The sequence below is a fragment of the Quercus robur genome, chromosome 12 (genome assembly GCF_932294415.1).
Source record: "Quercus robur chromosome 12, dhQueRobu3.1, whole genome shotgun sequence".
Taxonomy (NCBI): domain Eukaryota; kingdom Viridiplantae; phylum Streptophyta; class Magnoliopsida; order Fagales; family Fagaceae; genus Quercus; species Quercus robur.
Window position 1 is genome coordinate 19,682,301 of NC_065545.1, and position 72,089 is coordinate 19,754,389.

Genomic DNA, 72,089 nt, shown 5'->3' on the forward strand with positions numbered 1-72,089 from the left:
TTTGGTTTAAATTGTCTAACATGGCTTTTTATAAAAAATTAAAATGCTAACGTGGCATATAAAAATGTCAAATAATTTTTTAAATCGTCACATCAGTGCCACATCAGCGTCACGTTAGCTAATAAGGTGTTCCATCTATCACCTCAGCTTTTTTCGTTAGTTGGCTGGTGGTAAAGACTTAAATGTCATGCGTTAATTGGTTTAGAGACTAAAAGTGGTAAAAATAAAATATAGGGACCAAAATGAAAAAAAAAGTGCAAAATGTAGGGATCAAAAGTGCATTTACGCCAAAAATCAAAGAGTCTTTAGCCTTTTTTTTTAGGTAATTCTCTTACCAATATGGCTGACTAGAATCTCAACACATATAGGAAATGGGCCGTTTTTGTTTTCAAGAAATTAGTGATAGGGCCGATTGTCATTAACTCTTCTTATGATTTTTATTAGATGTATGGGTGAAAGAACATTGATTGTTTGAGAAAGGATTGGGCCTGTTTGTTGACACTTGAAACTTACAATTAGGAGTGTGCAAACCATCACCGGAGTTGACAAGACCGACTGGTGCCGACCATCCCACACTGCCACTGGCATCGACTGATGGAGCCGACACCGGCGATCAGAACACGATTGGAGCTCCGATGCCAGTGCGGTGAGGACATCGGAGACGCAAAGCATGCATCGAGTATGGGGATCCACTCTTGAAGAGTATGGCGGTAGAGATGAAAAAAAAAATATGATAAGTATTGGGGAAGTATAGATAATATCAATTTGATACTTTTTGTTGCTGTTATTCTTGACCTAAGGTATAGATTGAAGTGTGTAAAGTTTTGGTTTAGGGAGTGGTATGGAAAGGACAAGGGGGATGCGATGAGCTCTAAGGTTTAGGATGCATTGAAGAGGTTGTATGTGGAGAGAGTGGGTCAAAATGGAGCTTCGAGTTCTACTGGTAGTGGTGCTTCATTGTTTAGGGACTCCAGGCCAAGTGTTGGCAATGCTTCATTGTCTGATCGTATTAAAAGTTATAATAATAGGTTTAAGCAACACTTGGCGGACGAGGACAGTGTGGAAACCAAATCTAAGTTGGATAGGTATTTGTTGGAATCTTCTGAGGACCTTGATGTGGAAGATTTTGACATCTTGATGTGGTGGAAAATGAATTCTTCTAGATATCGAGTCATTTCCCAAATCGCCCGTGATGTGTTGGTTATTCCTGTCTCTACAGTTGCATCCGAGTTTGCTTTTAGTACGGGGGGGCATGTTTTGGATTCGTTCTGTAGTTCACTATCTCCTAACATAGTTGAAGCCTTTATTTGTACCCAAAATTGGTTGAAGGATGCAAAGGAAAAAGGACCAATAAAGCTTCGGGAGTGCATGGATAATGTGGAGGATATGGATGGTTTTGAGATTGATACTGGTAAATATATGTTCATTTTGTTTGTTGTATATATCAATTGCTTATTTATTTGCTCAATGCTTACGAATCATTTTATTTTGAATGGGATTGTAGAAATTGCATCGGTTTTCCCAATGCCTATAGAGGAGGATCCAAGCACCGTTGTGTTGGATGATGATGAGTGATGTGCTACTCTTTGCTTGGAGTTAGTTAGTAGTTAGTATTATATAAGTATACTTGCTATTATCATTCGTTTGTGTTAATTATAAATATTCTATTGTTCATAAACAATTCTTATTAATACGTGTTTATTTTGTTTTGTTTAGTATTTTGTAGGAGTTCTAGAATGATGCATAGTGCACAGACTTACTGGACAACGGACTTACAAGAATTAGCATTCTTTTGCCTATATGTTAATTATATTTGTACATGTTATTGGTAGTGGACTTTTCACTAATGGTAGTTATTTAGGTATTCATGGGTGGGATTATTTTTGGGGATACAAGCAATTAGCATTCTTTTGCCTAAATGCTAATTTAATTTGTATATCTTTCTTTTGGCATTTGTGGACAGTGACAAATGGTTCTATAATACGTTATTAAGTGGATATATTAACACTTATTGTTATTGACACTGACACACACAGTGACACTAATGATATTATATGCTACATGATAGTATTTTGGGAGTTGAATTCTTATTCAGACAATTTCAAAATATTTTTGCATGGTGAATGAAATGAAAAAATTTGGATAGTTTGGATCATTACTATTTGGGTGAACAGATTTTTTTATTGTTGAATAGATTTTTTTTTTTTTTATGTGAACAAATTTGTTGAACAATTTTTTTTTTTGGATATATTGATATATTGAAATCTTGAACAGGTTGATATATGTGAACAAGTATTAAAAGACAGATTACTTGAAATCTTGAACAAGTATATGTGAACAGATTATGTGTGCCCAATTTTGAACAGGTTGATATATGTGCCCAATTCTTTTATTATTAAAAAAACAGTTTTTTTTAATATTTCAAACCGATCAAACAGACCCTAGTGGTGTGTATCGATTCCAATTATGAAAAAACCAATCTCTATTGGTTCGGTAATAAATTTAGAAAAAAACCGCCTCTACCGAACCGCGCACACCCCTACTTACAATTGGCCTTCTCAATGTTATTGGTAGAGTTTGTAGGTAGGGCTGTAAACGAGCCAAACTTTGTCGAGTAGTACACGTTTGAGCTTGGCTTGTCAATAAAAATCAAATGCACGAGCTTGATTCGAGCTTGAGACAAACCTAAAAATAATGTTTGAACTCGAGCTCATGAGAATGCCAAAAAGTTTAAGCTCGGCTTGATTAATTAGTCAAGCCAAGCTTGAGCTCAAACTCGAGCTCAAGTCAAGCTTTTTAGCTTGGGATCCAAAAAAAATTTCATCATCAAATGCTTATATCACCAAAAATCAAGTAAACAAGAAATAATAATATACTCATTTTATCATGCTTCTAATTCCACCCGTGATTAGAAATTGTTCAAATTACAACTTTACATAATTAAATCCATCCATTCATCATTCATTGTTTATAGCTTGAGTAATTGTTCAAAATACAATTTTTACATCCACATTTGTCATCTATGCAATTATAATCTTCACAAATCTAAATAAATTAACATTCCAAAACATATATGAATAAACAAGCTATAAATTAACATTCTAAAACATATGTGTAATGTCATAATAATGAGCATATTTAGTAAACATATATCAAGCTATAAATGAGCCTAAGCTTGGCATGTTTTTATCGAGCCCTATTGTTCAAAAGCTTGTTCACAAATATATATATATATATATATATATTTTTGTTTGGGCTCGGCTTGTTTATCAAACAAGCCTTAAACTGAATCTCAATGTTGGCTTATTTATAAACAAACGAACATGAACGAGCTTTTTATAAAGTCAAGCCCAAGTTTTTCATGATCGGCTTGATTCATTTACAGCCCTAATTTGTAGGGTTTTCTTTTGGGGTGTGGAAACATTGTTCTTTTTTGTTAAGCCTTTATTCTTCATCTCTTTTCTTCTATTTTCTCTGTCTACTTTATGGAGTCTATTCTAAGCAAATGGAATGGAGTTTCCATGAATGACAAAGAGGAGGTAATTCAGGTCAATCTCGATGGAAGTGGCAGTAGTAGTAAGGAGTTTGTTTTAGCGGCTAAGTTTCATTCTAACGAGGCGTATTCTGAAATATAGTCTATTGGCAGAACCTTCAAACCTAAAGAATATCAACTCACCCCGAGTGCTTACTACTTTTTATCTTTATTGCTTTAGATTTGGTATTTGATATTCAGAACCTAAACTACGCATTAACCCATCACTTTTTATCTTTGACTAAAAGTTGATCACCTGATCAATTGTGGCAAAAATTATGTCTAAGCTTTTTAGACCCAAATAATATTTTAGTCCAAATGTCTTGTTTCGTAGACTGAGTTTTATTTGGCGTCTGCCTTGCATTTTTATGTATGCTTTTTAACTACTGTAGTAGTAGTGGACTACATATAATTTTTATAGTTTATCCTAAGAAATCAAATTATTCTTTGAAATTTATCAATAGCCTAGCTATTATCCATTTTTTCCAAGAAAAATTCTCTCTGCATGAAATTGTTTTCACCAGAAAACACAAACTGTGCTGGCTGCTGCTAATATGATGTATATTCCTGATGTTTGCTAGCTAGGTGGTTGGTGCTGAGGATCATAAGAGAATGAGTGACCATATCAGTGAATTACCAGATGACATTCTCATCAACATTCTCTCCTCTCTAACTCTAAGAGATGCTGTTAAGGCAAGGTCACTGTCACCTAGATGGAGACATCTTTCAGCACCCATCTCCACTCTTCAGTTTGATCTATTTACCATGTTTGGAATTGAATATGATGAAAACAAAGGCTACTTCGATACATTGCCTGCAAATTTTGTAAATGAACTTAAGCCTAGATTTCTCACATTAGTTGATCAGTTTTTGCAGCAATATATGGCTCCAAAGATAGGAAAACTCATGGTTCACTTCTTGTCTTGGCAATGAGTCTGCTTCTCATATAGATAATTGGGTTACCTTCGCTGCTAGAATGGAGGCCAAGAAAATTGCTGATCTTTACTTTTCTTCTTTCTACCAACGAAGTGAAAACTATAGTTTCCCTTGTCATTTGCTTCACTCTCACTTGAAGCATTTGCACCTAGGAGCATGCACATTTAGACCCTTTCTTGAGCACACAAACTTATTAAGCTCTTTGGCTACCCTTGACTTGAGTAATGTAATTTTAGATACAAATAATGACGTGGAGAGTATCCTTTCAGGTTGTATGAACTTTGAGTGCTTGGTGGCTAGTGTTGAGAAATTGTAGGCTGCCTATGAGACTCTGCATACATGGCCATCAACTCTTTCGGCTGAAGACATTGATTGTTCACTAGAATTGCACCCATTTTCCATGGCATATTGAGCTCAATTCTATTGATCTTAAAACCTTTGAGTTCAGGGGTTTTCTGGGAACATTCACTTTTGTAGAAGGATCCAAAGCTAGACTGCAATCGCCAAGCTTTATTAAGATACCCTTGCATCCTCTGGTCTCTGGCTTCCAACTCACCATTAATTTGTCCAACGACCAACCTTAAGTTCAAGAAAATTTCCACAACTTTACCTCCCAATTTTTTCACCATAGTTATCCCAGTTAACAGGGCTTCATACTCAGCCTCATTATTTGTGGCTAAATAACCCAACCTCAAAGATTTCTCAATGGTAATCTTTTCTGGGGATACCAGGACTATTCCAATACCTGACCCCTTCTGGTTGGCCACCCTATCTACATAAAGCTTCCATATTGGTTGTCCAGGGACAGTAATTGCTGTGACCTGCATACCCCAATGATTCGTTCACCTCGGCGGTAACCCTTTCAGGGCATTCAGTGAACTTCGCTACTAAGTCTACTAGCACCTGCCCTTTAATGGTCGTATAAGGCAAATACTTGATGTCAAATGCTCCTAGGATCGTTCCCCATTTAGCTATTCTTCCTATGTAATCAGACCTCTGAAGTAACGATTGCAAAAGGAGTTAGGTGAAGACCACTACCGTATGCGCCTGAAAATAATGAGGGAGCTTCCTCGTAGAGTGCACAATGGCCAAAATGGCCTTCTCCAATGGCAAGTAACGGATCTCTACCTCTTGTAAAGACTTACTCTCGTAATAGACCGATTTCTGTACCTCGGCTTCCATCCTTACCAAAACTAGACTGACTGCATAACATGTAACTACGATGTAAGCAAAAAGAACTTCCTCTTTCTTTGGTCTAGAAAGGATAGGAGGATGAGATAGATATTCCTTTATCTCCTCAAAGGCAAGACTACATTCTTGAGTTCACTCAAATAATTTCCACTTGTGAAGGAGCTGAAAAAATGGTCTACACCTGTCTGCCGATCAAGAAATAAACCTATTTAAGGCAGTAGTCATTTCAGTCAACTTTTGAACTTCCTTAGGATTCTAAGGAGGTCGTAAGTTACTTATAGCCTTAATTTGATCAAGGTTAACCTCTATTCCTCAATGAATAATCATATACCCTAAAAACTTGCCAGAACTAACACCAAAAGAGCCTTTCGAGGCATTGAGGAGTAACTTATGTTTTCTTAGCACTTCAAACACACTTTCCAGATCACTTAAATGCTTGATTACCAATTTAATCTTCATGACCATGTCGTCAATATATGCTTCTACATTCTTCTTGAGTTGAGACTCAAACATTCTAGTTACCATCCTCTGATAGGTAGACCCAGCATTTTTCAAGTCAAAAGGCATTACCCGATAATGAAATTTCTAGTAGGGGTTAAAAACGCTGTTTTTTCCTGGTCGGTCAGGGCCAATGGTATTTGATGATATCCTTGAAAGGCATACAGAAAGCTCATCCTAGGATGTCCGATCGTAGCATCAACCAATTGGTCAATCTGAGGAATCGGAAAGGGGTCTTTAGGGCAAGCTTTATTCAAATCAGTGAAATCCACACATACTCTCCACTTCCCTGACTTCTTCTTTACCACAACTATATTAGCCAACCATTCTGGATAAAACACCTCCTTGATTGCTCTCGCATGCTTAAGCTTATTTATTTCTTCTTTAACGGCCTCAGCGTACTCTTTTGAGGAGTGCCGAGGTGGTTGCTTTTTAAGTACAACCATTGGGTTTACATTCAAATGATGACAAATAAACTCTGGATCCATCCCTAGGGCTTTATACGCACTTCAAGAAAAAACATCAACGTTCTTCCTAAGGAAAGCCAACAATTTGTCTCTTTCTTGGGGGGAAACTGAACCCCAATTTGAAAATACTTTTCTGTGTTAGTATCAATGACTACCTTCTCGAGATCTTCACACATCATTCCCCCTTCTCCAGTATTTGGGGGTTTACTTACTTCTGTTAATTGCTATGAAGCTTCCTTTTGGGAAGCCAAGGCTCTATCCTCTGACTGATATCTAACAGTGGCGACCAGACACTACCTAGTCATGGCCTGACTTCCTACCAATTCCTCGACCTGCATCCTTGAGGGGTACTTCACCTTCATATGCAAAGTCAAAGACACAACTCCCATGGCATGGAGCCACGGTCTTGCCAGGATAGTAGTGTAAGGTGAATAGGCATCCACCACTATAAAGTTTACTTCGACCACCTCGGACCCAGTCTATACAGGCAACTTGATCGTGCCCTTTGGTATAAACGTCTTCCCATCAAATCCCACCAAAGGGGAGTCATACTTAAATATCAGCTCTGCTTCCTTGGTCTACTGGGACTCTTTTCACATTATACCGTCCAATATGAAGGGTTACCACTAGGGCATCGTTATGTGGTTTATAAGTCTCAATCTTGTCTTCATTAAAAAAGAAAAACCCAAGGTTGGTTTGACTTCCAACCTTCCCTACTTAAACTCAGGGACTTGGTCCTCGGTATGTGGTCTTGCTATGGACATGACCCCAAAAGGGTATCCCCCAGTCTGACATAAGTCTGCAAAAATAATATTAATAGTTCCTAATGGTGGCCTCGATAAAGATTCCCTTTGATACACCGATCCAGTCTGACTGCCCTACCTAGAGGGTTGATGCATGAATTGCTTCAACTTTCCAGCTTTGACTAGTTGCTCCAAGTGGTCATGGAGATTTCTACAATCTTTGATGGTATGCCCATGATCCTGATGATATTGACAATAAAGACTTTGGTTGCGTTTGGTGGGGTCGCCTCCCATTTTGTTTAGCCATTTGAAATAAGGCTTACTCTTTATCTTGTCAAGGATTTGGTGAACTGGCTCCTTAAACATGAAGCTGACCACTGAGCATTTGGACGCCTAGTGTGGCTAGTAAAATCTCTCCTAAGTCGGTTATGGTTAAACCTCTCTGCCTGAGAATCTCTTCGATCAGGGGGAGCAACTTTTGCCTTCCCCTTCCCTTGCTGCTGATCCTTTTCAACCTATTTATGCTCATCAATTCGATCAATGAGTTGACGCATACTTCATGCGGGCTTCATTGTAAGAGACTTTCTTAAGTCGTGGTCAGTGGGAAGGCCCACTTTAAATGTTCTTATTGCTACATCTTCAAAATCTCCATCTATCTCATTAAACATCTCACAGTACCTCTCTGAATAGGTTTTCAAGGTCTCACCCTCTCTCATCACCATAGATAGCAAAGAATCCAAAGGCTGAGGAACTCTGCTGCATGTAACAAATCGGGGTCCAAAAGCCCTAGTTAACTCTTCAAAAGAGCTTACTGGCCCTTCATCCAGTTTGTCGAACCACTTCATCGCAACAGGTCCCAAACTAGAGGGAAAAACCTTGCATATCAAGGCTTCATTCTTGGAATGCATAGCCATCCTCTAGTTGAAATGACTGACATGCTCTACTGGGTTGGTTTTCTCATTATAAATGGTAAAAGCTGGTTACGTAAAACGATGAGGGAGTTTAGCCTTATCTATTCTATGTGTGAACGGTGACTTAGAAATTTGGCGTAATGCCTTACTCATTGCGTCATTCCCCATGCTCCTGGGGTGGACTTTTATCCTTCTTTCTGTGAAACTGATCCTCCCTTTCCAAGTGTGAAGATAGGGAGAAGGATTCGCTAAAGGGTGTTCTAGACCTTTGCCTGTAACTACAATATTCATTTAAGTCAGTTTCAGAGCTAGGAGGGGATGCATCTCGTTGCTTACGACGCAACTTCTTACGCAAATGATCATTTTCCAACCTGAGATTCCTAGTTTCCACATCATTGGTTAGTCACGTACTGAGATCTGTGCAAAAAAGGTGGCGTACATATATTGAAGAGTTCAGAGGTTCTAAATAGGTAGAAGGTTTCTACTGTAAGTTCATCTACGGGGATTGTAGAGTCTAGGGACAAAGGTTTTGTACTGTGAAACTAGTTTGTTTCATTGGTTTTCCTGAGTTATCATATCTTGTCTTGTTTACTTTTCCGCTGCATGAATTTGACATAATATTGATGTTTGTTTGTTTTAACAATTTTTATTCATAATAAATCTAATTAACAACTTGAGTTTAAAACTTGTTAATTCAATCAATCGGGGCCTAAATTTCCCAACAAGTGGTATCAGAGTGGGTACACTTTGATTGGATTAATTTCCTGAGTGTGATCCTTGACCCCTATTGTCATGGATTGTGGACAATTTTTTTTGATTTCTCCTTTATTTGATGACACTAATTATACGTACTAAAAAGTTTGTATGAAAGTGTTTTTGTAGGCTCTAGGTGAACAGGTATGATAAGCTGTTGAAGTTGACTGGATTAAGCCAAAGGAAGTGTTGATGGATTGGGATGAAGCAACAATCATAGCAGCAAATTTCAACAGTAGGGCCTTGAATGCTTTGTTTTGTGAGGTGACCAATGAGGAATTCAAGAAAATATCATCCACAGAAATTACCAAGAAAGCATGGACCATTCTTGAGATCACCTATGAAGGTAACAAGGCAGTAAAGATTGTGAAGTTTCAAAGACTCACTAGTAGTTTTGAAGAAATAAGAATGAAGGATGATGAGACCTTTGATGAGTTCTACGCTAAACTCAAGGATATTGTGAATTCTACCTTCAACCTTGGAGAATCTATAGCAGAATCCAAAATTGTTAGAAAAATCCTTAGGTCCTTACCTGAAAGATTCCATGCCAAGATCACTGCCATTGAAGAAGTGAAGGACATTTATCAAATTCCTTTGACTGAGCTTGTAGGGAATCTTCAAACCTATGAGATAGGATTAGGTTTAATGGGAAAAAGTGGAAAGAGTAGAAACTTGGCTCTTAAGGGTATAGAGGAAGAGATTGGAGACTCTGAAGATGAAGATGATGATGATGATGAGAATGAGGATCTAACCTTCATAACTGATGAGATTATCAAGCTTCTTCAATTTAGGAAAAATGATAAGGGCAAACCTCCTAGGAAATCTAAATCCTCAAGGAAAGGCAAGAATGAGAAACCTCTCATCTAGTGCCATGAGTGTAAAGGTTTTGATCATATGAGGATAGAGTGCCCAAACTATCTTATGAAGGAAAAGACCAAGAATTCAAAAGATAAAGGGTTGGTTGCTACCTGGAGTGATGCTGAGAATGACTCTTCTGATGAGTATGTGGATAAGTGTGGTCATGTTATGGCTTTTGCTGCCTCAACCGATAAGGTGATTATAGAGAGTGCTCGTAACAGTGAGGATTCTTTTGATGATGAAGTACCCAAGAAATTGACCCTTCAGGAAGCCTATGATAAGCTATGCACTGAATTCATAAAATCTGAAAAGACTTCTCATCTTTGTAGAAAAGAGCTTAATAAGGTAAAAACTGAAAAAACTGATCTGTTAGTCAAACTAGATGAGACTATAAGGTTAGTTGAGACTCTTATTGTGGAGAGCACCTCATTAGAAGAGAAGATCAAGAATCTCGAGGTTGAGCTTAGTCAAGCAAGAACTCAAATAGAGAGGATGTCTAGTGCAAAGCTTGATGAGGTATTGAGTGCTCAAAAGACTGGCTATGCTGTCTCCTTCGGCCCCTCCTCTTCCACTGCTTTTGGATCAAAGACTGTCTTTGTGCCCCAATTTGAGAAAGGTGATAAAGGTATGAAATCCATAACTGATTTGTCTAATTCTAAATCCTTTGTTAGACCTCATGTTTGTCACTATTGTGGTGTCCAAACGGTCACAGGTTTCCTCTCAAGGACCTACACCTTTATTTGGAGAGTTATTAAAAGCTTTGAGCTTTTTAACACAAATTCAGGAGAATTTTAATTCTTTTATGTCCTTTAGTAGACATACTAGGACATGTGCCTTTTCATATTCACAGCCAAAGACTCGTGCTATGTGAGTGAGAAAGGAGCCTAAGACTTAATTGTCTTTTCTGTTTGTCCTCTACTTTAATTCTTTCTATCTAAAGTAGAATTCTCTTTGCTTGATTTCTAATATGTTTTTGGAATTATGCTTTCATGCATCTGCATCTTTCTTTCATGCGTTTGAATCTTTCTTTCATACTTTCATGTTGTTTGTCTGTTTTTGTTTGGTTGTTTAGTTTTTATTTTGTTTTGTTTTCAAAAAAAAAAAAAGGGGGGGGGGGGGGAAATCAGAAAAATACAAAAACAGTGTGTGTTTGTATACATTGGTACTTGTGTACCTTGGATGACGATTAATAAAGTTCTCTAAACTTTGTATCTTTTGTAGCTTAGATGAGCATCTCTATGCACAACTAAGCAAGTGAGCTTTGTGGCTTGTGTTTGTGATGAGTAAGATTAAGTAATCTCTTGTACTTAACACTCGCATCACTCTTTTTGACGGGAAAGACTAGAAAATCATAAGAAAAAGACATAAATAACTATCTCATCACTGTTGCCTACCAATCATGAAATGACATTTGTATACTTCGGCATAGCAAAAGTGGAATGTCAAATGCTTAACATCATTGGGTATTTCTTTTCTATCTCTTATATGCCCATGCATGGTTTGCTTAAAAGAAAATGAATGCAAAGAACAACAAAAAGCAAAAAAGAATTTAAATGCTTTACATATGATTGCAAGTGTGTATACTAGGAGATGTGGGAGTTATAGGATGTACCTCGAAGGTGATAGTCCCCATCAAACTGTTATGATTGTGTGTGAGTTAAAGTGATTTTCTCATATCTCAAATTGTCATAACATGTAGACACTTATTCAATCTTGCAATGTTTTTCACACATAACACGCAAAATCCTTTGCTACTTTTGATACATGTGCAAGTACAATGTGATTTGGCCATCACAAGGAATACATATGTCAATGTATACTCACTAAACTATCTTAACTTGTTTTTGAAATATAAAATTAGTTAGACTTGTTTAGTGTGTGTGTTTTGGATCTATGTGCTTGACATTTTTCTTGTTGAGAGATGATTTTGAGAGCTTATAATGTTGATTGGATCTTTGGTTGAGTAGCATTCATGTCTGTGTTTTTCTCTTCTTTGAAAAACTGATTTTAAGCAATCTCGACAGCTTCTCGATACCTCTCGATAGCTAGGCTATCTATCGAGCCCTTCTTTCTTCTTGTCTCGATAGAAGTTATCGCAATCTCGATCCATCGAGATTTCTGGGCTTTGTCTCGATAGCTTCTCGACAGATTCTCGATCCATCGAGAAACTTTCTGTTTGCTCGATAGATGCTATATAGCTGTTCGATCCATCAAGGTTGGCTTCTGCTCGATAGCTACTTGACAGCTTCTCGATCTGTCGAGATCCTCTTGCATGCATTGTTTTTCACATGTTTTGCATCTTTCTTTTATCTTGTCATCTATAGCATCTTGTTTCATCACATTCATGCATTTATATGGATTCTTTGTACCCCCCGGTCATTTTTGATCATCTTTATATTTCTTGGGTGAAGCTTTCTAGCTTCTTGTACCCTTTGTCAATCATGACAGAAAATGGGAGAAATTGTGGAGAATATGTGATTTCTTTTTAAGATTTTACCTGTTAGAGGGAAAAATACATGCCTTTTTAAGGGGGAGTTATGTTTCATCTTGTTAGGGGGAGTGTTTACCTCCTTCTTGTACATCGGTCTTGTGACCATTTTTACATACATTGTGCTTATCTTTGATATATATATATATATGATGATGTATGTCTTCTTCACCTAACTCTACATGTGTTGTTTCTTTTCTCTCTTTATACACGTGTTTCTTATTTATTGTATGCAATCTTTTATTTCTATTTCACACTAAGATGTCGTGATGAGTTTTGTTTAAAGTGTTTCAGAAATACAGATTGTTAAAGTCTTCTTGCCATGAACTCTCCTCTTGCAAAATTTTTCAAGAGTTTGTGTTAGGATAGATTTTATTGTATTCAACAAGTGAGTATAAGTTGAGTGATTTATGACTTCTCTCATATGTTAATTTGTTTGTTGTGGTTTTGTCACGAATTGCCAAAAGGAGAGATTGTTAGGACATATGTAAATTATGTTAGGAACATATGTCAAATATAGAATTGGCTAATCCTTTGACAAAACATACTTTACTTGTAATTGGGTAGATCTAGGATGTGTTTAATACTTAAAAGAACAAGAGTTCAAGTCTAGTATTGAAGCCATGTAAATCTGTCCAAGAAACAAATGAAGAAGGGTTGTTCATTAAAGTTGGACAGATTCCTGACAGATAGCTATCTATTGAGGTCTCAACAGTTGCTCGACAGATACTATCTATCGAGGTCTCGACAGTTGCTTGACAGATACTATCTATCGAGAATTACGAAAATCAATTTTTCAGATTTGATTTTCGACCCATGCTTATATATTTGTGTAGGGTTTCTTTTCTCACAACTTTAGACACATACAAAGATTATTTTAAAGGTCATCACATAAGAGAATATAAGGAGAACACATGCAAAAAGTGACCGGGTGCCTTATTCTCTCTGAAAGAAGCTACTGCATATTTGCGCCTTAGGGTTTTGTAACCAAGTGCTTCTTGATCTTCATTGTTAATGAAGTGAAAAACTTTGCAGCCAACGTCTTTCTTAAGTTGGTGGTTAGTCACGTACTGAGAGTCATGCATCATTGGTTAGTCACGTATTGGGATCCGTGCAAAAAGGGTGGCGTTCATATATTGAAGAGTTTAGAGATTCTGAAGAGATAGAAGGTTTCTACTGTAAGTTCATCTACGAGAATTGTAAAGTCTAGGGACAAAAGTTTTGTACTAGATCTGAAACTTCTCTTTATTATAGTGGATTGCTTTTTGGGAAGGTTTCCCCCAGGTTTTTTTTACTGTGAAACTAGTTTGTTTCATTGGTTTTCTTGGGTTATTATATCTTGACTTGTTTACTTTTCCGCTGCATGATTTTGACATGATATTAATATTTGTTTGTTTTAACAAGTTTTATTCATAATAAATCTGATTAACAACTTGAGTTTAAAACTTGTAAATTCAATCAACCGAGGTCTAAATTTCCCAACATTCATGAACATACATCTTTACTTAAATCATGATTATATGTAACATCTCTACTTAAAAGGTTTTAATGCATAATAAATTTTCTAAACAATCCTTATACTTATTAAACGCATATGTTACATATCCCTTACTTGAAAGCAAAAGACACAGGAGATTTCAATAAGAGGAGTTCAAGTGTTCACGTTCTTGTTCTCATCACCTAAATGAAAGACCAAAACTTATTATTAACAAATCTTCCTAAGTATTTAAACTTATACATGAATCACAACCTAACTCTCAAACTTAAAAAAATCTAAATTTCTATCTCAAAAGGTTCCCACAACAACACATATAAACATATATATATAAATCAAATGATCAAGAGAATTATTTTGCTAAAGCAGTAAAATCCATAGACTAAGTTTTGAATTATGAAGCTTCTACCACACCAAGCAACAAAACAGAAAAATCTCATAGCAACATGTTGTTCAAGTTATAATTATAAGCCAACAATAAAACTTAGGGTCTGTTTGGGATCTATTTATTTTGCTGAAACTGAAAACTTTTTGCTAAAAGTACTGTAGATAAAGGTAAAAGTTAACTGAAATAGTACAGTGGGACCCATGAATAGTACCAACAAGTGTAGTGGAACAGATGAATAGTAGCAAAAATAAGCTGAATAGTAAAATAAACTAGCTTTTTAAGCTGGAGCTAAACACACACTTAATCAACTAATAAATAAATTTCATAGTGAAATAGCATCATTACATAATAAACCGACATACAGAACAACCTTTACAATCCTTAATCCATTATCTCAACTCACAGTTTTCCAAGTATAATAAATTAACCATAATATCTTCAATCTTTCAAATTGCTAACACAAAACCACAAATTCCAGCTTCTAAAAATCAAATTAGAGAATATAGAAAGGAAAAAATAAAGCAAACAATTACACCATTAAAATTACCCAATACAAGGAAATAATTTTTATTTACTTACCCGCAAACTAAAGCTGAAACTTTAGCGTGTAAGTGTTTGATTTCCTCTTTAGAGAGATATATCTATATAGTTTCGGTGAGAGAGAAGGCGAAAGAAAGAAGGGGCTGTTGGTGAGGTGAAGGATGGCCGATGCGTGAACAAGGAAAGAGGAACAAAGAAGAAGAACAACAGATTAACATTCTAGTGCAGTAAAGAAAAGATTAAGAAGAAATGGTAGGGCACGTGTCTTGCTAAGGGAAAAATGGGTTGATGACTCACTCATTAGACTTTTCAAAATTTATACATACCACCCCTCCATAAACTTATATTCTAGAAAGGCCCAATTGATAAAATAATTCTACATATATACCCTATGGGAGCAAATGATCTGAGGACATTCTAAGGCCATGGGCCCTGAAAACCAGTAGCCCAGAATATTAATTTACCTAAGGCATGTGGTCCGAGGAGCTAGGCATAACCAAGGTTCTGTTTAATATTCAAACCAGTAACTAACGCAACACATAGTGTCATAAATGTAAACATGGCAGAGCTTCCTTTCATTAATAATAGTACCTTCGTAGGTTATTTACATTGCAGGGTCGTGGTACAACATTTTCGTCTAAATCTTCTAGGAAGTATGCACTTATGCATGTTATCGAGGTGATACGGTATGACCCTTCCCAATTGGGCTCTAGCTTCCACCATGTTGGGTTTTTTGCAGTACCTACAACCTTTCTTAATACAAAGTCCTTTGGGGCCAATGGTTTTAACTTCACACTTCAATCATACCCTTGTTTGAGCTTTTGCTGATAGTACGCTAATTAAATCATGACATTTTCTCTCTGTTCTTCAACTAGGTCCAGGCTCTTTTCTAATAGGTTGTCATTGTTGCCTGGAGCAAATAAGCTAGTCTTCAACGCCGGGAATCCAATCTCTAGAGGAATCACGGCCTCAGCCCCATAAGTCATTGAAAAGGGTGTCTCCCTCGTCGACCTACGAGGGGTAGTCTGATATGTCCAGAGAACATGTGGAAGCTCGTCCACTCATTTGCCCTTTCATCATATAACCTCTTCTTGAGTCCATTCAATATAACCTTATTAACAGCCTCAGCTTGCTAATTCCCCTGGGGGTAAGCAGGAGTAGAATACCTGTTCGTGATACCCAATTCACAACAGTACCTTCTGAAAGATTTGCTATCAAACTAAAGTCCATTGTTTGAGATGAGGGTATAAGGAATCCCAAATCGAGTGACAATGTTCTTCCACACAAACCTTTTGGCATCCACGTCCCTAATGTTTGCTAGTAGCTTAGCTTCAACCTACTTAGTAAAGTAATCAGTGCCAACCAAAAGCCATCTCTTGTTTCCTGTTGTTTTGGGGAAGGGCCCTACAATGTCCAAACCCCACTAAGCAAAGGGTCAGGGACTAGACAGAGGATTAAAAGCGCCCCCTGACTGATGAATGTTGGGAGCAAATCTCTGACATTGGTCACACTTCTTCACGTATTATTGTGCTTCCCTTTGCATATTGGGCCACCAATATCCTTGAGTAAGGGCCCTGTGAGACAAGGATTTACCTCCTGTATGGCTTCCACAAATCCCTTCATGCAACTCTTCTAGGAGTGGCTCCACTGCTTTAGGGTGGATACATAGCAAATATGGCCCAGAAGAAGAGCACTTGTATAACTTTTGGTCATCAAACAACTAAAATCGTGGAACCTTTCTTTGCACTTTATCAGCCACACCCTTTTCCACGGGCAGGATGTCATCTTTGAGGAATAATACAATGGAATCCATCCAACTAGATCCAACCGTAATTTGATGAATCTAGACGTTTTCCCTCTTCATCTCCGTAGGCTTACATAGATCCTCGACTAGGATAACCTTAGGTAGACTTTGCACCAAGGAGGTTGTGAGAGTGGCAAGGGAATCAACATGCATATTTCTGCTTCTAGGGATTTACTGTAAGGAAAAATAGTCAAATCTTGACTGCAAGTGCCTAGCCTGGTTCAAGTACTCTTGCATTCTCACATCCCTAGCCTCTAGTTTTCCCTTTACTTGGCCTACAACTAAACTCGAATCTGAAAGTATCTCCACTATTCTTCCTCCCAATTTCTGGACCATAACCATTCCCACCAACAAAGCCTCATACTCAGCCTCATTGTTCATGGCCAAGAAGTCTAGTCTTAAGGATTTCTCAATGATGATCCTTTTAGGAGATAATATAACTAGCCTCACTCTTGATCTCCTTTGGTTTGCTACGCCGTCGACGTACACCTTACAAGATAGAGGTTCTTGCAAGGAGATTGTCCCAACTGATTTTCCATCCATGTTCGGCTTCTCACCATTTTCTTCTAACAAAGGCTCAACAAACTCAACCACCAAATCTGTAAGGACCTGGCCCTTTACAGAGGTGCGAGGCATGTATTTAATATTGAAAGCTCCTAGGATCGTTTCCCATTTTGCAACCCTTCCTGTGTAATCAACTTTCCAAAGCAGTGATCGAAGATGGGGTTGGGTTAGAACCATAACAGTGTGAGCCTAGAAGTAATGTGGGAGCTTCCGTGTAGCATGTACTACTGCCAAGATGGTCTTCTCCAATGGTAAGTAGTGAACCTCTGCCTTATGTAATGATTTTCTTACATAATAAACTGATCTCTGCACCTCATCATCAACCCGTATCAGTAAGACTCACAGCATGTGAGGCCCCAGCAGTGTAAGCAAATAAACCCTCTCCTCCTTCTCGGACTTGGACATAATAGGTGGCCAAGAAAGGTATCCCTTCAATTGCTGGAAGGCCAAGGAACATTCCTCTATCCATTCAAATCCTTTCCATTTATGCAACGACTGGAAGAAGGTCCTACACCTGTTGGCCAATCGAGAGATGAATCGATTCAAAGCAGTATTTATTCTTGTCAACTTTTGGACCTCTTTGGGATTCCAAAGAGGCTGTAGGTCGTTAATTGCTCTAATCTGGTTAGGGTCAACTTTGATTCCATGATAGGTAACCATATAACCCAAAAACTTGCCAGAGCCTATGCCAAAATAACACTTAATGACATTAAAGCGCAATTTGTGTTTCCTTAGTATCTCGAAAATATTCCCGAGGTCATTTATATGCTGAGACTATACTTTACTCTTTACCACCATATCATCTATATACACCTCAATACTTTTCCCTAACTGAGGCTCAAACATCCTGGTCATCATCTTCTGGTAAATAGACTCTGCATTTTTAACCCAAAGGGCATTACCTTGTAATGGTAGTTCCCTGTGGGTGTAAGAAAAGTAGTCTTTTCCTGATCGTCCAGAGCTAACGGTATCTGGTGATAGCCCTGAAAGGCGTCCAAAAAGCTCATACGAGGATGGCCTGTAGTTGCATCCACTAATTGATCTATCCGAGGAAGGGGAAAAGGGTCTTTTGGGCAAGCTCTATTTAAGTCCGTAAAGTCTACACATACTCGCCACTTCCCAATTTTCTTTTTCACCACCATTATGTTAGCCAGCCACTCGGGGTAAAAAACCTCCTTTATGGCCCTAGCATGCTTGAGCTTGAGCACCTCCCCCTTAATAGCATCAGAATGTTCCCTAGATGAGCGCCGAGGTGGTTGCTTCTTGGGGATGGCCGATGGATTGATGTTTAAATGATGGCAAATGAAATTTGGGTCCACCCAAAGGGCCTCGTAGGCGCTCCGCGCAAATACATCAATATTTTTTCTTAGAAAACCTATTAGCTCTTCTTTCTCCCGATGAGGCAACTGAGCTTTGACTTGAAAGAACTTTTACTCATCGTTGCCAATAACAACTTTTTCTAATTGCCCGCACTCTACCCCTTCTACCGCCACATTTGAGGGCAACAGGGTTCCTTTGATTGCCATGAATCCTGCTCGATAGGGGCTGAGGGCTCACCTCCAGTCTGATGTCTAATCGCGGCCACCATGCACTGTCTGGCCATAGATTAGCTCCCTACTAGCTCCTCAACTTGATTCCCGGATGAATACTTCACTTTCAAGTGTAGAGTGAAAGAAATGGCTCCCATGGCATGGAGTTAGGGTCTTGCCACAATGGCAGTGTAAGAAGAGTAAGCATCCACCACGATGAAATCTACCTCCACCACTTCTGATCCTGTCTGCACAGGTAATTTGACTTGGCCCTTTGGAATAATAGTTTTCCCATCAAAACCCACCAAAGGGGAGTTGTAGCAGGTTAGGTCCTCTGGCCTCAACCTTAGCCCCTTGTATAAATTAGGGTACATGATCTCTACATTGCTGCCCTAATCTACTAGCACCCTCTTTACACCGTATCCCACAATCCTCAGAATAACCACTAAGGCATTATCATGTGGTTGTGAGATTCCAATTTTATCTTCATCAGAAAAGCTCAAAACTGGTCGAACCTCTACTTTGCTCCTCTTCGAACTAGGGGCCAAATCCTCGACAAATGGTTGATCTATGGACATCACCCTAGATGGAAAAGAGTCGGTTCTCCCCGGAGCAACGAAGATCACGCTAATGGTACCCAATGGGGGGGGGTCTTGAGGAAGCATCTCTTTGTGCTCTTAACCCAGTCTGACTACCTTATCCATTGGGCAGATACATGAATTGCTTTAACTTCCCAACCTTAACCAATTGCTCTAAATGATTCCACAACATCCTGCAATCTTCAGTAGTGTGCCCCTACTCCTTGTGGTATTAGCAGTGAAGGTTTTGGTTGCGCTTCGTAGGGTCTCCTCCCATCTTATTTGGTCATTGAAAATATAACTCATTCTTAATTTTCTCCAGGATTTGGTGTATGGGCTCTTGGAACACAGTACTGACTACCTGAGTAGTAGTAGATCCTGAATGCCTCGTAAAATCTCTCTGAGGTCGGTTGTTATTGTACCTATTCGACCTGAAATCCCTTCTATCTTGATGGACCACCTTAGCTTTCCCCTTTTCTTGTTGTTGATCCTTCTCGACCTGCTTATACTCATCAATACAATCCACTAGCTGACGCACACTCTTGACTGGTTTCCTGGTCAAAGACTTTCTTAGATCATGCTCGGCAGGCAGGCCGACCTTGAAAGTCCTTATAGCCATGTCATCAAAATCCCCATCTATCTTGTTGAACATCTCTTAGTACCTGTCAGAGTACGTCTTCAGGGTCTCCCCCTCCCACATTTCCATGGACAACAAAGAGTCCAAAGGCCGAGGAACCCTACTACAAGTAACAAAACGAGCCCCAAATGCCCGAGTAAGCTCCTTAAAGGAGTTGATAAAGCCTTCCTTCAAGCCGTCAAACCACCTCATCACCACAGGCCCCAAACTGGATGGGAACACCTTGCACATCAAGGCCTCGTTCTTAGAATGCACAGTCATTCTCTGGTTAAAGTGGCTCACATGCTCCACCGGATCCGTTCTTCCATTGTACATGGTGAAGTTGGCTGAGTGAATCGTCGAAGAAGCTTTCCTTTTTCAATTCTACGTGCAAAAGGTGACTTGGAAATTTGGTTCAACGCCTTGCTCATAGCATCGTTTCCTTGACCTTTGCAAGATGGGCTCTTATTTTTGTGTTTATGATGGTGATCTTCATCATACAAGAAAGACTCGCTGGAGGGAGTCCTTGATCTGGGCCTGTAACTGCCATCCCTATCATCGTCAGAAGAAGGGTCAGAATCTGAAGGAGTCCTTCTCCGTCGCTTGCAGCGTAGCCTCATGCGAAGATGGTCAATCTCCAAATGCATGCTTCTGGTATTCTCCTCATGAGAGATGTAACTCCCGCCTTAAGACTGACTTCTACTAGTATGCGTAGTGTACACACTAACCACATGGTCCCTCCTTCGCTCAAGGTTAAGGAATTGGTCTTGATGTTAGGAACCAATAGACTCCTCCCGGTCTTGCCCTAATCCTACCATGGTTGGACGTTGAACTCACGAAAGCTCAATCTTCCCCACAGACAGTGCCAATTGTAGGGGCAGGTTTTGGTTCTTAAGCCTAAAAGATAAAGGGATTAAGGCCCAAAGAGCCTGATACAATGAATTTGTAGAGAGTGGGCTTAAAAACTAGGCTTCAATGGATCAACAACACGCACAATGAATCAAAGATAGTAAGAAAGTAAAGAAAATAAAGCTCTGTTCAAAGAAAACCCTTCTCAGCAAAATCCGAGGAGAGTGGTTCTTATGTATATTTCTTTTAAATTAGGATGTAATCTTAATTCTTACTGCTCTAGTGTTTTCTTTACAAATTTTTCGATCCCTTCTCCTTGGAGGGTCTCTCACATTATATAGCTCCCTCTAGATGATCTTGGCTCTCCATTTGTTGATTTCTCAAGCCACTACTTGAGTACTTGTCCTATCAAACACCTTTTCAAACCCCTTGTAAGTTGCGGCAGCCAAGAAAGCACAATTACCTTATTGAAATTCCTGTACCCACACTTATAATGAAAAATCCTCTAAATGAAAGAATTTTAGAATGAATATAAGTATAAACAATTGAAAACTAAAGGGTAATTCTTAAAAGTACTAACAACTTGGCAAATGGCCTAATGCTTATCAACGAGTAAACTGGACATCACATATGGTAGTCCAACTGTCCAAGCTTCAATCTTAACTCCTTGATCTCCACGCAATCAATATGAGTGGCAAAGTACTCCCCTAGCACCTATGATTGGGTTCACAAATGAAGGATATATAACAGTTATTAAAAGCAGTTTACACGAAGGGAACTCTCTAACGTAAGTTTTTTTTTTTTTTTTTTTTGGAATTTTAAAATCAAATTTGCCACTTTGTTTAAAAAAATCATGAACATGTAATTTTGGTCAAAAGAGTTTTTTGATAAGTCCAGTGACTTACTTAAATAATAGTATATATTAATCTTATAAATAACCACATAATAAGCTGGAGGAGACTTTTTCAACTAGATTGAAAAAGACATCATTGTCTTCTTATAAGTGTCTTACGCAACAATGAAAAATCAAATAGCTCTATCAAGGTGAAGTGTAATAGAAAATTTGTAATGAGGAAAAACTTAAATCCACATCTTTAGTTGTTCTATTTTAGGTTTTACAATTGAAATCAAACATATAATTGTATCGATTAGTATGGAAAAAGTAGTGGTATCTTTTATAAGGATAATTAAATTTGACTACGAGGCATTTGGTCAAGAGAAATGATATGTCAACAATATTTTCACAACATTTTTACAACAAATCGTAAGTGGCATGTTGTTACTGGTTGTTATTGTTAGGACAAAAAAAAATCTTAGTGTTAGGTTCAAATTTGAACCAATAAATAACTAATCACTTATGATTCGTTGTAAAAATGTTGTGGACGTAGCACATCTCTTTGGTCAATACAATGACATTGTTGAATTTAAGGACACCTTTTTTTTTTTTTTTTTTTTTGAGAAACAAAATCTAAGGACACCTTGTAACTAAGTTTTTTTTTTTTTTTTTGGACAGAAGTGATAGAACCTTGTAACTAAGTTTTACCCTGTAATTAATTCTTTATTATTATTATTATGATTATTATTATTATTATTATTATTATTATTATTATTATTATCTATATATATATATATATATATATATAATCGAAGCTTTTGAAGCTTCTACAATTTTCCACGTCAGCACAATATTAAAAAAATAATAATAATAAAACTTTTCTAAACTCTAAAACCGATGCTCTACTTCTCTATATTAAAACCAATGCTTTGCTTCTCTATATTAAAATAATAATAATAATAAAACTTTTCTAAACCCTAAAACCGATGCTCTGCTTCTCTATATTAAAACCAATGCCCTACTTCTCTATATTAAAATAATAATAATAATAAAACTTTTCTAAACCCTAAAACCGATGCTCTGCTTCTCTATAAACCTGAGGGAGGCCTCTTCACTACTATTAGACCGATCTCCCTCCATCTTCCGGTTCCACACAGTTGTCGGTAAGTTTCAGTTTCATGTTTTTTTCTATTCTATTTTGTTTTTTATTTTTAGGGAAAAGATATTTCAAATCCACAATGTTTCTACTCTCTCTCTCTCTCTGAATCTTTCTATTATTTGCCTTTTGTTTTTTCGGTTTTTTATCTTAGTTTCATATTCTAGGGTTTTTAGGTTTATTGTGTTTATGCGATCAAAATTTGGGCAGTCCTAATTGATTTATAATCTGGGTTTGCTTTCATTTGATTAAAAAATGAGAAATTTCGTTGTTTTTGTTGGGCAATTTGGGTTTTAATCTATGACTTATTATCTGATTTTTGTTTTCCTCCTTCCTGTTTTGATTTTTTTAGTCAAAGATATATTTACTAATTTCAATTTTTGCTTAATTTCCGATTGTTACTAAGGGGTTTTGTGTTTTTATTTTTAGGCTAACTTTATAATCTACTTGATAATTTAATGTACTTTTGATTTTAATCCTATCAGGGGGTTTCTCTACTTGAAAAAAGGGTCAAAATTAATGAAGATTTGATTGGTTGGTTTATAATTTGGGCGATTTGGGTTTTATATCTATGAATCATTATCTGATTTTTATTTTACTCCTCCCTGATTTGATTGTTTTAGTCAAAGTTATATTACTTAATTTGATTATAGCTTAATTTTTTATTGTTATTCAGGAGTTTTCAGGTCTCATTCCCCAACAGGTATTTCTCTTGAAAAAAACAATTCTGGTATTTTCACGCTATGGGAAGTCCTTGCTTTTTATGAATACAGGTATATGATGTTTAGTGCTTCCTTTAACTTTATAGAGCCTACATATAAACCATTCACCAACTGCATACTTCTCCTAACTTGTGTGAAATCCACCTGTTAGGGGCTTGAGTGAGTTTGGATGATACCATGGTGTTATATTAATTAACAACAAATTTGAAACAATAACCTTTGTTTTGATGCTGAGAAGAAATGCAAGCTTTTTGTTGTAAAATAATTAGTCTCTGTCACATTCTAGAGTTGGTCATGATAAATACCTATAAGCCATTACTTTTAGTTGTAGAGAAATTATGAATCTATTAACTATCGAACTATTTGACTAAGGCAAATAACATTAGACCTGATAATGGATTCTTCTTTGCAAGTTTCCCTCATTAGGCACATCTCTTAGGCCTGTTTAGTTGCCCATGAATCAAAACCATTCATATTTTGTATAATACTGCATTCACAAATTGTCACTGTAGTGGATAGAATGACTTATTTGTGTTTTATGATGTGGATTTTAGCAAAATATTTTTAATTTTGTTAGAGAAAATTGGAACATGTTTGAATTCAAAAATGGCTTGAGAGTGAGGCTATGATTAGCTATTGTCCTGCCCTATATGTATATAAGCATGCAAGGTTGTGTGTGTATTTTTCTCATTGGGAATAATTAATTTCATTAAATGTCTTTCTTATATATGGAGGTTATTTTTTTTAACTTGTAGGTTTGGAGATGTGTCATAGTATGCATTCTTTGGCAAAGATGTTGTTGAGTTGGGGGGTTGCCATTTTTCGTCGCTTGGAGTTTTAAAAATGCTTAGTGATGTTTTTAATATAATTTTAGGATTTTCCCTCTTACCTGTTTTCTTTATTTGACCATTAGGTTTACAAATCTATTTAAATTGTGTTCTTTTAATTTAAGGTTTTCTGAGCTAGGTTTGATCTTATCGAAATAAAAAAGTTTTTGAGCAAGGTATGCTTCTTTAGTTTTAGATATTAATTAATTTCTACGTGTCAATGTCTTTTAATTACTATTTTATTTGTATATTTAGCTACTATAGTTTCTTTTTATTTCTTTTTTTCTTTTTTGGGTTTCTTTGTTGCATGTTATATAATTTATTTGGAGTTTGATATTAGAATTCATGTTTGTTTTATAAAATTTTAACTTTATATTAAAATTTATATATTTATTTCTAGAGCTTGATTGATTTAGTTTTGCATATAATTCTAAACATAAAAGGCAATTAGGATTAGATGTAGTTTAAATTGAACATAAGGGTAGGATTCAGAGGTCAGGCTTGGTGCAATAATAAGTACCTTCCACAAAACAAGTCACTATGGTAGTTGGAAATACTATAGTATGGCTCATATTGTTTTGGTTTCAAGCAGTCACAAATCATATAAACCCCAAAATATTTTGGATTCCATTTTTTTTTTGGCAAAATATTTTTTGTTGAGAACAATATACTCCTATGAAACTGAAGCTCCAGTTGTTTCCAATTTTTTCTTCATTGGGATAAGTATTCGTTTCTCTTTTGAAAATTGAGACTGCTAAGTTTTTTTAGATGGAGGCAAATAAACCTGAGTTTGAAAGAATTCAAACCGGAAGTCTTTTCCGGATTTGTTATTGGCTTCTCACAAGAGTTTGATAGAATTCCTAAATAGTGTTCATATGGCATGATTTGTTTTCACACATAAATTAGTTCCTAAATCATCAATAGCTGAATATTGAGAAGAAACAAAAGAAAGTAAGAATGAAGTGGGGAAATGTTATTGATTCATCTCTGCTTCTTTCTCTTTTCTTTTCTTTGCCCTGCTTTTTGTTCATATCTCCTTTTTTACTTTTGCTCCCATGCCTTGCTGCTTGCTTTGTTGTATATGTTCTTGCTGTTTTGTTCTGTTGGTTTTTGAGAGTGAATGGGAAATCTGCCTTTGCTGGGTTTTTTGGTTCAATAAGAAAAAGGAGGAAGCTTTATATGTTTTTGGTCATGCTTTCTTCGAGTTTCTTTGAGAGGTTTGTCTGACTGCTGTGGGGAGTTGTTGGTGGTCTCAGCCCTCTTGGATTTCTAGGAAATGAGGGAACTTTTTGTATTTTTGGGCTAGGAAAGGGTTTTGTTTATGGAGTTTTGGAGGGCTGGAACAGTGGTACTTTTTGTATTTGTTTTGTTACTTTTTTTTTCTTTTCTATCTCATTTGTTTGTATTGAATTGTGCTTAAGAACAGCCAATGCTATTGCCCATTGTACCTAGATAGATAAATCACTTTGTTGTATACTGCAGAATATGAGCAGCAAGATAGAGTTACAAAGAATTGCCTCCTTTTGTAAAATATGTTACTATCTAATTTTATAAAGAACATTTTTCTACCATTGAGTTGGCTTATCAGACTTGGAATATATGTAGTTTGTTTTAATTCTAACCCACATATGTAAAGGGTTTGTGATGTTTCCTTCCTTAGAGTTATAGAGCATGTGTATGTACACTTTACATAAAACTGTAATTTGTGTATACACAAATTTTACTATTAATAGAAAATTTTCTGTTGTGATTGTTTAAATATGAGACATGAAAACAAGTTTGAGTAAAAAGTGAAGAAGATGGTTAATTTTTAATTTTTTAATTTCAATATAATGTTAATTTATGGAGTACGCTACACAATGATTGCTCTCTATCAATAGACCTAAACACACTTATATATACATGACATATAATAGAATAAAAGAAAGATTAAATATATTTTTCAATACATTTCCCGTGCATCGCACAGGTTAGCGACTAGTTATAATATAAAGAGGAATGAAAATCCTCCAAACCATTCTCTATGCTCCTTTTCATGCTTCACAAAAGATAATTAGCCATGTGTGCTTCTCTCTCTATTTTTTCTTTTTACTAACGGAAGCAACGCTATTGATATTAACGAATAACGACTCAAGACTTCCCGTTAACCTTAAAAACAGTAAACAATGTTTTATTTTTCTAAAAAAATATATAATAATAATAACAAAATGGTTGCTATAATTCTATAAACAAATTTTTTTCTTCATAGTACTGCGTAAAACATAGAAAGGAAATAGACCCAGAAATAGAAACACCCATAGAAGTCAACTTTTACTGCGAGATCGATCTCAAATATATTTATTTAAATTTTTTGCCTAAACGAAAATCAGCTACTTGCTAATAAACACACATCTACTTGATTCAGCTATCACAAAACTCTCAAAGTCCAAGGACAGCATGGTAATCAGCTACGGAGCTCAACAAATTGGATGCTTGATTTCACTCTTTATATTATAGGTAAAGAAATAGGATGTATTTGTGATGAAATTCGGAAATTTTAACAGGTTTTGGTACGTGAAATATTTAAAGGATTTGTTTGTTTGTTTGTTTTTTATTTTTTATTTTATTTTATTTATTTTTTAATTAGAAAAATCCCAAACCTGACCCGTTGCTTATCTTCTCTAAACAAATTTTATTTAAATTATGCATATTTTTTTCTTTCTAAAAATTGTCTAATTTAACTTTTTATTTCTTAATACATACTTAAATATATATCATATACAATTTTTTAAAATGTAAATTTTCAATTTATTCTACAAATTCATTTCATGGAAATGATGAAAGATGATAATCTTGAGTCATATATCAAACATCCAATAATAAAATTAAAAGAAATGTTATATCTACAACACTTTCACAATAAATTTCAAGTGAGATTGTTATTTACTGGTACTAGTGGGTAAGAAAGTAATTTTAGTGATATGTTCATATTAAAACCAATAACAATTTGCTACTTAAAATTTATTATGAAAACTTGTAACAATATTGTGAATATAACACTTCTTTAAAATTAAAACATACCTCTATTCTTTTTACCTACTACTAATACAATATAAGTTTAAGGATACAACACTTTTTTTAATTTTTACAGCTATTGTCATGTTTTGTTGCAATTAGAAAGTGACATATTACTTTTTTGATTAAAATGTGAATATTGTGACTCTATTTTAGCCTTGGGCCAAGTACATGCCGAAGTGCTTGGGCCTATTCTGTGTGATGAAAGTCTTGGGCCAAGTACATGCCTAAACTACATTCTCCATTATTAACATCCCTGACCCACTGAGCTCTCTCTAGATATCTCAACAGAAAATGGAGGCAAATGTGTTAGCACTAACGTGCTTCGCTCCCCCGCCATTACCAACTTTCTCTGTTGCCCTCGCAAGGCTTCCAATAATTCCTCACCCTTCTCCCTTCAAGCCCAAGCACTCACACTTCTCAGGTTAGTCCCCACCACCACAAACACCATTTGCACTTTCAAAAGTTTTTGTCTTTGCTAATTTTAAAGTTTTTGTTTTCGTTTTTTTGGGTTCTTTGGTTGGGATTTGATAACCAGTTCTGAGGCGGTGTATGAACAAGGATGAGCAGCTTATAGATGGGCTTCCAAAGGAGTATTATGATGATGTATGTATGTATGTAGTTGTTGATATGTATCAGCTATGGCATTCTTTGCACCTTTTCTTAAATGGGTGTCTCTTATTTTTCTGTTTTGCTATATAGACTGGATGATTGTTCGTTTTTGATTATTGGGTATTCAAATTTATTGATTTCCTGAGATGGGTCAATGGTAGATTTGCCATATATGCCACTAAATCATTAATTTGTATGTATGTGTGTGTATCTATATATATATATATATATATATATAGGTATAGAGTGGGTCTTGTTGATTTGTTTTCAAGCTGATAACTAAAGGCCCACTGATTCTGCTACACTTGGTCCTGACTAGAGTGTTTTGGAATTTTTAATACAAATTAAATACAGTAAAAGAGTGTGTTGGAATCATTTGGCACCACACCAATAAATGGTTTGGTATGTTTTGACAGTGATCACATATTTGAGATTTATGTGTGCAAAATTACATCATGCAGGTTCATATTACACTTGAGCCTCTATTACTATGAAAAATATTAGAATAGCTTAAGAAGTTAGGCTTGACTCAATCTCAGTCAATTTGAAGTGCTTTTCTATAACAGCGTTAATGGAATGCCTTCATAGCTTACAAATTAAGCAATCTGAGTTTATTGTTTGTGAAATTACAATTGACATGCAAGTTAAATGACGAACCTCTTTTCACGGTTGCCTCTTACCAGTTAAGAAAAATTGATTTTGAATTATATTGCCTTGTCCATGTCCTCCAGAATTAAATTTGATTTATAGCATTACTGTTTCCCGTTTTATTACTTTCATATATAGCTTAATCCAATGTTATAATTTTCTTATTCTTGAAAAATTTTGTTCAGATTATGATCACTCCCTCAATTGAATGGATAACTGGTCCTGATTGATGGGTTTTGGGGCATTGTGGGCATTCTGTATATAACAATATGTTGCCTAAATGTAAAACCCACGTTCTTATTATGTTGAACTCATGTAACCTCTAAGATATGCACTATTTGGAAAGTTGCATTAACCTACTCTAGGTTAGGAATGGCAAGCACGGCAACGGGAAAAGACAAAGGAGCTTCATCGAAGACGTCAACAGGAAGAAGAAGAAGAGGAAAGAAAGATTGAAGAGTATCGTGAAATTGGCACACGCTTGAAAGGGTATCCGGAAGAAGATGTCAGAAAAGCACGGAGATTGGTTTCGAGCTTGATCAGAGCTGCTGAAGAAGTTGAAGAGGTAATCATAAATTACAGTATTCAAGCCTCACAAATGGCTTAATCTGTCGAGAGATTAAGACTTTAAAATTATGAGAATGTGTTCATTTCTAAAGAGTGCTTTCTGCATACACACGAGTCGATAGAAGTCCTTCTGAAAAGTAAAAGCCCTTCCCTTTTTCCTTTTTTGGCTGCTTTTGTTTTCTTTATGAAGGAAATATTTAGGTCTTATAGCTAAGGACATCTCATTTCGTTGCTGTCTATACTCATACATCCTTTGTAGCTTGTAGCATTTTCCATAAGTGGGAAGCTGAGTCAAACTATTCATGTAGGATAATTGTGACTATTGATTAACTTTCTTATAAGCAGGAAATTGAGAAAGCTGCTGAGAAAGGAGAACTCAATGAACTTGTTCTAATGGTCATATGGAATCGCCTTGATCTTGCTAGACGTGACGTAAGTTATTCTTTTGTTGTCTCTAAATTTTGTGTTGCATCTTTTCTTTTTATGCAATGTTGTTGTAGTGTAATGTTTTGCAAACATTTTTTAGTGTGCCAATGTAAATGTTTGCAATCACTGATTATTGTAATGTTCAAACTTGATGGCTGCCTTTTTTAATTTCTCTATAGGTGTAGGAGTGTTTATTGCTTTTCAGCATTAGTTTCATAAGTCTCAAACATTTGTAAATACTTATAGAACCAAATTTTTTTTTTAAATTTATTTAAAAGAAAGTTTGTTTTTACACGAGTTTGAAGAAAATAATATGTATCATAGATTAGAATCTGGAATTTATGAGTATCAAATTCTCAACTAATATTTCTCATTAAGGAAAAGTGATGAAGTTACTATGATTAGCTATTTCTTATAAGCAAGGCATCCATGTTGATTAAGGACTCTGATGACCAAAGTTACTCTAAATCGCATATTACTTATGATTATTTGGAGAAAAAGAGAGTTCAAGGTCTTCTTTTAGGAGGCTTCTCTTACTTAGAAAAGAATAAGGTATCAAACAAATAGAGAAATTAAAGACCATTGAACCTTCAATGTCAATCTGATATCCAACACAATACCTGTAACTTAAGGAAAATCAAGCTTATACTGGTCATGGGTTGAGAAAGGGAATTTAAATCAATATCTAATTTCTCATTGTTCCTCAACAACTCAATGGTAAAGCAGTTGGCTGTTAGCTGACTGTTCATAGGTTTTAATACATATGTCTAACAAATAAATTTGCTCAAGTCCTCTTAATTTGTATTTTTGTTTTAAGGCAAGAATTGGGAACTTATTTGTCCTTTTTAGCATAAGGCTTTGCCTTGTCCTTTTTTCTTTTTCTTTTTTTTTGGTTCCTTGTAAATCTTAATAGTATGAGTTCAGTAGAACTTAATATAATGCAGTCTCTTTATCTCTCTCTCTAGTGTTGATTTAGATATTTACCTCATTTTCCAGGAAGAAAAGGATGCTATAAGAAGTCTTGATCTGTTATATAGAAGGGTTGAGGTATACACTACTTCTCATATAATAGTGCCAGACTTAAATTCATTTGTTTCAATACACAGATGGGTTTTAACTTTCAAAATCAAATGCTGATCATTGTTGAATCTTGTCTGAAATCGTGCTGATTTTTAGTAGAATCCTTACATAATTATTCTAGCCTAGCACATCTTGCACCATGATACTCCTTTAGGCCCTTTTCATTTTGTAGTTTCCTTTCTTCATTGCCTTACTTGGGAGAAAATAGAATTATAAGCTTTGAATTTTACTTAATATTTTAGACTGAGATTTTGAAACGGGAGGCTACTCCTGCCATGAGACTGCTCAACGATCTTTTGAATATGCATGATGGGTTTGATGATGAAGGCTGGATGAAGGAATGCAAAAAACGCATGGTTGACACCTTTCCTAGAGAGGATCCATTTAGCATTCTTGTTCCAGCAGGATTTGACATTGATAAGGTATGCTGCAAATATACAAATTATATTTCCTATGGCTTTGATCGAACTACATGATAGCCACAACTAGCATGTTTCTTGTAGAACTCACAGATCTTTTCTTTTTTTCTTTTTTATTTGTATGATGGTGCCTTTTCTTTTAGCTGTACCGAAGAAATCTATAAGGGTATAGAATGACATATTGGTCATTCTCACAGAAACCTCTCTTGCATGCACACATTCATGGAATCAGGAGTGGCATCAGGCCCTCTTAAGTCAATCAGGACAATCTCTGCATTTAGGGACAAGCGCATAACCATTCTTTTCGTGAAGGCATAGAATGAAAAATTATAGGAGTTGGTATTGATTGTAGGAAGTACCTAGACTAATTAGAGGAAGATTCACATTTCTCCTTCTTGGGCAGTAAAATGGAAGCATGGTTCTATTATATCCAAGATAATGGAATATTTTTCTAATGGGAGATCATTTAATGTTCAAGATAAAACTAACCAGTCTGGGATTGCTTCATTCAACTTTGGAGCAGATGATATATGTCACAACTAGATCTAATATAAACACTATATCCTATTGGTCAAAGTAATTTGTGTTTGATTTAACTTCATAACAGCTTACTTTTTCCCCAACAGCATCAAGGGCCACTTCGACCTCCACTTGAAGCTGATGATACACTTTTAAGGGTAGACTTTGTCAGAGAGGTTAATGCATTGCTACAAGAGGTCCGGTATCAACAAACTGAAGCACAGCATGCACAAGATTCGTTTGATCCTGAATCTGTTGCAAGTAGGTTGAAGCAACAGGAGAAACAAAGAGCCATACGCCAAGTAGAATCACTGCTGGACCTGGCCATAAATTTGAAATGGTAGCCATACTTTGTACCTTTTATTGCTAATATGGGGTTTTGGAATCCCAGTTTGCCACATTTTTTATGTTGTGCCTGGGTTTATTGTAGCAGTTGTATTTATATTAGGACCTTTGTGCGCTTATATTACAGTTGATCTATAAAAGAAATTATATGTTTTTCTGCACAATTTCGAATTGGAGGTTTCTTCTCCTTTCCTTTTCTTCTTTTTTCATTGAATAGAAGTTTCCTTCAACCAAACTGGAAAAATACATGAAAGCTTCCAGCTGTGCAAATCTCATGCAGTTAAAGAACGTACCATGATACAATGAACTCAAGTAGTGGTTACTTCTACACTGAAAGTTCAAATATGTGTATAAACCAAGGATGTTAATACCGTACCGGAGGCTGTACCGGTTTGGCCAGCAGTACGATATATTTCGGATACCGGTCAATACCGGTGTACCGTTTCGAGTTTACCGTTATACATATAAAATCCTATATATATATATATATATATATTTTTTTTTTGGCTGAATTTAAATCCTATGTCTTTAAATATATTTAGGCCCAATTCATCATTATCTTTATCCTTCTACAACGGCCAATCCATCACATATAAATCTAAATTATTTAATCATTATATCCAAAAAAAAAAAACTTGAAACAATTGTAAAAGATTCAAACCGTCAAAGACCCCACCAAATTCACGTGAATTCTGATAGAATTCAATGCCTTACAGCCTTAGTTTAACTTTAACCACAGCCACACGTTATTTTCAAAAAGAATAAACACAGCCACATGTTTTGAAAATGCATTGAGAAGCCAAACGCATTGAGAAGCCAAATGCTCAGGGACGAGAAGGCTGGTGTTAAGCGAAATGCGCAGGGACGAGAAAGCTGGTGTTAAGCGAAGAAGAGGAGAAGATAGAAAAAAAAAAGTAAGAACGAGAGATGCAAATTAATAGAATGAGGCCAAGATGCAACGGTAGTCTCCGTCGGAACTTCATCATTGTCTCAGTGTCACGGATCTACTGGTTTTTGCAGCTGTAGGCTCTGCCGGAACTTTTGGCCCGGTATCCATTTACCGGCCGAAATAGTCGGATTTCACCGGTATGGCCGGTACGCGACCGGTACGGCCGGTATTTTTTCCGGTACGAAACAGAGGTAGTATCTGTACCGGTTTACTGGCCGGTGCGGTATATTCCGGCGGTACCGGCCGGTACGGTACGGAATTGACATCCATGGTATAAACACCCTTGAACGTTTAGACCCCCAAATTACAACTTAACCAATTCAAGCATTATGTCAAACAACAAGTGTGCGGAAACTTAACATAAGCTATAATATGGAATTGGTAAAACTATCTAAGTCAAATTAAAATCACAATTCACAGCAGATAATGAAAAGGCAAAGATAGAGAGGAAGGAAGATGCAAACACAAAGACAATACGCGATGCGTTATCGAAGAGGAAACCGAAGCCCTCGGCGTAAAACCTCTCCGCCGCCCTCCAAGCGGTAAACAATCCACTAGAAAATATAGTTGGGATACATGGACAGCAATAGACCCTCCAAGCCTAATCTACCCAGTGTACCTAAGCCCTCTAAGCTTCTTGCTCCAACGAGATTGCGCCGAACCTTTTTCTTTTCTAGCTTCCCGGATTCCGCTACTAGACCGTAGCATCAACCAATGAAGATTGGTTCCTTCCTAACTGCTTCCCAGAAATCCAAACAGCTCTCTCACAGTAATGATAATGGTGAGAACCAAGTTTGGTAAGATGCCTCTCAAGGATTTGACAAAAGAAGTATCGAGTGGACTTATCTTTTGCCCATTAAAAATAAAAACAATCCCAATTCCCCTCTCTTGACTGGGCTTATGTCCATCTAATATTGAACTTACTAGTGGTTGACCAAAAATGAGGCCTATAACTTTAGGCTAAATGGGTATTTTCCTGTCTGTAAATTATCCTGATTGTCCAAAGATTAATTCACAAAAGATACCCTTCTCAAAACCAATAACCATGATTGCTTCTTGCATCTCTAACTGAAATCAAATTCTTCCTTCACCAAGCAAAATAAGGACAAGTGCATGAGTTTGTATTCCTTAAATTGAACACGACTTATAGTTGAGATTAAATGAACCAAACTAAAGATGAATAATTGAGTGTGGTTAATTACTATTATCTTTCATGCAAACACAGCCCCAATCTTGAGAAATTGAGGCAATTTATAGCTATGGCTGATTTAGTTAATGGGTTACAATAATAGAGAGTTAAAACCTGCTATTATTGTTATGCAAGAAAAAATAATAGTAATACACCACATCCACATATAAGAATATTATCACCATCTTCTTAGCTGTTAAACAGTCTTCCAATCACAAAAGCTACCCTTCTCAAAACCATATTGCTTCTTGCATCGTTACACTGACATCAAATTCTCCCATCACCAAGCAAATTAGGAAAAGTGCATGGATGTGAATTAAATTGAACAATACTTTATAACATGATCATCCAAAAGTAAAGATTCAATGAACTAAACTAAAGACGAATATTTGAGTTAGTGGTTCATTACTATTGTCGTTCATGCAAACAAAGCCCCAACCTTGTGAAAATTGAGGCAATATATAGCAATGGCTGGTCATTGCTTTTAGTTGATGGGTTACAAACTTACAATAATAGAGAGTTAAAACTTGCTATTATTGTTATGCAACAAAACCTCAATCTAAGAAAGATTTTCTGTATGAATGTAACCAGAAAATTGATAGTCCAAGCAAGACTGAAAATATGCATATCACTAAACTATGAAAGCAGTGCTTTAATGCCTTCAAGCTCAGATGGACATGCATGTGAGATGAATCCATATAAAAGATTTCTATCATTCAGTTAAATTTTAAAATAAAAATGTTTTTAAGTAATTGAATTTTGAACTGCTTACTATAGTTTACACAAATGTTTCTACAGCATTAGGACTTAGGATTTAACGTAACAAGAATTGTTTTTATAATCTTAATTTCAGAGGTTCTGAAATTAAGGCTACATCATGCTTTGATTTCAGATGGATGTTAAACATCGAACCTAGGAAGTTGCAATAGAAATTAAGTAATGGCCAACAAAGACAAGAAAATATTTTACATCAAGAAAAAGGTATTATAAAAAATTATAATCTATAAATTTTTTTTTTCTTTCCTTTTGGAATGGAAGATACTAAACAAGAAAATAGAATCTCTCTTTTAACTTTAGAAGGCATAGGATCAACCAGAGAGGTCCAATAAAACTTACTACTTCAAAAAAACAAAAACGAAATGACGGTTTTAATCCAAGTAACAAGTGCAAGTGTGTTTATTAAATTGAACACAACTTATATAACATGATCATCTAACATCAAGTTAAAGATTCAATGAACAAACTAAAGAAGAATAATTGAGTTAGTGGGTAATTACTATTATTGTTCATGCAAACAAAGCCCCCCAGTCTTGAGAAGATTGAGGCAATTTGACTATTACTGTTATGCAATCAAAGCCTCAATGTAGGAAAGATTAGCAAATCTCACTATAAATTTCAGGCCTCTGTTTCTCTCTCTCAAGTCTCAACTCACCCATCTTCTTCTTTGCATTCTCCACATCTCCATTGTGAAAACATGTCCTCAAGTGAGCCAAACTTGGGTGGCTGGAGCTTCTTCCAAGCTAAAATTGACAACAATTCCCACACTACCGCAGAAATCTTAGGTGATGATACAGGTGCGGTTGTCACTGAAAACAAAAAAATTAGTACTGAAAAGAATTCTCAAAAAAAGCAGCAAGTTTCATCTTCATCATCAAAGAAGAATGATGAAGAATGTAGGAGTAGTAGTTTCCCAGCACCGTTGAGCTCAAGTGCTGTGCTGCGTATTGTGCCTCATAGAAAAGGTGGTCGACTCATTCTTCAAGCTGTGCCTATCCATGAAGAAGAAGAAGACAAAGCTGAAGAAAAGTGAATTTTAGTAATGAATTAAAGCTAGCTTTATTTAGTATAGTCTAGTGGGTTCATGTGAGAAGAGTTTCCTTGTTATGTTTAATTTTCTAGTTTGTTTACTTAAGTTATGATGTATTATCTGTCAGTTATGGTATTGTGTTATTATGGTTATTTGACATAGTAGTCAAAATTGTTGTCCATGTATTAATGCATTGCAATGCTCTGTTTTTGTACTCTAAACAGAGCAAATTCTCTGTTCTGTTATGTAGGAGAAGAGTTCTGTATTAGACCTAAACGACACCATTTCAGTTGAACATTAGTTAAGTAAGACGCGTGGCGTGGTAAAGTTAAACAGAAACAGCATTGTTCAGCTGTAAATCTCTTCATTATTTGAAATTCTGCTATAAGCCTAAAGGACTAAAGCTGTGGTCACTTCTACTACACTTGTTAAAGAGTTCAGAGTTTAGTGGATGTGACAATCAATGGCCTATCCCAAACTCCCCCGTAATAAAAGTTGAACTGGTTCCATGATGTTACACCATCTCTACAACACAAATGCTAGTAACAAATTATGTTTGAGTGCTTACTGTATCATGATTAACAAGGAGCACGTAATGAATCAAAACTCCTAAACCATCATCTGCAATTTTTATGTAGTAGTTCATTTTTCAAGCTTCATCTAATAAATAAGCTTCAATTGCCTAATGATTAATTATGCACAAGCGAAGAGATTTTCTAAATCATCCTCTCCATTCAAATTCACTTTTATTCATTTATTGGAACCTTTCTAAAGAAGAGCTTGCCTCTAACCAATAAAACCAATTGACAACTAAATCCACCTGACAAAACCATTTGCCAGCTAATCTAGGGGCATTCGCTATGCAGTTTATGTTCATGCCAAATCAATCATTCACTTTAGCACAAAACATCACCTAGTTCAGCACTTTGAGCTTTATTTAATCACACAAAACCGAACACTTTCTCATACACTAAAATAAACACAGTTCTGCTAAAACCAATTAAAACATGGAATGAAAAACAAAACCCATTGGTGAGAGCACTGCCCTTCATTGGGCCTATTGAGAAAATATGTATGGGTTCGCCTGGTGTGTACTGAACCCAAGCATACCCTACAGGCAACCAATATTCAATTCTTTTGGCTGAGAATTCTTTAAAGGAAAAGAAATTGAACAAAGAAAAGCTCTGTTGCTGCATAGACTAGAAGTTTTGCCTCCAAAGTACAGGTTTGCATGACCAAACCTTGAAATGTTGACTGAATCGGTTTTTCCACATATCGTACAACCATGTGTGATTGTGAACATGTGTTGGAACTGTGTACATTGGTGAGAGCACTTTAACCCAAGCATGTCCATGCTTAATTTCTGGACATAATCACTTGAAGCAGCTTAAAAAATTATGTCTTTAACGTAAAACTAAATGGGATTAATATAATTGTCACATCCTTTGGTAAAGATAAAAATAATAATCTTATTAATGAATTTACACAGGTTTTTTCAGCAGCTATTGACTACTAAAAGAACATTATGATCTGCTGCACTTCAATTTTATTATTACATTATTATACAACAAAGGGGTTCAACCTCTCACAGGTACTAACTTTACATTGTGGAAGGGGAAGAGTAGGTCTGGGAAATTTTCAGTTACTTTTTGGGCTGCTGCTAGCTTCAAATAGAGCACAAGTGTGAGACTTCATCACATAAGCAACTGATTCTGCCATCTGCTCAGGAAGGGGTTCACCACTGGTTGAAAAAAACCCTGGGAATGGAAGAGCTGTGTCAACCAAACAGCGCCATGACATCCCTTCTGGGGGTTGGGGTAGAATAACACTCTCTGAATGGTCAGCTGCATTGAAAGAAATAAATAAATCACCCCTCCTTACATGGGAAGAAGATTCAGAGTTCAATGGGCTCTCCACTTCGTCAGCCCTCAATGTCATGGCCAGGAATCTGCATGATGGATCTTCCCATTTAGGAGGAGACTGGTCACTTCCATGCCACTCAATATTTTCTTCTTTCAGGAAATTCCTTTTCTGAAGAAGATCACTTCGCCTCATTCTCAACGAACTCAAAAATGAGATGAATTGCGAGGTTTGAATACTAAAACCCGTTTTTAGAGTATTCCAATCAAGAGGTTTTCTATCACCATATGCAGGGGAACCACCACAAGATTGGCCACACTCATCTCCCATGTTAAGAATAGGAACACCCAATGAAATATACAGGACAAAGAGAAAATTACGGATTTGTTTAAGCCGTCTTTCAAGGACAGTGGTGTTATCTGTAGGTCCTTCTTCCCCACAATTCCAACTTAACTGTGAAGCTAATGCATCATTACTGAAGCTGACTAAGTCCACAACAGTTAATCCAAAATTTCTAGCAATGAAATTGAAAGAAAATGCTGGGCCTCGTCCATCTGAAAAGATGTCCCCACTCCCACAAAGCCGTGTCGCAAGGTCACTTAGAAGACCCTCACCCCTCCAAAAATTTCTCACATCGTTACAAAATTTTGTATCAATTTCTGCCCATCTCTTCCAATGAGGAAAACGAGTTTCCTTTGGTAGCATGTCATGTGGATCCCAGCAATCTGCAATGATTTTGGTCTTTGAGAGTAGTGGATCAAAAGCAATTGCTTCAACCAAGGGAGGGCGAGACAAGTATTCTCCATGAAACCCTCTCAACAAAGATGAAGCATTTATGAAACAAAATCCATCAATATGAAACTCAGTCACCCAATGTTGCAGACTATCCAAAATCAATTGTTGCACAATAGGATAATTACAATTCAAATAATTTGTTGCTTCCAAATCCTCACCTTCATTCACATGATAATAGGATATATCATCAATGCCTTGCAGCGATCCAGAGACTGCAGTATGAGTAAAAACAACTTCCAACAAAACTTCTATCCCATTGGCATGCAATTGTTTTACCATCTCCTTCATTGAGTTAATAGCAGATACAGAACCACCAGAAGGTCCATACAGATTCATGGGTGAAAAGAAATGACAAGGAAAATATGGTCCATTTTTCTCATCAAACGAGAAAATTGGCTCCAGTAAAACAGCATTCATGCCCAGATCTTTAAAATGCTGCAACTTCTCTGTCAAACCAATGAAGGTCCCAGCTACATCAGTAGCTAGCTGGCTAGATTTGTGCTCCGTAAAGTGCCTCACATTTAACCGGTACACCACTAGTTTTTCCATTGGTAAGTAAGGATGAGTATCATCACCCCAGTCAAAACCAGGTTCCTTGCATAGTTGTCCAAGATACTTCTGAGATCCATCACTACTAGGAATAGAATTTACAATAATCTTAGCATATGGATCCAAAATAATTTGCCCTGCATCAAATTTATTATTGTTTCTCTGAAGTAGAGACCCTTTGCACCGATAACCATAGCTCACAAAAGTCCATGCACTTTCAAATGAGGCATGCCAGATGTCACCAGATCGATTGATGTATGGATCTAGATCAAGCTCTAAAGCAGGTTCATCTGCTTTTGCATCATCATAGAAGCATAAAATTACACCTTCTACATTTCTTGAAAAAATTGCAAAGTTCATGGAACCATCAGGTGAAAAGGAGAGACCCAATGGAGCTGGATAACCTTTACGAAAACCAACTGGCACACAAAATTTTGTCTTCCTATGACTTCTAATTTCTGAGCCACGGGAGCCAGAATCTGATGGTAATTTTAAAATGAATGAGAGATAGAAGGGAATTTGTTTTGCTTCAAACTCTAACTCAAGTGCAAACCTGCCAGCGGAGGTCTGTGTGAATGGGGTTTCACTGGTTGAGATTCTAGAATCTGGAACTGAACTTTGAACATCCAGAGGTATGAAACTTGACGAATCAGCTCTGTACCTGCCCCAACTTGATATCAGTCTATCATCAATGCTTTGTAGTTGTAACGATGAAACTTCAATATTCACAGCATATTTGACACTTGTCTTTCTAACAAAAACTTTCACCTGACCACCAACTTCTGTCCAAAATAGATAAGTTAATGCCTTTTCCCGATTATCAGCTTCAGTAATTGTGCTGTCTTTCTGTTCAATTTCCTCAACCAAAACTCGTGATGTAGCAAAGAATCTTGAATTAAGATGCCGGCAAGAAGATTTCACCACATTCTGTGAAACTTCATCACAAATTAGCCTTCTTTCCAAATCCATTTTTTCAAAGCCATATCTGATGTGGTTTCTATATATATAATGACAGGCAGGTGATGATTTAGAAACATCACTGATTCTACACTTCAAATAGCAGGACTGTATTGCAAGTGATGGTGGAAGAGTTGCCATCTATTGTCCAAAAAGCATATCCCAAACAAGAAAGAGGGTAAGATGTTTGCAAGCGTGAAGAAGATTATCCTCCTAAATTTGAAAGTTTTTTCTGTTCAAATTTCAAAATAGTAAGAAATTAGTTTTTGAATAAATAGATCAAACAGAACATTTAGTATTGTGGCCAATTTCCCTAATATTAGTTTATACCAAGAAACAGACTAAAATGTTTGACTTGCATGACTTAGCTGCAGGACCAAATTTAAACTGTAGTGTTGCAGAAATAAGCCAGACTGAAAAGCTTCAATTACATGCATTAACAGAAGATAACTTCACAAATAGTTAAAGCAAAACACGGGAGAAAATTGTATCAACAGATCACCAAAATTGTTTCCAAACAAGATATCGATTTCCCTGAGATGTGCTTATGTAAAATAGTCATTCACAACAACGTATAGACTCATTTTAAATGCTATCATTGAACACAAAGTAATCATTTTTAAATTCCACATAATGCAATTAACCTATTCAATGCCCACAAGATGCCGAGAAAAGGCATAAAATTTATTTGACAATGAACTGGACCATCATCAGATTATCGAGACTAGAAAGATATACAAAATAAATAAGCTCGTAAATACTAAAATTGAATTACACCCAGTTGAGAAGAAAAGCTAAAAGTACAGAACAAATACTTCAAATCATCAAAACAATGATACCCAGAAGCCAAAACCAATAACAAATTCAAATCATGAAAACAGTGACACCCAGAAGTCAAAAACCAAGAACAAATACTTCAAATTATCAAAACAGTAACGCCCAGAATCCAAAACCAAGAACAAATACTTCAAATCATCAAAAAAATGATACCCAGGAGCCAAAATCAAAACTTTACATTCAAACACGATCAAACGAGAGAGGGAATGGAACTTACATCATGGGGTTTCCTCAGTGTGAGAAGCTGATATTTTCCATTAGATGAGAAAGAGAGTCAGAGAGGGAGAGAGAGAGAGTTTGCGTTGTCACTTGTCACCGCACTACGGAGCTAAGCTGATAGTGATAGAGATTTGGAGAATTTGGTTGGAACTAGTGCACGAGTCACGAGCGTTCGTTAATGGTACTACGCTTTTTTATAGGTTACTCAATCCTCACCATTAGATCTGACATGTTGAGAAACAGTTTTCCTTTAACGGTCAATATTGTATTTTTTTTTTTCTTCTTAATAAATGATGCATTATTGAAAAAAATGAAAAGTATTTTAATTAAAATAATAGTGGTTTAAAACTTTAATGAGTTGGAGTTGATTATTTTTAATATAAATTTTTTCATGCCACTTTGTGATATATACTTTATACCACTTTGTCTACTACTATTAAAATATTTGACATATTAATTCTAAAAAAAAAGTATAAAACCCCTCTTTCTCTTTGCTGCCATGGCTGTGAATCTAGTGTTATTGTGGGATGTGTGCAAGACAACAGTGCTGAAAAAATCATTATTAGTTGCATTGGGTACTTTGATGGCATGAGCATAAAGTATCCAATGCTACTAACAATGATTGAGACGCATGAAGGTGAAAGGTTGTAAACATTAAACGGTATTATTTTTTTAGAACATGTGTCCATAATTTTCTAAGTTGGACTAATAACATAACTATTTTTTTACTTAGATGGATTTGAATGATGAAGTACTTAAGACCATAATTTTTTCGGATTTTGTGCGGAAACTAGGTTTGGTTCATGTTGCATGCCGTTATTTGTGTTACATTATCCATCAAAGGCAACAACTAAAAAGAAGACATGTTCCCTACATTCCTACACAATCAACCATAGAAAGACAAAAAGTTCGTGATGAACTAATGTCTCGACTTAAGAATAGTGAAAAATGCTATGATGTAATACGCATGAGTCCACAAGCTTTCAAGGTTTGTGTAACATTTTGCGGAGAGATGGTGATCTTCAAGACACACAGCATGCCACGGTTGAAGAGCAAGTTGGCAAGTTTCTTCACATGCTCACATAATCAGACGACTCGTACAATGTCCTTCTTTTTTTGTCGTTCCGGTGAGACCATTAGTCGCCATTTTCATAACGTGTTAAGATCAATAATTATGTTAGAGGATCAATTCCTTCGACAACCTGATGGAACCCAAGTGCCACTTGAAATACTACAAAGTAGTAGGTTCAACCCATATTTTAAGGTAAATATATCATGCATATAATTTATATTTGATAGTAGTATAGTACAAATATATTTTAAGGTAAATGTTTTTGAGAGATAATGTTAATCTTAGGATTGTATTGGGGCACTTGATGGAACACATGTGTGTGTCAAAGTATCTAATGAGGATGCACCAAGATATCGGGATAGGAAGGGTTACACAACACAAAATGTGTTGGCGGCATGCTCATTTGATTTAAAATTCACATACGTATTACCAGGTTGGGAAGGAACTGCTTCAGATTCAAGAATAATAAAGAGTGCTTTAACTAGAAACGATAACTTGAAAATCCCACAAGGTAAAATTCAAATACGTATTAGGGTGTATTATTTATAATTAAAAAATTTGTAGTATATAATTAATGGTTGTTATTGTTTATTAGGTAAATATTATCTTGTTGATGCAGGATACATGAATAGAAGTCGTCTAATTGCACCTTATAGGGGAGTGCGCTATCATTTAAAAGAATACTTTGTTCGTCCTCCTTAAAATGCTAAAGAATTATTTAATTTGCGACATGCATCACTGCGCACTACTATTGAAAGAGCATTTGGTGTACTTAAAAAGAGATTTCTTATCATAGCAAGTACTATAGAGCCTAATTATTGTGTTGACACCTAAAATGAAATCATTTTAGCATGCTGCATACTTCATAATTATTTAATGGGTGTCGATCCTGGTGAAAGTATTATTGCTAAAGTTGATGAAGAGGTTTTGCATTCTCATTATGAACGTGTGGCCCCTACTCCAAGAGAAGATGATAAGGATGCTAGGCAAGGAGATATTATAAGAGATTCTATAACATCAGCCATGTGGCAAAATTATGTCCAAATATGATAGCTTTTGGGTTTATTGTTGTCATGTCGTTTAAGACTATGCTATGTTTCAATTACTTAGACCTAAATGTTATGCAAATTTCTCTTTTTATTTTGATATTGCTCTCTACCTTTTGATAATTAATATTAATATTTACACAATATTTTATGTGTTTTTTGTCCTATTAATTATAGCATGGGTAAGATATCAAAGAAGAATGGTGGAGATCTAAGCAAAGAAGTATAATGGAGTAGTGTTATGGATGATGCTTTAGTGGATGCTTTTTTACATCAGGTGATCATAGGTGGTAGAGTTAATGGAACTTTTACCTCTAAGGCATATGATGACATAGTGAAATAATTGGTTAAAAAATTTGACATGGAGATCAACAAGGATAAGGTGAAAAATCGACAAAAGACACTGAAGAAGAATTTTCATGAATGCTATGACATATTTAAAGATGGATTGAGTGGTTTTGGATAGAATGATTCTTTAAATATGTGGACAGCTGAACCAGAAGTTTGGGAGCCACTCATAGCGGTAAATTACCATTTTTTGTGAGTTTAATTTTACATTACATAATTATATCTGTTGTTTAACCATTTGTCTTGGTTTGTAAAAGTCTAAACCTGCAGCCAAGAAGTGGATGACAACATCTATACTCAACTACTCTAAGATGGATTGAGTGGTTTTGGATAGAATGATTCTTTAAATATGTGGACAGCTGAACCAGAAGTTTGGGAGCCACTCATAGCGGTAAATTACCATTTTTTGTGAGTTTAATTTTACATTACATAATTATATCTGTTGTTTAACCATTTGTCTTGGTTTGTAAAAGTCTAAACCTGCAGCCAAGAAGTGGATGACAACATCTATACTCAACTACTCTAAGATGGCACAACTTTGGGCTAATGATAGAGCAAAAGGTGATCATACTGAAACTGCAAAGGAGAAACGTGCTAGGTATGCTGCACTGACCACTATTGATGAGATTGATAATTTGATATCTCAAAATGAAGTTTCTTTGGAGAACTTTGAAGTGGAAGATGATCAGAAGTCACTAGAAATTAATGTTGCACGTTCTCGAGTGTCATCACAAGATGTAATGTCTTCTAAAAGCAAGAAAAGACGACTGACAAAATATGATGAACTCAGGAATGTAATTTCCCAGTCATTTGATAATGTATCAAAGGTAATTGATAGGGCGACTGAGGTTATGGCAAAGTGCTTTTCAAAGTCATATGGAGCAGAAGTTCACGCAGCTTTGGGTGTATTGGACTTAGATCCAATATCAAAGACTTAGGCCTACATATTTTTGATGGAAAATCCAACATATAAAGAGATGTTCTTTGGTTGCCCAAATCATGAGCACAAATGTGTCTTATTGACACTGATGTCTAGGCCTAAAAATTAAAAAAGTGTGGGATTTTTTGGCCAAACTTAGTTTTGGAATGGATTATGTTATTTTGTTTGTTTTGGCAAGACTCATTACCGGAGTTTTTTTTTTTTTTTTTTTTTTTTTTTTTTTTTTTTTTTAAAAGATATTTGTTTGCATTGTTAGACAATATTTATTTTGTTGAGAATAAATATGTGATGCGTGAATTTCTTTACAACATAGAAATATACATAACTTGTTTTTTAGCTACAATAAAATTTTCTTTTTTCCTTAACGAAATTGGGAGATGGAGATGTAGTAAATTATCAAATCCATCATAAAGCACACCAGCCAAAAAAGATCCAATCTAAAACTAGCAGCTCTAAAAAAAATTTGCAAATTGAAATAAAGAAATTGTGCTATTGTCAATTTTTCATGCCATTATCTTCATTTGTTAAATTATTGATTAGCGTGATGCAATCTATTCACCTTGACAAAACAATATTATAATTCAATAATCTAACACAGACCCAATTGTGGCTAACTAGTTTCACATCATCCACTAAATACTAAGCATTTCAAAGCAATTATAAGTTCTCATTGATTATTTTTTATGTTCTTTAAAATGAGGAGTATAATAATAATGTTATTATAAAATGATTCCATTCCATTCCTTCCAATATCACTCCCAAACGATGTTACTTACTTTCCATTTCATTCCATTCATTTCCATTCCTTTATTTTATAACATCCAAACAAGATTTTTAAATTCCATGCCATTCCATTTCATTCCTTTCCCTACTAAATCAATTCCATTTCATTCCTTTATAAACTCCTAAATGGACCCTAATGGTTTAACTTTCTTTTTTTTTTTTTTTTTTTCCTTCTGAAAATGAAACCTGCTCCTTTAATTAATCAAAGAGGCTAAATCAGCCTCAAGAACATGAAGAATGTTCGGTGGTACATCTTTCCATTCAGACAGTTAAATTGAGTGAATTAATTACCCATTTAGCCAACCCATGGGCTACATTATTTCCTTGTCAACGAATATGGGTAAAACTAATACAATCAAAAGAAGAAACTAATAGTTTTACATCTTGAATCAAATGTTTGTGTAAAGCTAAAGATAAATTTGAGTTGATCAGCTCCTTGTAAATGGTGTCCGAGTCTCCTTCTACAGTTGCAGTAGTGATGCCGAGCTCCAAAGCAAATTCAACTGCTCTTCTCACCTCTATAGCCTCTACTTGAGCCACGATTGCCAGAAGGGGAATTTGCTATGACAAAGATTCCATAACATCCTTTCAAGTTGCAAATCACAACTCCAATTCTAGCTCTTCCTTGCTCAGAGAAAATAGCTCCGTCGTAGTTTACTTTAAAACCACCTAAGTTTGGCAGCTTCCACCTGGTGTGCTTCTGTGTAGCAGTTTCGAAATGGTTGGATGAGTGTGTTGAAACTTAGCCTTCCTTTCCTTCGCCAAGTTAAGGATTTGGTTCAAAGGACACGTAGCTTCCTTGAACCGAATCTGATTTCTGTGGTTCCATACAGCCCACCCCGTGAATGCCAATAGTGTTGTGTCTTTGTTCTCTGAGAAAGCATGTGTAAAAATATCCATCACAGGTTTCCCTTCCAACGCCGAGATCTAGCTCTATTGTGGCTCTAATTTCCATACCTCCTGCACATCAGAACAAAAGAAAACAGCATGTGAACCATCCTCATTCCTCACCTTACAGTTTTCACACAGGGCATCTTGGACAATTTTCCTGCGACACAAGTTGGCTTTTGTTGGAAGAGCTTCCCTACAAGCTCACCAAACAAAGTTTTTTACTTTGTTAGGAACCTCCAATCCCTATACATTTTTCCAGAAAACTAATTCTTAGGTTGTCAACTGCTTCGGTGTAGAACCCTCATGCAAGAAACCATAACCTGATTTGACAGAGAGTGGGCCTGTTGGAGTAAAAGGTCATATTAGCATGTCTTGTTGACTGGATGAACTTAGAGGGATGCTTTTTTATAACTTCTACTTCTGCTGCTCCAAACACATGGTCAATAACATCAGTTCGCCATCTTCTTGTAGATTGGTTGATCAAAACTGCCACTGAAGAGTTCTCTTGTCCATACAACACAGGTGAGGTGATTTTGGCCTTATTTTTAGATGGTAACCGATTATCTCCCCATATTTTGATTTGTTTCCCATCACCCACTCTCCAAAGTGCACCCTTAGAAATAACATCTCTTCCCTTGAGTATACTTCTCCATGCATACGAGGCCGAGGATGAATCTTTTGCCTCAAGAATAGACCCTTTAGGAAAAAATCTTGCCTTAAAAACTCTATAAAAGAAGGAATTGTCATCATGAAGGAGTCTCCAAGCTAATTTGGCCAACATTGCCTCATTAAACATTGTGAGATCCTTGAAACCCATTTCTTCTTGATCTTTATGTTTTCACATATCATCAAATTTCATCTAATGGATTTTTCTTCTATCCCCCCATTGTCCCCACCAGAATATCCAAATGAGCAATTCAATTTCATAACACAAGGTGAACGGAAGCTTAAAACAACTCATGGTATACGTGGGGATTGCTTGAATCACTGATTTAATGAGAACTTTTTCCTTCCCATCCCTATTATCTCTTCTATACTCGTTGTTTCAATTGATCAAAACTCACTCTTTTATTCCTCCCCACCATAGCGAGCGAACCCGAATAATCTTCATATTGCTTCAATTCTGTAACTCCAAGATCACCCATAATCTAATTTTGCATATCAATAGGAGTGGATTTACTAAAAAAAAGAGTTGTCTTGTCTCTATTCAGTCTTTGCCCTAAAACCTGTTCATAGGAAGAAAGAATCTCCAACCTTTTGATAGTCATGGGTGGTAGCCTAACAAAACAAAAGACTATCGTCTGCAAAGAGCAAGAGTGTTAGTTTTGGGCCATTACGACAAATAGATACACCTTGATATCACCATTACAATTTGCTTTTTGTATCAATCTATGTAGGCCCTCCGAGCACAACACGAAAAGGTATGGGAAAGTGGATCTCCTTGGCGAATACCTCTACTTGGTTTAATGTTTCCATTGGGTTCCCTATTAATCAAAATGGAATATGTCACAGAAGTGATGCATTCCATGACTAGAACCACCCACCGATCATTAAACTCCATCTACAACATGACATCTTTCAAAAAAGACCATTCAACCTAATCATAGGATTTACTCATATATAACTTGAAGGTCATAAAACCCAAACTCCACAAGTTATGATTTTTCATATAATGTAGTGTTTCAAAAGCCACGAGGATATTATCAGTGATCAAGCGACCCTTCAAAAAGGCATTTTGATGTTTGGGAATGATATGAGGTAACACTTTCTTCAATCTGTTTGCTAATACTTTTGAAAAAAATTTGTAAAGTATGTTGCAAAGGTTGATGGATCTAAACTCAGTAACCCTCTCCATATTTTTTGTTTTTGGAATCAAGGTAATGAATATATGATTTAATGGTTTAGGCAAAAAACCTGAATTCAAAAAATTCAAAATAGTGTTGATAACATCACCTTTTACCAAGTCCTAGAAATTATGATAAAATAAGGGAGGCATTCTGTCCGGTCCCGGAGCTTTGGGTGGAGCCATTTGTTTCAAAGCGGCCTCAACCTCCCATGCTTGAAATTCACCTGTTAGAATATCATTCATGTCTTCAGTTACAATCTGAGGAATGAAATCTAAATCTACTGTCAAGTCTTTTGGATTTGATGAAGTAAATAACTACTGATAAATACTCCAAGAAACTTGCTGAAATCTGATCTTGCTAGATGCACCATTCATTCGCTTGGTTTCGGATTCCAACAATGCAGTTTTTTCGTTTTCTTTGAATGGCTTGGCAATGAAAAAAGCAAGTATTTCGATTCCCATCTTTAATATAAAGTGTACGTGATCTTTGCCTCCACATCCTCTCTTCTTTGTCCATAAGCAAATTCATTTCCTTCTGCAATTGCACAACCTAAAACGAACCTCCTCCCTGTAAAGCTAATCTCTCAACCCGTGTTAGTTCTTTTCTTTTTTTCTCCAACTTTCTTCGAATATTGCCTAAACAATTCCTGCCCCTTCTAGTCAATTCCTTTCCACAATTTTCCAATTTCCGAATCACCTTTGTTTTTTCAGCCCCTTCATAGCTGGCTTGCCATACGCCTTCAACTATTTCACCACAGCCTTTATCAGCTAGCCACATTTCTTCGAACCTAAACATTTTTTTTCTTTTGCTAAAATTCCAAGTTTGATAAATCAACCCATAACAGTTTATGATTAGAGGTCATGCTGTCAATATGATGTACTCGAGTACCTGGAAATTCTGTAAACCACTCATGTGAAGCAACTGCTTAGTCCAATTTTTCCCAAATTGACACCCCACTACGACAATGTTTACTCCAAGTGTAAGGGAAGCCTTTGAACCCCAAATCCTTAAATTCACATTCGTCTAAAACTTCTCTAAATATCTGCATTTGGTTGTGTGGTCTTAATCTTCCTCCTAACTTCTCAGATTACCTGGTAATCTCATTAAAATCTCCAGCACAAAGCTAGGGTTAGGAGTTTTGACTGTGTAAATGATGAAGAAGATCCCATGATTCATGTCTTTTATGTGTTTCAGGCTCACCATAGCAACCAGTGAACCTCTAAGCTTTCCCGAAATTTTTATTGACCGTAACATCAATATAATTTAGTGATGAGGACTCTACATCAATGTTGATATCATATTTCCAAAACAACACCAAACATCCACCTTTATTAATTCTTTGAACAAAAAACTTCTTATCAAAACGAATCCGATCTTTTACATAGTCTAGCCTTGCTTCGTCTACCAATGTTTCGGCTAAGAACACGACAGAGGGAGCTTTTGCCTTCATCAATTCTACAAGCTCTTAAACTGCTAGTTAGTTCCCAAGCCCCCTGCAGTTCCAAACTATGCAACTCATTGCTCTTGGCGGGGCTGGAAGCCAACCTCCGCCAATATAGAGTAATTTTCTTTATCATTGTGTGAAACCAAAAATTTCTTGCTTGGTAACTCACTATGATCAATAACCATGTCCATGGGCTATTTGGAACCAATAGAATCATCTATGGTGAGAATAGCGCTTCCATTTGGCCTGGGCAATGCCATTAGGGATATCAGATACCTGTAAATTGTTGAAAATATCATGAAGGGGTGTAGCATGATTCTGAAGGAGTGGAGGAACTAGAGTTGGAGCACGTGACATACTCTGACTTGCATCCAGGTTATCCCCTAACGTGCCTAAATCAAATGGTGGAGATTTTTTCTTACGTGTTTTGGTAACTGTGGCATGTGCTAAATTCAAGGGATCCCCATAAATCCCAAGATCATCATCAATATCCTTTAGTTGCTAAGAAAAAGAAACTCCTTTATTTTTGAGATCCTGGAAAACAGGATGTGAATTGTTTTTTAAAACCGTGGACTCGTGGGATTTTAAATTTGGAACTTCCACAAAATCCACCTCCATATTAGAATTTTCCTTATCTATTTGATTCACAGTTTTTGGTGGTGGCACTGGAGTCGGACTTAACTTGCTTGCCCTTCGCTGCTATGTCGAGATATTTTCCCTCCTATCTTCATAGTACCCCGAAACCCGAACCACATTCTTCCTTGATGAACCCATTGGAATTGCCCAAATCCACAATCCAAATTGTTGGGAAGTTGTTTGGAGAGTACCCTTACTCTGAATCTAGAGATCGCACTCCTTGTCTCCATGATCAAGACAGCCACACCAATAGCAGATATTTGGTAATCGTTCATACCTAAAATTGACCCAAATTTTCTCTTCTTCATCAAGCTTGATTATCCTTCCTCGGCAAAGAGGTTGGAAAACATCCAAAGTTACCCTTACTCGGATGTAGCTTCCCCCCTCACTCTTCAAATCTTCAGTTGAACGATCGACCACCCCCTCACAAATTCTCAATAGTGTGACATACTTTCCCCATATAAATCTTAGGATAGATTTTACAAATTTTGGGAGGTGGGATTCTTTAGAGAAGGGAAGACCGTCTGATCGGGGATGATCCATTGATAATGTCTTTTACACAAATACTAAATATTTGGGTGAGTTCGGCCCTCTCCCAAAAGAATTATCAATGACACTCCGATGATAAAGTCAGTAAATGAGAGCTTAAGTTATGAGATTACATTTTCATACTCGTATCGTTCAACCCTATTTATACAAGCTAGTTATTATCTTTTTTTCACCCAAAACTAAAGTATTCCCTAAACTCAAGTTTTTGAGTTGATTTGATGCTTGTCATTAAACGTGTGGGTCAATAGGATACAAATGGGCAGCTATCAGTTTGCCCCTAGAAGGGACATACCAAACCACATTATATGTGATGTAAAGTTGTTGGGGCACAATAAATATGATTCTGATCATGTCTTTATGACATTACTTGTTATGTGATGACATCGGTCCCAGAAAGACTTCTTTAATATCACTTGGTTCCTTCTCTAATTAGTGCCCTTTAGGAGTGGCTTGTATTCGGTTTACACTTTGTGACAATGCATTTTGTATAGCCCCTCACACAAATTTAGTCCCAAAATTATTTGTTAAGTCTTTATTTTGCATTGATTTATTTTATACAATTTTGGAACAGTTTTTTTTTTTTTTTTTTTGGTTTTTTTGAGATAAAGTTTAATGTTGTTTCTAGTTCCATTTCTTTTCAAAAATCAAGTGATGTCAGTAACATTGTTTTATAAATTTGAGTAGTTCGACCTGTAAATATCTTTTTTTGAGCAAAAAAAAGAAAGAAAAAAAGACATGTAAGTATCTTTGGTTCTTACAATTAATTTTTTTTATTTAAAAATTGAGTAGTTATAGTTAGTTTTGACAGTAATAAGAGGCCAGGAAAAAATTGAGTTATGACACATAATTAAAGGATTAAAAGAATAGTTTCACCTAAAGTTTTTAACCAAATGTAATAAAGTGTCTCCAACAATATAAAATGCTAAGAGAGAAGAAAAAGGGAACCTAGTAAAGTATTTGAAGTTTCTGAAGCAATCTGAATACCTTGTAACAGGATTACGAGTTTAGAGTTTAGACCCATTGTTGGGAAATTTAGACCCCAGTTGATAGAATTAACAAATTTTAAACCCAAGTTGTTAATTAGATTTATTATGAATAAAACTTTTTAAAACAAACAAATATCAATATCATGTCAAAATCATGTAGTGGAAAAATAAATAAGACAAGATATGATGACCTAGGAAAACCAATGAAACAAACTAGTTTCACAGTAAAAAACCTAGGGGGAAACCTTCCCGAAAAGCAATTCACTATAGTAAAGAGAAATTTCAGATCTAGTACAAAACCTTTGTCCCTAGACTCTACAATCTCCGTAGATGAACTCACAGTAGAAACCTTCTATCGCTTAAGAATCTCTGAACTCTTCAATATATGAACGCCACCCTTTTTGCACGGATCCCAATATGTGACTAACCAATGATGCACGGCTCCCAGTATGTGACTAACACACCAACTAGAAGAAGATGTTGGCTGCAAAGTTCTTCACTTCATCAACAATGAAAATCAAGAAGCACTTGGTTATAAAACCCTAAGGTGCAAAGACATAGTAGCTTCTTTTTAGAGAGAATAAGGTATCAGTCACCTTTTGCATATGTTCTCATTGTATTCTCTTATGTGACGACCTCTAAAATAAACTTTATATATGTCTAGGGTTAGGAGAAAAGAAGTCTTACACATACATGTCAGCATGGGCCGAAAATCAGATTTGGAAATCTTAATTTCGTAATTCTCGATCGATCGAAGATGTGTCGAGCAGGTGTCGAGGGGACAGAAATTTGCTCGATCGATTGACCTAGCTATCAAGAGGTGTCGAGATTGCGATAAAAATCACTTGAATAGCTCGACAGATAGCCTAGCTGTCGAGAGGTGTTGAGCAGCTATCGAGCTTTAAAATTCAGCACTTTCTCACTTGATTCTTGGATAGACTTGCATGGCTTTAACACTTGAACTTGAAACAAGGTTTCTTGAAGTATTAAACACATTCTAGATCTACCCAAATACAAGTAAAGTGCATTTTGTCAAAGGATTAGCCAATTATATAAAATAGTGACATATGTTCCTAACAAGTGAATCACATATGTCCTAATAATCTCCCCATTCGACAATCTGTGACAAAACCACAACAAACAAATGAACATATGAGGGAAGTCATAAATCACTCAACTCATATTCACTTGTTGAATACAATAAAATCTATCCTAACACAAACTCTTGAAAAACTTTGCAAGAAGAGAGTTCATGGCAATAAAGACTTTGACAACTTGTATTTCTGAAACACTTTAAACAAAACTCATCAAGGCATCTTAGTGTGAGACAGAAATAATAGATTGCATACAATATATAAGAAACATGAGTATAAAGATAGAAAAGAAACAACACATGTAAGGGTAGGTGAAAGAAACATACATCAACATATAAAGAAGAAAAAGTACAATGTATGTAAACATGGTCACAAGACCGGTGTACAAGAAGAAGGAGGTAAGCACTCCCCCTAATAAGATGAAACACATCTCCCCCTTACAGAAGCATGTATTTCTCCCCCTAACATGTAGAATCTTAAAAGAAAAACACAAAATCCCCACAATTTCTCCCCCTTTTTGTCATGATTGACAAAGGGTACAAAAAGTTAGAAAGTTTCACCCGAAAGACATAAAAATGATCAAGGATGATCAAGGGGGCACAAGAAATCCATATAAATACATGAATGTAATGAAATAATATGCTATGGATAACAAGATAATAGAAGGATGCAAAACATGTGAAAAAAAATCTCTTAACAAGAAAAATGTTATGCACATAGATCCCAAAACACACAAACACACTAAGCAAGTCTAACCAATTTTATATTTCAAAAACAAGTCAAGATAGTTTAGTGAGTATACATTAACACATGTAAAACCTTGTGATGGCCAAATTACATTGTAACTGCACATGTATCAAGAGTAGCAAAGAATATTGCGTGTTGTGTGTGAAAAATATCACAAGATTTCAAAAGTGTATACATGTTATGACGATTTGAGATATGAGAAAATCACTTTAACTCACAAAAAATCATAACTGTTTGATGGAGACTATCACCTTCAAGGTATATCCTATAACTCTCACATTTCCTAGAATACATGCTTGCAATCATATATAAAGCATTTTGATCTTTTTGCTTTTTATTTTTCTTTGCATATTTTTCTTTTTAAGCAAATCATGCATGAACATATAAGAGATAGAAAAGAAATACCCAATTATATTAATCTTTTGACATTCCAATTTTGCTATGCCAAAACACACAGATGTCATTTCATGATTGGCGGGCAACAGTGATGAGATAGTTATTTATGTCTTTCTCTTAGGATTTTTTTAGTCATTTCCATAAAAAAGAGTGATACAAGTGTTAAGTACAAGAGATAACTTAATCTTACTCATCACAAACAAGAGCCACAAATCTCACTTGCTTAGTTGTGCATAGAGATGCTCATCTAAGATACAAAAGATACAAAGTTTAGAAAACTTTTTTTCAATGTCCATCCAAGGTATACAAGTACTAATGTACACAAAACACACTATTTTTGTATTTTTCTGATTTTTCTCTTTTTATTTTGAAAAACAAACAAAATAAAGACTAAAAAACCAAACAAAAACAGACAAACAACATGAAAGTATGAAAGAAATATGCATATGCATGAAGGCATAATAGAAAGGTGCAAATGCATGAAAGCATGATTCCAAAAGAAGATAAGAAATCAAGCAAAGAGAGTCCTACATTAGATAGAAAGAATTAAAGCAGAAGATAAACAGAGAAGACATAGGCTTCTTTCTCACCCACACAGCACGAGCCTTTGGCCGTGAAGATGAAAAGGCGCATGTCCTAGTATGTCTACTTAAGGACACAGAAGAATTATAATTCTCCTGAAAGTGAGTTAAAAAGCCCAAAGCTTTTAATAACTCTCCAAACAAAGGTGTAGGTCATTGAGAGGAAGCCTGTGACCATATGGACAATTGCTTATGAGGATACAACTTAAAGCAATTAGGACGAATGTGTCCAGAAACACCACAATGGTGACAAACATGATGTCTAACAAAGGATTTAGAATTAGCCAAAACAGTTTTGGATTTCATACCTTTATCACCTATCTCAAATTGTGGCACAAAGACAGTCCTTGATCCAGAAACCGTGGAAGAGGAGGGGTTGGAGGAAACAGCATATCCTAAGCCAGTTTTATCAGAACTAGGCTTTTGAGCACTTAATATCTCATCAAGCTTTGCACTAGACATCCTCTCTATTTGAGTTCTAGCTTGACTAAGCTCAACCTCGAGATTCTTGACCTTCTCTTCTAATGAGGTGTTCTCCATAACAAGAGTCTCAACTAACCTTGTAGTCTCATCTTGTTTGACTAACAGATCAGCTTTTTCAATTTTTACCTCATTAAGCTCTTTTCTACAAAGATGAGAAGTCTTCTCAGATTTTATAAATTTAGTGCATAGCTTATCATAGGCTTCTTGAAGGGTCATATTCTTAGATACCTCATCATCAAAAGAATCCTCACTGTCATTAGCACTCTCCACAATCACCTTATCGGTTGAGGCAGCAAAGGCCATAACGTGACTACATTCACCCACATAAGAGTCATAAGAGTCATTCTCAGTATCACTCCAGGTAGCAACCAACCCTTTATCTTTTGACTTCTTGGTCTTTTCCTTCATGAGGTAGTTTGGGCACTCTATCTTCATATGACCAAAACCTTTGCACTCATGGCATTGGATGAGGGGTTTCTCATTCTTGCCCTTCCTTGAGGATTTAGATTTCCTAAGAGGTTTGCCCTTATCATTTTTCCTAAATTGAAGAAGCTTGATAATCTCATCAGTTATGAAAGTTATCTCTCCTCATCCTCATCTTCATCTTCATCTTCATCTTCACTTTCATCTTCATCTTTAGAGTCCTCAATCTCTTCCTCTATACCCTTAAGAGCTAAGTTTTTACTCTTTCCACCTTTTCCCATTGAGCCTAATCCCGTCTTATAGGTTTGAAAGTCCCCTACAAGCTCAGTTAAAGGAAGTTGATCAATGTCCTTCACTTTCTCAATAGCAGTGATCTTGGTATGGAATCTTTCAGGTAAGGACCTAAGTATTTTCCTAACAATTTTGGATTCCGCAATAGATTCTCCAAGATTGAAAGCAGAATTCACAATATCCTTGAGTTTAGCATGGAACTCATCAAAGGTCTCATCTTCCTCCATCCTTATTTCTTCAAAACTACTAGTGAGTCTTTGAAACTTCACAATCTTTATTGCCTTGGTACCTTCATAGGTGGTCTCAAGAATGGTCCATGCTTCCTTAGTAACTTCTCTGGATGATATTTTCTTGAATTCCTCATTGGTCACCCCACAAAACAAAGCATTCAAGGCCATACTATTGAAATTTTCCGCTATGAGTGTTGCATCATTCCAATCCACCGACACTTCCTTTGGCTTAATCCAGCCAACGTCAACAGCTTGCCATACTTGTTCACCTAAAGCCTACAAAAAAACTTTCATACGAACTTTCCAGTACATATAATTAGTTCCATCAAATAAAGGAGGAATCAAAAAAGATTGTCCGCGATCCATGATAACAAGGATCAAAGATCACATTCAGGAAATTAATCCAATCAGAGTGTACCCGCTCTGATACCACTTGTTGGGAAATTTAGACTCCGGTTGATAGAATTAACAAGTTTTAAACCCAAGTTGTTAATTAGATTTATTATGAATAAAACTTGTTAAAATAAAAAAACATCAATATCATGTCAAAATCATACAGAGAAAAAATAAATAAGACAAGATATGATGACCCAAGAAAACCAATGAAACAAACTAGTTTCATAATAAAAGACCTGGGAGGAAACCTTCCCGAAAAGCAATTCACTATAGTAAAGAGAAGTTTCAGATCTAGTACAAAACTTTTGTCCCTAGACTCTACAATCCCCGTAGATGAACTCACAGCAAAAACCTTCTACCGCTTCAGAACCTCTGAAGTCTTCAATATATGAACACTACCCTTTTTGCACAAATTCCAGTACGTGACTAACCAATGATTCACGGTTCCCAGTACGTGACTAACACACCAACTAGAAAAAGATGTTGGCTGCAAAGTTCTTCACTTCATCAACAATGAAGATCAAGAAGCACTTGGTTACAAAACTCTAAGGCGCAAAGACACAGTAGCTTCTTTTTAGAGAGAATGAAGCATCGGTCACCTTTTGCATATGTTCTCCTTGTATTCTCTTATGTGACAGCCTCTAAAAGAAGCCTTATATATGTCTAGGATTAGGAAGAAAGAAGTCCTACACATACATGTCAGCATGGGCCGAAAATCAAATCTGGAAATCTTAATTTCGTAATTCTCGACCGATCGAGGAGGTGTTGAGCAGGTGTCGAGGGGACAGAAATTTGCTTGATCGATCAACCTAGCTATCGAGAGGTGTCGAGATTGCGATAAAAATCACTTGAATAGCTCGACAGATAGCCTAGCTATCGAGAGGTGTCGAGCAGCTATCGAGCTTTAAAATTTAGCACTTTCTCACTTGATTCTTGGATAGACTTGCATGGTTTTAACACTTGAACTTGAAACAATGTTTCTTGAAGTATTAAACACATCCTAAATCTACCCAAATACAAGTAAAGTGCGTTTTGTCAAAGGATTAGCCAATTACATAAAATAATGACATATGTTTCTAACAAGTAAATCACATATGTCCTAACACCCATTAATTTATGTAAGGTTTGAAATAAAATCGTCTTTTTTTTTTTAATTATTAAAAAAAAAAAGCGTGCAGTATGATAAGAAGATTCCCTTCCGTTCTTCAATCAAGAAACTTGTGTGCCCAAGAAATATTTCAAATTCCCAAAGTCTATAAGTTGGAATTGTTCTCCCAAAATTTTCTTAATCTCCTCAATTTGTTCTAGATTGTTTCATGTTAAGATAATGTTATCAGCATAAGTGAGGATCACAATGAGGCTATGTCCTTGATTAATTGATTGTATCCTCGAACACAAAAGTGTGAAATATTAATTTGGCAAACCTTTCCAAATATTTAAGTAATGTTAGAATTGCAAATTTTTTACAAATGGTTGATGTGACAAATTCTTACTTGTTTTTATTTAAGCACATTATAAACATCAATTTTTTACTTACTAATAATCACTTACAACATCAATAATTTATAAAAAAAATTTGTAGCTCTAAAATGGGAAAATCAATGATCACTAACTAGTGTTTTTTTCTAAAAAAAAAAAAAATTTGAAAGTGGGTAATTTTTTTTATTTAGGATAAAAATAAAAATAAAAATTTACATGTTACTTGATATCAGACTATCAGTTACCAAGTAAAATTTTTTTCTTTCTTTTCTGACTCTTATCTCTCGTCTCTCTTGCTAGTTTCTCATTTCGGCTTTGGCAAAAGAGTATGGCACCGTCTCTTGTAGGTACATGCTTCTTCTATGCTTCCAAATCTATGCCATGGACTCATTTCTAGTTGCACACATCACTGGAAAACAGAAATATATATATATATATATATATATACACACACACACTATTTGACATATGCGGAAAAAGATGTTAGCCAATGTAGTCAAAGTTGTAACCATTGACAGGAGATTAGTGGATCTAGCTTACAGAATATATGGAATATTAGTACTTGTTTCGTTACAGATTTCCTGGACTTGTATATGAATTAGTTACATGCTTCTGTACTACGTTTCATCCTTTATGTTTTCTTTCTGAAATTGCTTCTGCATGCATTCTAATGCTCCTTTCATTCCCTTATCAAGCTCAGATGTATGTGTTCCTAACTTTCCATCAGAATTGTTGTTTCTATGTGACTTGATGTATCTTTATTTATGTATTTATTTCTCTATTCTTAAGGCTGAAAATGGTGTTCAATATTGGGTTCAACGTTCCTTAGACAGAAACACAGGATCGTGTGCATGTGTCTACTGCAGCTGTAGCCATAATGCCAGAGGTAGAGTGCATTTGGTGTGCCATTTACATCTGGGGTTTTGAATAATATTCATGTCAAATATTTTAAATTTCAAACTAGAATCTTCACTGTCAGGAAGTAGTGGGAGGGAATCAAGTTTTACTGGGTTTTTATTGTCTAGTCTAGGGGAAGGAAGAAATTTTATACTTTGAAAATTTTGCATGCAATTGCTCTTTGTTAAAATGAATTGCAAATCCTTAACAATGCCCCCATAATGTTGATACTTCATACTTGGATCCATAGTTGCTGACTGCTTTAGAAAACATTAGTCTAAGGCTGCTACAGAATCGGGATGCTTGTTCTTGTGGCTGTGATGTTGTTAATGCTGTTTGTCTTGTATTTTATTTTCTCTCATTGATGTCTATTTATTTAACTACATATATCCTTCGAGCTTATGCTAATTCTTGATTTAGGTGGATGAAGTTGAGGTGGTAAAGATATAGAACTGACAACAGGGAGGTCTGGGGGTGAATCTGCAAAATTGAAAAAATGAATATTTATATAGTGATTTGCTTTTCCTTCCATGCTTCATTTTCCATTGTAAAAACTTCTAGAACACTCTCAATAAATAAAACTCAGATTTTATTGATTAGAGAAAATGAAAACAAGCAACTGAGTTATAATACATAGCATCTAATCCTAAATATGTACCGTCTAAGCAACCAAAGAAAACAGAAAAACTAACTTCCCTATTTTGGAGGGAAAAGCAGTTACAAGAAAAATCCTATCTAAGTATTACACGTGGAGCTCAATCACTAACTGCCTTCTAACTTCCTAAACCACGTGACATCAGCTCTTCAAAGGAATGGATGAACTGTTCACAGTATGGCACTGCTTCTAACAACTTACTAGCCCAAATTGACTCTGCCACTACTGCTTGATCATTGCTCCTCTCCTCTGTAACTTGAACTTTGCTATGATGCTTTGGATTTTCCTTTTCAATTTCAACATCCATCCTCCCTCACACTGTGTGTGTGTATATATATAAGATCTTTAGAAAGCGTGTTTCAAAATATGTGAAGCATCCCATCGCATGATCATCTGCGATGGCTTGGCTCTTTGAGCTTGAGGTGTCCCCCCAACAACATTGCTTTTCCATTGTACTATTTATGATATCACCAAAAAATGCTCTTGAGTTGGATCATCATGTACAATTAAACAAGTTTTGGCTTGTATTTTGTAAGTTGAATAGAAAAATATGGAAGATTAGAGTTCGGTGGGAAGAAAAATGAACAAAAAGAGAGGGATTAGAAAATAAGTTTAGGGCTTAATTAATTAGCCCCTTCACCATAGCAGCCTATATATTTATATTGAAGTGAATGATCTCATTATAAGAATACCGTTAAACTAACATACAAATAAATATAAAATAATATTGTTAACTGTTAACTGTTCCTCTCAACCTGGAGCATACAAATCAAGCACACCCCTGCCCAGCTTGAAAAACAAATACTGGAAGGAGGCAAAAATTAACAGCTTTATAAGAATATCACCTAATTGATCATTCCAGTGAACATGGGGAGTGACAATGTGTCTCCTCATCAGTAACCTGAATGGAATGATAGTCAATCTTGATATGTTTGATGCACTCATGAAAAATAAGACCATTCACAATAAAAATGGTTCCTTGATTATCATAACACATCCACGTAGGAGTAGCCGAGTAGGAACATCAACATCAATGTCCTGAATGAGGGAATGAACCCATAACATTTCTGAACTAGTATGAACTATAGCTCTATACTCAGTTTCAACATTAAAGCGCTCAATAACATTATACTTTTCACTATGACAAATAATAAGATTACCTCAATTAAAGGATCAAATAAACTGAGATAGAAAGCTTATCAAATAGAATACCAGTCCAGTCAGTATTAAAACCAGTCACAAGAAGTAGAAGGCCCATATAGCAATCCATGGCCAAAAGCACCCTTCAGGTAACACAAGTTATGAAAAAGGTTTCATAATGAGGCTGACAGGGAGCATGTATATATTGACTAAACACAACAACGGCATAAAAAATTTCAGTACAAGTAACAATAAGATAAATCAACTTCCTAACCAAGCACCGGTATCAACTGACATCAATATATAGTTGTCCTTGCTCAAAATCAAGTTTAACAGTAGAGCCCATAGGATTATCAACAACATAAGAACCCAAGAGCTGATCAATTTCAAACAAAAGATCAAGGACATATTTCCTTTGAGTCAGAGAAATGCCAACAGAAAGCAAATCTGAACGAAATTGAGACTGGCTACTAGAGAGGTCTCTAGATGGTCAACACCATATGTTTGTGTGTGCCCTTTGACAACCAATTGTGTCTTAAGGTGCTCAACAGATCCATCAGAAAAGTACTTTACAGTGTAAACCCAACAAGGAAGAAACTCCTAGGTTTGATTCTTATAAATAGCACTCATTTCCTCTTCCATAACATGTAATCTGGAAAAAGATAAGACTTGCTTATAAGATGATGGAATTGAAATAGAGGAAATAATACCAACAAAGGAGTGCAGGTAAGGTGAAACACTGTATAAAAAACAAAATGAGCAAGTGGTTGGTAATCAAGATATAAAAGAGAAAATGAAAACTTATAATTCAAAATAGCAGAAGGCATACGATTAATGAAATGGCATGCAGTGAGAACATCACCCCAAAGCCAATTGAGAACCTGGGTATTGAACAAGGTGCAAACTTCTAACAAATAGAACTACTTTCGTTCAGCAACATCATTGTATTTAAAGGTCTGTGCATAGCTAGTTTGATGATCAGCCAAAAAAGAATTTATAAAAGATTGTGATTTATCGTAATACATTACCAAATTGAAGAATCTTAATGGGATTATCAAATTGAATAAAGATTTCTCAATAAAATTTAGAAACAATATGAGATAACTTGGATCCTTCTTTCAATAAAAACAAATGTGTCATTTGAAAATAATTGTCAACAAATATAATAAAAATAAGGAAACTCAACATAGAAGAGTGGGAATGAACATATATGTCTGTGTGTCAACATTGAAGGATCGAGACTGATGACCATGACCACAAGTTGAAAAAGAGCTATGGAAACTGACATGCTTCACATTCTAAATTAAAGACATCACTTAATGTAAGAATTGCAGACATGAGTTTGGCAAAAGACGAGTGATCTATAGAAAGAGAGTAGAAAAATCTGAGGTTTCCATTTGTTTGTGCACAATGACCTTAAAAGACCCCCAAGCTGCTTTGATGTACACTGAACAAAGTTTTCTTTAGGCCCTCCATGTCATGTGCATCTGCATATTTCATTTCCTGGCAATCCAAAAAGTTCCCCAAATCTGATTGAAATTTAAAAATGGATGCAAATTACTCTTTCTATTCCACCAGAATGCCAATTGAGAGATTCCACAACCTCAAACAGTCTTCTTAGTTCTTACACACAGGTTTCTTGGAAGAAACAATAATTCAAGCCAGCAAATAATTTCCCTGGTAAAAACAAAGCTGTCACAGAGAAGTTAGCTTTCTAGCATGCCAAAAACTCAGCACATTTTCTGCTAGAAATGATATCATTGAAATTTAAAAAAGGGAAAGTTATTGGTCAAGAGGTTACCGGAATTCTCAAGAGGCAATACCACTGTGCTTTCTATAAAGTTGTCTGTCACTTCGCACTTTATGAGCATTCATGAGGAGTGACTTTTATCATGTACCTATTCAATTATTGAAAAAAGATTATTAGAATCCCTGTGCTTATGGAATGACTATATGATTCTTTCCTAATATCTCAAAGATCAGCTTCAGAACTGACATCAAAACTGTGAATACTACTCTGACGAGAAGTCCTCTTTGTAGGAACAAGTGGATTGTTCTCTTCTTCATCAATGGCTACTGGTATATCCAACTTGCTGCCCTTGAAAACTGGGTGTATGTAAGCATCCTGAAGATAGGTTTTCAGGTTCAGGTTTGGTTCAGTAGCCCTTTCAAGCGTATCCTTCACCATGGCCTCCTGTAAAAAAATGTTATACAGAATCTTTTCAAAAAATTATGGCCAAGGAAAAAGAAACAGTGTCAGCTTCCTGTACATTTTTCATCAGTAGCTCATACTAAGGTGGTAGGCTGTACATTGTTCAAGAGACATTCTCTTTATGAGGACACCATGGGCAAACCATCAGGTATATCAGGGTAAATGGCATTTCATAAGAAATATAGTGATTTTTGAATGCATACCACCCATTCTATTTAGTATTGAAAGTACATATATGTTTCCCCTAGGTACAATGCAGAAAGTTCTATATCCATGTGTGATGTGTCTCGACATGTAAGGGTTATTTGTATGGGTTGGGATTGTGTCCAGTGCATCAATTGCTTTGGACACATGTCCAGTTTTGGACAAGTGTCCATATCCCAATGTGTCTAGTACATTGTCCATAGCTTGTGTCCAAAGCATTAGTGCACTAGACACAAGCCGTGTCCTATTTGTATAAATTGAAGTTTATTTGAGTTGGGGTAATTTGTACCTGTAATACTATGTAGAATTGTCTAAGAAGTTGTGTAGCATAAATAGTCTTGTATTTAAAACACAATGAACTCTTTTATGGGTAGTTGTGAATAGGAGGTCACATGTGGCAATCTTCCATCTATGTTCTGTATTATCACTATCTGACAAAGTACAGAAGAAGTTTGGAATACAAAACAGTTCATAGGAGGATTGGGCTTTCCTCAAACCATGACTTCTTTCCACAGCTGGTCCTAAAAAGAAAAAAACATGTGAAAGAATGCTGGTTTTGATTTTAGCATTTAATTTAATAAAAAATTATAAGAATGGTCCTTTTTGCAAATACAAAAACTTAAAGAAACCAGAATAAAGCTGACACCTCAACTTCAGGATATGTCAATGATCTCATCAAAAATCCATTACTAAAATTTTGCCATAATTTTATGAATCCACTAATCTCATAAAGATGGAAGACAAATACAGCTTAACATATAAAAATAGCTCTTCACCAAATGTCTTCCTCACTAACCTGCAATGGAAATCTCACAAAAGCAGATTCAAAACGCCCCTTGCAAAATCTATGAAACCAGAGTGTCAAAATCGGCTGTGCAATGAGACATGGTGTTGTCGATTTGTCAGCACCTGAAGCACCCAACAATCCCATATGAATAATTTGAGCTATTATCAAGCCAATAATTATGCGCCGATGAACATCTGGCCAAAAGGATGCCCCACTTTCATACTTCTGGTCATACACATTGATAATCTTGCAAAAAGAAATCGATCAGATAATGAGGTTTCTGCAGGACATTTTGTCTATTGAGTTTTACCAACTCAAGGTCCAAGAAAATTAAAATATAAATAGTGAAAATGTGCTAAAGAAAATTTACAGAACTGAAAGAACATTTCACGGCTAAGTTGTCATTGCATGTGTATCACTCATTTCAAGGTGCGTGGAATGCATAATTTAAGGGTTACACTTACAACTTGACTAATGTGGAACTGCCACATAGGGAGCCACAACATTTTCCCTTTTTTTTTTTTTTAGTAGTATGCTAGAACTCATAACATATAAAGAATTATTCTATTAGGTATGATGTTGATTGGTTAGAATAAATATAGAAATTTATGTTATAGCTTGAAACCGTAAGAGAGGCATGTCAGTTGCCAGGGGTTAAGTGAAAATAAAAATGAACTCTTAACTGCAAACATATTGCACTAACTCTCAATACACATTCATTTTATTTTTTATTTTATTTTCTCTTTTATCTTCTCCACATCCTAGCTTCTATCTGATGCATTTATACACGTGTTAAAACGTTTAATGATGACAGCCAACCCTATATCTTGATGTACCTGATGACGGAATATCAAAAAGGAAAAGGCAAAGAAGGCAACTATGAATGGAAGAAGTACGGGTGTGATGACAGAATAAACAAGCCCCAGCAAGATATACAACTGTATCCGAGGTTCAGAAGTAGCAAAGCTCAAAAAACCAGGATCCATTGCCTGCTCCCTATCTCGCTCTGTCTTAACCAAAAATGTGTTCTTAAGGTGGAATATAACTAATGGAACCATTCTGAGGATCTCTGCAGCAATCCCAGCCCATCCATCGACCATTATATAGGTGATGAAGAATGTCGCTTTCATTGGGACAGACATACCAATGGTTTTGGCAAACCTGCATGAGCAGCAGAACCTTTGATGTTGGATATTCTCATTTTCAGTAGGACAATCAGTAATGATATGGCACAAGAAAAGGAACACTAGAAAGAATCCCAGGACTTTAAAATGAAAGCATAAAGTACTCATATTTTTCAATAAATATTTTATTGTAATTAACACATTGCATCATAAATAGATCCAGATATGAATATTATGAACACAAGCATGCTCTGCAGTTTGGAGAGAGCAGGTGCTGAGTTTAGCTCTTTGGAAATTATATTCAATCACATTAATTCAGGGTAGTGTATGATTTATTTCTCTGAAAATGTTTCAAATGGAAATTGAGGATTGAAGGGATCTTCTTGACTCAAAATATTGATCTCAACTATGCTTTGCCGAACAAAATATTATATTCTGTCCTTTTCCTGTTGCGTTGATGGAAAAGACTAAAAAGTAACATAATGTACTTATTCTTAGACCATTTTTACAAATGAGCAAATAAAGGAGCAGCATACTCTCCAGCAGGGGCGTCAATAAACTGATGAAGTTGCTGAAGTGCTGTTCCTGTGACAACACTTCCAAGAAACACATTAACTAGTATGAATAGATGATATTTTTGAGCAGATCTCCTCTCCAATGATGAGAGTGATGTAAATCCTTCTATTTTGGACATAGTCATAAGAATTTTTGGAAGTACAATAAGAAATATCTTTAATGCAATGCCTGGGAGAAATCCTTGGATTACAGACTTGACAACTTTCCTGCACAAAGATTTCAAGCCTCAGTTATTAATGCACGACAATAAAATTTGATGTGCTTTTATACTGTAGGAAATAAGAAGAAGATAAAATAAGTATATTTTTCCTAAATTTCAGCATATGAATAGGAATAAAACATGTAGACATTGAAATCATTAAGTAATATGCACTTTCTCCATGTCTACATCCTACCACATTCTTTCCATAAGAAAGCCAGTTCAAACATGAACATGAATTTGTCAATATTGTTAACTTATAGTTGCAGTGTGCCCCCTAATATTAGTATAATAATAATATCATGATTCTCCTTTTAGCTTGGAAAGCTCACAATTTCGTTTGATGATGAAACCAAGAAAATAGCACAGTAAAAGCCAAGAGGTTCAGTATAGCATTTAAAAAAAATTGATTCATTCAATTCAAGAATAGAATGGGTTTGACATACTGAAAGAAGGCATTTAATAATAGAAGGAAAAGGTTCCTACTTTTCTATTAGTGGCTTCAAGAAAGGAAGAACCTTCTCAATGCCCTCAATGTTGGCCAGAGATTGAACGAACGCTATTGGTATCATAAAGAAGAAAATAAGGAAAAATAGACCAACAGCCATAAGCAATCTACGAATAGTGAGTTCAAAATATGGAATCGCAAGATTGTCCCAAAAGACATCACGTGGCTCAGGAGCCCAATCTGTCAACCAAATTGTAGGGTCTTTTGATTGCTGAGTTTGAGCACAGACAGCTGCTCCCCATCGTGTTTTGAATGAAACAAATGCTGCTGGAACTATAGCCTTGGGATCAATAATTACCCTTTCTCTTTCTACATCTTCCTGAATGAAAGTAACATTGTTAAACATCTAAAGGAGAAAAAAGAGAAACATCCTTATCAATCAGTTTCATTTTTCAGAAAAGAAGAGAAGATCCAGAGGCATCGATATGAGGACTGCATTGCCTAATATAAACAATGTATAATAATAGCTAATTATTAGCACATTCTGTTATATCATTATATGTCAAGAAGATATACAGGCATTAAGAAGGTTTAACATTATTTTATCACTTCTTATATGTCAATGTCATCCTTCTCCAAAGACAGTGTTTTCAAATAGCAAACATAATATAGCCTGAGTAACACTCTTCCACTAAAGAAAAATTGCAAATCTCTAACCTGTGTAAACAGGGACATTATTCAAACATTCTTAACACCTAGCCATTCCCAATCTCCCCCCACCAAAAAAAAAAAAAATTGTAGTTCCAATAATTTAAACCAAACTAGTAAGAAAACAAAATTTTTCCATATTTTATAGTATGATGCTGGCAAGTCTTTAATTTACTCTTAAATTTTCTTAGATGTTATCATAAAATTTTATCAGGCCTCATCATGTACTTTATGATGACAAACATACTAGCTGAGTTTGAAAAAAAGGCTGTACTTTCTACCATCAACACGGAGAATGAAGCAGACCATTAACCATGTAAACACAATCACATGAGCAAATAATGAGGTGGCAAAGCAAAGGACATAAAACAAATAATAGCAAAGCCACAGTAACAACAATAATAACAGTAAAAAAGAATAAAGTACTTACAGAAAAATAACAAGCCTACAAGAAATAGGACACTAAATGTTAAAAAAGAATCTAGAAAGATGACACTAAACCTCACTTGCCAGTGCAAAATCAAGACTTACTTCTTCACTCAACTTTGTAATCTCATCAGTGTAATGGTCAATAGCATCCACTCTACTTCCCCAAAGTCCCCAGAAACCTGTCTATATATAAATGGATGTCAGATGAACTCAAGAGTCTTAAATCACTATGAATTTATTATCATTTTCATTTTATGCAAGTAAGACAAGGGGCTCAATTAGAAAGGTGTCTAATTCAACAAGAACAAAAGCCAAATTTTACCATTCGGAGAGAAGTACCTTTATAATAGGCTTATTCACAGGATTTCTCTCGTACTTATTTTGGTAGTAGACAAGCCAGTTTTGAAAGCTATTCTTTTTTTCAACCAATTTTGCAAGTTTAACTGCATTGTGTACAACCTACAAAATTTAAAATACATGGAGCTTCATGTAACTATATGCAATTGCCTGCACCAGTCAAACTATTAACAGAATTTGATACAGTTACTCACTTGATGTGTCAGATAATGATCAGGATGATTTACACAAAAGAAATGTTCAATGTGCTCACTGACTGATTCATCCGGATCTGGGGGAACATTTCTCACAAGAACCTGCAAAAGGACTTAAGAGTAAATATTATAAACAGAAGGCTGAAATGAAATTCATATATAAGAAAATGCTAATGGGAGCAACCAATGGACACATACACATTTTTCTTCAGATATGCTAGTGGCAAGAATATAGAATGACTATTAAATTACCAATTCTTCCAAAAGTTTAAGCTATTAAGAAATGGTGAAGTTAATCATTTAGACATTATTCTAACACTCCCCTTCACGTATTGGCCCAGACTCTTCCTAAATAAATGGGCCCCAAAAAATGGAATTTTTAACTTTTATATTGGGAGGTAGAGTGGAGACAAGGTTTATACTTAGGGCCACCTGCTTTGATACATGATAAATTCTCAATTGTCCTAAAACCTTAAGCTGTTAGCAAATGGTGAATTTAATTATTTAATCATTATTCTAACAGATACCAAATTAGGAGCATCTTTGTCACCAATAAATAAATTGGCTGGCCAGCCATATGTGAAGGTATATGATGAAGTTCTCACAAAAAGTTTTGAAGTGTATGGTATACAAATGCAACATGTTAATGAAACTCTTTAATAGTTGAGATTGCATTAAACAAAATTTCACAAGGTATGGTTTAATATAGGTAAAACAAGGGCTATATACTACAAATTAATGAGCAAGTATGCGCACATGCATGAGAGAGAGTTATGTAAGTGTTTGCAAGTTGTCATGAATTCTAATTCAAATGGACCACTGAATTAAATCAGGCAAAATTATTTTTATTTTTATTTTTAATCCTGTCATTAAAATGGAGTTATATGCCATATATGCAGAAGATTGATATCTGGAACCAGAACAATGATGACAAATAATTTTTTTCTTTAAATCTTTAGATGCGTTATTAGTAGTATGTAGTCTTACGTGGAATTTTTTACTGTTTGACTGAATAATTTTTTAAAAAAAATAGACGGTATAAATTCATGGAGAGATAATATGATACAGGAAAGCAGAAAAACATTCTAATAACTTGTGAATAACTCCATTTGAATAATATGGTTTTTCACTTTTTAAAGACTGGCACTTTTTATTCATGTGTTGGGGTGTAGGTTTTCAGATAAGCCCTCAACTTTTGAAGCATTATAAAGGTAATTTAAAGAAATATTAATAAAAAGCAAGAGATTAGTTTATCTGATATCATTGTGCACAAGTGAATGTTTCTCTATAAAATTCTACATTTTCCGCAATAGATCAACATGGATAAGTCCCATAATCAGATAAAGATTGAACTTGGATTGAAGGTTTAGCATTTCCTAATATTCATCTATGATAAGAGGCTATAGTATCTCTCCTATTAATTAGTATTTCCATACATGTAATTATTCTATGAATCATAGTACTTGATTATTCGATTAATCATAATTTGCTCCTTATAGAATATGTCTACAAGCCTGAAGAAACAGAAAAAACCATAATGTAAGACAAGTTTCTAAAATTTACAGTGAATTGATCTGGACGACGACATTCAGATGCCAAAAATTCCAACCTCATAGTAGCTACTTTCTTGTATTCCTTGTAAAGAACATAAAATGTCCAAAATGAGCAGACATACGACATTACAAGATGAGCCCAAAACCTGGAAGAGAATAACACAAAATTTCTTAGCAGTATGGACCAACATTTCCAAATTGGACTACGTAAAAAATGAAAAATAAAAACAAAAAGAAACAGAAGAACATATTTTTCAAAGAAATCAACAAGACAAACTCAAGTACTCACTCACTAAATTGAGAAAACCCAAGATTATGCTAAAAATTAGGATAAGAGCTGTTAATGGTGTTTTGTACCATTCATGAGAAATCAACATTCAAGAAGGTTCCTCCAGGATACCATATTTCAATATGGAAACTTAAATTATGAACAGTTCTATGATTTCAATCTTTGATAAGTTTTTCCATTAGTAGTGACGACAAGTAGTACAAGTAATGTAGGTGTAAAGTTTGAGATATTTCAAACTATGTCAAACTTAGTAGAAATAGCATTCAAAATCATACAATTCCATTCAATTTTTAGATTTAATAGTGAAAAGAATTATGCACCTTCATTCCACTGAACCATAATGAAATTATCACTTTTAGCCCTTTGTACTTGAAGAAAAATAATGTCAAGAAAATTTAATTATCAAAAATAAGAAAACAGAAAATCTGCAAGAGAAAGAATTGTTACACAGCTTTACAAAATAACCGAAAAAAGCTTATAAGCCTATAAGAAAAAAAACATACAAATTGAGAATCTAAACTGAATATATACATGTTTGTGGAACTGAATCATTTCTCACCTTTTCGATCCTGTAGGAATATTGGATATTGAAAGCTTGTCGATATTGCTAAATGTAAGATTCTTAAACTTTGCTAAATCTAGTGTCTTCCCAGTCCAGTTTACAGGTACCAAAACCACAAGAGTAAGAATGGTTATAGGGAAAAGAATTTTCAAACTGCAAAAAAGAAAAAGAAAAAAGGGGAGTCTTTAAATTAGTTGATCCATCAAAAGTAAAGAACAAAATCAATAGGTAATAGCGCAATCATTTGTTAATATGTGTCTGTTTTAAATTGCATAACCCATCAAGAATTTAAACACACACACAAAACTAAGTCAGCTCTGTATCAGTGATAACATAATTGAAAGGAAAAAAAAGAGTAGTCACAAGGATTAGGATACCATGCACAGTGGAAAATACAGAGATACAAATTCACAGGAACTATAAACTATGGACTCACCCAAGAAGGTAGATCCTAATATATACAGCAGAATCAAGCCCTGCATGTTCAACAAGCTCAGGTTCTGGCATCTTCAATGCGGCAGGCATCCAATTCAAAAACCTCATGTACATTTTGAAGTCCAAGTTGACAAATCTGCCTAAAGCCACAGAGCTCTTTGGGCTGCTTCTTAAACCCTTGAGATACCATTTTGGGAAGTAAACTCTATCATTGACAGGTTGTAGCCGCAATATTGCAAACGCCACAAGAAATGCAAATGCAGACAGAATATTAATAGCAGCTGCAACACAAATATCTTGAAGGGTGGCCATCTGTTTCCTTGAAAATTATTGATCTGCAAGATTCAGCATAAACAAAAAAGGAACATCTCAGTTGCTAATTACCAAGGAGCTATAGTTGTGAGATATATGGTACTAAGATACCACATGTTAGATTTTCCTATCTAAAATTTATTCAACCCCAATGCCACAATGCATGTTTCAGTGAGTTTTTACTTTGATACCAAAAGTTATTATGTAAGAGTCGATATCCTCCAGGGTATATTACTCAAGTAATAATGGCAAGAGTTACTATCCAAACTCGAAACTAAAATTTTTCAAAGCTCATTTTTCCCACAACAACCAGTTACTCCAGCTTATTTCACCAAATTTTGGATTTATGCTCAGTATAGGAAAAATGCAGTACGAGGTAACACAGAAACAAGAAAATCAACAACAAAAAGGTACTGCATTATATAAATCAAGAAATCCTCTTTCTTTGGCTGGAATAGAAGGGACATAAGTTACAAATTTGCAATCTACAGTCAGAGAATATAAACTATCTTTGTCATTCCATTCACTTATAACAACCAGGACATATTGGAAATTTTGCACCAGAGAAACAGAACTATAGTAATACGACCATCATTCTTCCTTCATATGTGTGTGTGTATTATATGGTTGGTTCAAATCTTTGGAAGAAATATCATGTGATGGATTGTGGGTAAATTTTTCAAAGTCACTGAATGATAGTTGTAAGATTCTTGTAGTCATAGCTTTGTAATGTGACTTATCAAATTTATGGCAGGCCATGGCTATATATATAGAGGTAAAAATTAGGTATAATTCGGTATTGTATCTTTTGGTCCATTTGGATTGAGAGGAAAGGAGAGAGAATAGAGTAGAGCAGAGTATAATTGGTCCAAAATTAGTTTATTTTCAGTCAACTTTACTCTAAGGGCCTGTTTGGATTAAGGGGAGGGAGGGAGAGTAGAATAGAATAAAGTAAAATTGTTTCAAAATTAGCCTATTTTTAGCCAACTCTACTTTACTCCACTCCCTCTCCCTCCCCTCTCAATCCAAACAAGAGCCCTTAAATTCCCTTCAATAAAACTCAGCATTGTGTTTGCATTGACAAACAAATTACATGGTTGAATTTAATTGTCCTTTGAGTAGATACCATTTTTTTTTTCTGTATTAATCAATACAACCATCTAGTTAAATTTAATTAGAGAACCTAAGATACATCACCTAAGCAACTATACCTAAGTCTAACCCTACACGCACA

At 35.6% G+C, this 72,089-nt stretch overlaps 4 protein-coding genes across 5 annotated transcripts in view; 2 read left to right on the top strand and 2 right to left on the bottom strand.

The window, feature by feature from the left end:
- The first annotated feature begins 3,485 nt into the window (after positions 1 to 3,485).
- LOC126708249 (putative F-box/FBD/LRR-repeat protein At5g22670) lies at positions 3,486 to 4,465 on the top strand. The gene is made up of 2 exons (XM_050408052.1): positions 3,486 to 3,539; positions 4,118 to 4,465. Exons 1-2 carry the CDS (start codon positions 3,486 to 3,488, stop codon positions 4,463 to 4,465), a joined length of 402 nt encoding a protein of 133 aa, XP_050264009.1.
- Positions 4,466 to 27,577: 23,112 nt separating this feature from the next.
- LOC126709384 (protein PALE CRESS, chloroplastic-like) lies at positions 27,578 to 32,121 on the top strand. Its single transcript, XM_050409596.1, has 7 exons — positions 27,578 to 27,758; positions 27,873 to 27,940; positions 28,965 to 29,159; positions 29,507 to 29,593; positions 30,584 to 30,634; positions 30,910 to 31,089; positions 31,713 to 32,121. The coding sequence occupies exons 1-7, from the start codon at positions 27,629 to 27,631 to the stop codon at positions 31,947 to 31,949; spliced, it is 948 nt and encodes a 315-aa protein (XP_050265553.1). The 5' UTR covers positions 27,578 to 27,628; the 3' UTR covers positions 31,950 to 32,121.
- A 5,218-nt stretch (positions 32,122 to 37,339) lies between these two features.
- Positions 37,340 to 41,286, bottom strand: LOC126708569 (isoamylase 2, chloroplastic). Of its 2 annotated transcripts, none has more exons than XM_050408358.1 (2): positions 41,111 to 41,286; positions 37,340 to 40,197 (listed from the first exon to the last, which is right to left on the bottom strand). In XM_050408358.1, the coding sequence occupies exon 2, from the start codon at positions 40,195 to 40,197 to the stop codon at positions 37,534 to 37,536; it is 2,664 nt and encodes an 887-aa protein (XP_050264315.1). In that variant the 5' UTR covers positions 41,111 to 41,286; the 3' UTR covers positions 37,340 to 37,533. The 2 variants fall into 2 exon arrangements, with proteins under 2 accessions (XP_050264315.1, XP_050264314.1); XM_050408357.1 differs by having other exon boundaries at positions 37,340 to 40,288.
- A 20,301-nt stretch (positions 41,287 to 61,587) lies between these two features.
- LOC126710096 (CSC1-like protein At4g02900) overlaps positions 61,588 to 72,089 on the bottom strand; it is an 11,157-nt gene continuing 655 nt past the window's right edge. Inside the window, exons 2-14 of the mRNA XM_050410476.1 lie at positions 70,545 to 70,878; positions 70,106 to 70,261; positions 69,268 to 69,403; positions 67,705 to 67,806; positions 67,493 to 67,612; positions 67,256 to 67,336; positions 66,055 to 66,395; positions 65,330 to 65,575; positions 64,506 to 64,830; positions 63,679 to 63,915; positions 62,463 to 62,660; positions 62,268 to 62,364; positions 61,588 to 62,143 (exon numbers count right to left, since the gene is read on the bottom strand). Coding sequence (XP_050266433.1) covers positions 62,338 to 62,364; positions 62,463 to 62,660; positions 63,679 to 63,915; positions 64,506 to 64,830; positions 65,330 to 65,575; positions 66,055 to 66,395; positions 67,256 to 67,336; positions 67,493 to 67,612; positions 67,705 to 67,806; positions 69,268 to 69,403; positions 70,106 to 70,261; positions 70,545 to 70,855 — 2,280 coding nt within the window. The 5' untranslated portion in view covers positions 70,856 to 70,878 and the 3' untranslated portion in view covers positions 61,588 to 62,143; positions 62,268 to 62,337. The remainder of the gene's footprint in view (positions 62,144 to 62,267; positions 62,365 to 62,462; positions 62,661 to 63,678; positions 63,916 to 64,505; positions 64,831 to 65,329; positions 65,576 to 66,054; positions 66,396 to 67,255; positions 67,337 to 67,492; positions 67,613 to 67,704; positions 67,807 to 69,267; positions 69,404 to 70,105; positions 70,262 to 70,544; positions 70,879 to 72,089) is intronic.

What these genes read in the sequence shown, in the direction of transcription:
- LOC126708249 (XM_050408052.1), top strand. Translation starts at nt 3,486, where the DNA reads ATGGAGTCTATTCTAAGCAAATGGAATGGAGTTTCCATGAATGACAAA. An exon ending in CCATGAATGACAAAGAGGAG is followed by an intron (nt 3,540 to 4,117) that starts GTAATTCAGGTC and finishes TTTGCTAGCTAG; the next exon opens with GTGGTTGGTGCTGAGGATCA.
- LOC126708569 (XM_050408358.1), bottom strand. Translation starts at nt 40,197, where the DNA reads ATGGCAACTCTTCCACCATCACTTGCAATACAGTCCTGCTATTTGAAG.
- LOC126709384 (XM_050409596.1), top strand. Translation starts at nt 27,629, where the DNA reads ATGGAGGCAAATGTGTTAGCACTAACGTGCTTCGCTCCCCCGCCATTA. An exon ending in CTGCTGAAGAAGTTGAAGAG is followed by an intron (nt 29,160 to 29,506) that starts GTAATCATAAAT and finishes TCTTATAAGCAG; the next exon opens with GAAATTGAGAAAGCTGCTGA. An exon ending in CAGGATTTGACATTGATAAG is followed by an intron (nt 31,090 to 31,712) that starts GTATGCTGCAAA and finishes TTTCCCCAACAG; the next exon opens with CATCAAGGGCCACTTCGACC.